Source organism: Lynx rufus, unplaced genomic scaffold (genome assembly GCF_022079265.1).
Source record: "Lynx rufus isolate CCGP_SWC_20201006 ecotype Redwood Valley unplaced genomic scaffold, mLynRuf1.p SCAF_4, whole genome shotgun sequence".
Lineage (NCBI taxonomy): Eukaryota > Metazoa > Chordata > Mammalia > Carnivora > Felidae > Lynx > Lynx rufus.
In genome coordinates this window covers 61,308,136-61,376,731 of record NW_025814856.1, presented here as the reverse complement: position 1 = coordinate 61,376,731, position 68,596 = coordinate 61,308,136, and the positions used below count along the sequence as shown (strand labels likewise).

General features: G+C 54.1%; 3 protein-coding genes across 5 annotated transcripts; 2 read left to right on the top strand and 1 right to left on the bottom strand.

Moving 5' to 3' along the window:
• The first annotated feature begins 19,247 nt into the window (after positions 1–19,247).
• Positions 19,248–25,543, top strand: POLD2 (DNA polymerase delta 2, accessory subunit). The gene is made up of 10 exons (XM_047097183.1): positions 19,248–19,684; positions 22,272–22,393; positions 22,570–22,693; positions 22,975–23,089; positions 23,247–23,445; positions 23,659–23,739; positions 23,902–24,059; positions 24,279–24,406; positions 24,833–24,934; positions 25,296–25,543. The coding sequence occupies exons 1-10, from the start codon at positions 19,465–19,467 to the stop codon at positions 25,454–25,456; spliced, it is 1,410 nt and encodes a 469-aa protein (XP_046953139.1). The 5' UTR covers positions 19,248–19,464; the 3' UTR covers positions 25,457–25,543.
• Positions 25,544–25,836: 293 nt separating this feature from the next.
• AEBP1 (AE binding protein 1) lies at positions 25,837–35,305 on the bottom strand. Its single transcript, XM_047097334.1, has 21 exons — positions 35,017–35,305; positions 33,068–33,412; positions 32,495–32,554; positions 32,297–32,368; positions 31,999–32,133; positions 31,833–31,910; positions 31,153–31,230; positions 30,706–30,789; positions 30,543–30,596; positions 29,783–29,892; positions 29,564–29,703; positions 29,260–29,344; positions 29,018–29,162; positions 28,829–28,914; positions 28,424–28,547; positions 27,985–28,181; positions 27,678–27,857; positions 27,157–27,508; positions 26,934–27,073; positions 26,700–26,799; positions 25,837–26,477 (listed from the first exon to the last, which is right to left on the bottom strand). Exons 1-21 carry the CDS (start codon positions 35,267–35,269, stop codon positions 25,837–25,839), a joined length of 3,459 nt encoding a protein of 1,152 aa, XP_046953290.1. The 5' UTR covers positions 35,270–35,305.
• Positions 35,306–53,138: 17,833 nt separating this feature from the next.
• On the top strand, positions 53,139–62,760 carry POLM (DNA polymerase mu). Of its 3 annotated transcripts, none has more exons than XM_047096774.1 (11): positions 53,139–53,589; positions 54,931–55,117; positions 55,676–55,774; positions 55,924–56,094; positions 57,139–57,210; positions 58,865–58,985; positions 61,557–61,689; positions 61,837–61,939; positions 62,042–62,269; positions 62,341–62,424; positions 62,520–62,760. In XM_047096774.1, the coding sequence occupies exons 1-11, from the start codon at positions 53,213–53,215 to the stop codon at positions 62,604–62,606; spliced, it is 1,662 nt and encodes a 553-aa protein (XP_046952730.1). In that variant the 5' UTR covers positions 53,139–53,212; the 3' UTR covers positions 62,607–62,760. The 3 variants fall into 3 exon arrangements, with proteins under 3 accessions (XP_046952730.1, XP_046952729.1, XP_046952731.1); XM_047096773.1 differs by having other exon boundaries at positions 61,822–61,939; XM_047096775.1 differs by lacking the exon at positions 55,676–55,774 and having other exon boundaries at positions 61,822–61,939.
• The last annotated feature ends 5,836 nt before the right edge of the window (positions 62,761–68,596 follow it).

Genomic DNA, 68,596 nt, shown 5'->3' with positions numbered 1-68,596 from the left:
ACATGCACACCCCAGGGACTCAGGGTCGGCAGCCACCTGCCCCAGTTCTTTCCTAACCCGCCCTCCCGGGGCAGGGCCCCATCTGCAGATGTCCTGGACTCCCTGGTCCTGGCGGTCCCCTCCCCACACCTCACCCACAGCAGCTGGAGCCCATGAAGGAGGCTTCCAGCCTCTTGTCCTCACGGGGACCGTGTCCACTCTGGGGGAACTTCCTTCAGCTCCGGCCCCTTCCTTCTCCTTCTCCAGGGGTTCACAGAGAAATACTGCCCCGTCTCCCCCAACACCCTGCAGACCCTAGATGCGAAGCCTGGCATCCCCGCAGCAGCCCAGGCCTCACAGGAGGGGGGTGGTGGTTGGAAACGCAGAATCTCAAGAGACCCCGGCAAACACTTGTTCAGGAGGGCCCTGGAGCCAGTGTGGCCTGCTGGGCCGGAGTAGTGGCAGGCAGGGACCCTGTGAAGGCAAGAAAACTTGAACCTTCTTCCTCGACCTCTTTTTGCGTCCATCTATTTGAAAGCTAAGAAGCCTCTTGCCAGTTTCACAACACGGGAAGCCCCCTCTCCAGTTTCCCGGGAGGGCAGGAGCATCAGTGCCAGGGACTGCAGCAAGCCCACTTCGGAAGGAAGACGGGAATGTGGTTGAAGGTGATCGGCAAAGCCAGGTCCCTGAGCTCAGCCGCTTCCGTGGAGAACGGAGAAGACCTGCCTGCGGGATCTCTTAGGGGACTGCTGTGATGAGCTCTGGGTGAGTGCCGAGTCAGTAAGAGACCCGGTCCTTCTTTCGGGACTCCTGTGGCTGGTTCCCTGCCTTCCCAGGGGACCTGCATCTCCATCCGTGTCCACCCGGCGCAGCTCTGTCTGTGTGGGCCTGGCCTGTTTGCTTCCCGTTTTATCCTGGGGTCCCTCCAGCGCCCCCCCCCCCCAGCCTGGGCCCCGTCCCCTGCCCCGCGTCCTCCCACCCGGGGCCGCTCTGGCTGGCTGGCGGTGGCTCACAAGTTCTTTCCACCACCATAGACGGGGTGTGCAGCTGCTTCGGGGGCGTGGGCGGTGCTTAGGTTTCTGGGCGGTCGCCCCAGCCCCCCTCACCCCTCCTCAAGCCTGGACCCTCTCCATTCTCCAGTTTGGGTGGGAGGGTCTGGGGGGTGTTGCAGAGCTGGTGCTTTGCTCTGAAAGCAGGCGTGTCTAGTCAGGTGGGGAGACGAGTAAATAATAGGTCTAAGTACACTGGCCTCTTCTCTGCCGTGAGCCTTCTAGACTCTCGAGGCCTGAAAGGCTGGGGTGTGGAGGCACAGGGGCCCTGCACTGGAGAAGGCCCCCCGGGAGTCAGCCTGCAGCCTCCCTCCCTGTGCATGTGAGCAACCTCGAACCAGCCCCACTCCTCCTCAGCGGTGCGCTTTCCTCATCTGTGCGGGAGAGGCTGCCGGTGTGTGCCACGTGCCTCGGTGAGCTTCTGGCCCCAGAGCAAAGAGCACACTTCTCAGGCTCACCACTTGCTGGGAGATGTGACCCAGCAGGTGTCAGACCTGTATCGTGGAGCAGTTTTGTCCTCAAGAGACAGATGTGTGCCCTCCTCCACATCCGTCCCTGGAACACAGCTGGACATGGCCCCCGGGACTGTAGGGCTCCTGCACTGGACTCAGCCGGGTCCCCAATGCCTGGCGGCACCACACAACCCAGATCCCCCCTTCATATCCAACACAAAGAGGAGTGAGCTCTGGTGTGACTACAGCCCTGATATTTGGACTTTCTTACCCTTACAGCAGAACCTGGTCCTGACCAGTACCGTCTGACCGCTATCCCCACTCCCAGATAAACTGAGGCAGCACATGGCTGAGCCACCAATCCAAGACCACACAGAGCCAGGAGGCGGCTGAGCCAGGTATGACCTGCTTTGATCTTTGTGCAGACGGAGCCCAGAGCAGAGCAGTGGCCATCGAGGAAATGGGTCTGGGGCTCCCTCGCCAGGAGCGAAACAGGTCACGGGAGGCCCCGCACAGCCTGCCCACATGCTGGGTCTGTGAGCCCCAATGTCTCCAGGCTCCACACACACCCGGGGGTTGAAAATGAGGACGTCTGACAGCGCCCACCATGCCCTCCCAGCCTCCTGAGGACTGATCTAAGTCCCAGACTAAGTCCCTGCGACACTAGTTTCAGTTGGGGACCACTGGACATATACACAGGGCCAGGCGCCACCTAGCACTTGATTTCATTTTCCTGACTAAATGTGCAGACTGGGACGTGCGGATGGGCTGGGGTATGGGCTTGTTGGTGCCCAGTCAGCCTCTCTTGCTGTCTATTTGGGCGACCCGACAATTTGCTAGCACAAAAGAAGGCAGTGGCAAGACCACGGAACTTGGTGGCCTCAAGGCGGCAGGGAGGCTGCATGGTGTGCCCAGTTGTCTTTGGGGCTGCTCCTATCGGAAGGCCCGGCCTGTTTCTCCAAGGGGAGTCCAGGCTGGCAGCTTGTTTGCTTCTAGCAGCCTAGTGGCTTCAGGGAAGCCAGAGGCCACCAGGCCAAGACAAAGCCCGAGATAAAATCTCAGGGAAGGAGAAGCGTGGACCCTCCCACCTCAGGCTGAACTCTTGGGCCCCAGCCCCAGTCCAGTGGCCATGTCCAAGCTCAGGCGGGAAGAGATGGCGAGCTGCCTGGCACCATGAGAAATGAGAAATTGTGGCTTTAAGTCAGCAAGACTCGGACGGCTTGTGATATGGCAGCAGAGTGACACAAGGTCTTATGCTCCGTCCTGATGAGGACAAACAGCGGCCCTTCGGTAACCGTCTCCCCCACCCCAGGGGTCCAGAACCCCCCTGATCTCCTGCCTGCAGCCGGCCCTCTCACCATCTGGGGACCATCCCCACAGGGACGTGCTGCTGACACGCAGACACATACAGCACCGAAATAGAACTCTGTCGCCCGGCCTGCCCTGCTTTGCGTCAGCATCACCTCCACTGCCCCTCTCGCAGGGCCCCTTCTGACTCCCTGCTTCCTCTTCCTCCTCCCCCACTCTGCACCCCTCTCCCCAGCTTCGGGCAGGCCCCTGTGGCCCCCTCCTATGGCCGACTGGGCTGGACCACCTCCAGTTCCCGCCAGGTTCCATCTTGGCCCTCCTTGCTATGGTCCTCTCGGGAGATGAGACCCTGCCTTGGGCCACTGGCGACTGAAATGGGGTGGCCACTGCTCCAGAGGGACACAGAGCAGAGGCAGCAGGTCTGTGGGGGACAGAGAGGTAGGGGTTGGGGGGGAGTGCAGGCCAGGTGACAGATGGAAGGGGGTGTCCTGCCTGCCCTTCATCCGCAGACCTGTGCCTATGTGATGACACCCACACTGTGCTTGGGTGCCTCCAGCTGGTTCCTGTGACTTGTGATTGGGACCCAGTTCCCTGCCTCAGGCCCTGCTCTGGGGAATGGATGTTCTTGGCTGCCTGGCCCGGGGCATACCTGCTGTGTGCCCTGGGTCTGGGCCTTCAAGCCTCACCTTCCTCTCCTCTGCGCCTCCTGCACAGAGGCCTCCACAGCCTGGGCTCCTGCTGCTGGCCTTGCCCGGCCCCTGGGACCCTCCCTACATGGTCCTCAGCAAGGAGAGGCCTTGCCATGGACAGGGCTCAGTATTTAGAATTTCAGTTATGGGGAAACTGCAATCTCTCTAAACTTGTTTTCCTCCAAGTTAAATTAGAAAGCCACAGCTTCTAAACGAAAAAAAAAAAAAAAGGCTGAATGAGATGCCTATTTTTCTTAATGTTTATTTTGTGGGGGGGGGTGCAGATAGAGAGGGAGACACAGAATCAGAAGCAGGCTCCAAGCTGTCAGCACAGAGCCCGATGTGGGCTCGAACCCACAAACTGTGAGATCATGATCTGAGCTTGACTGATGGAGCTGTCCAGGAGCCTGGTGGGATACCTATTTTAATTGATGACACCTTGAGGCTTCTAAATATTTTCAGGATTCTATGTTTGCCTCTTTGCAAAATACTATTTATAAAGTAACTGAGGCAAACAATGAATGGAAAGAAGTCAGAAAGGCTTCTGAGACCTTTTTTGCCCTCCTGTCTTCTCTGTCTGCAGGCTAGTGGTGGCCACCTTGTGCCAGAGCCCCGCCTCCGGGGCCACTGTGCTCTGTTCTTTCTGCCAAGACTCCCTTTTCCTCTGAATCTCTCCCTAGTCCCTCCCTGCCCCTCTAAAGTTAAGTCTTGTGGGGACCTGGGGGACTCAGTCGCGTCCGACTTTTGATTTGGGCTCAGGTCATGACCTCATGGTTCATGAGTTTGAGCCCCGTGTGGGGCTCTGTGCTGACAACTCAGAGCCTGGAGCCTGCTTGGGATTCTGTGTGTCCCTCTCTCTCTCTGCCTCTCCCCTGATCCTGCTCTCTCTCTCTCTCAAAAATAAATAAAAAATTTAAAAAAGTTAAAAAAGAAAAATTTTTGGCCTTAAAGGGACATAAAATTCCCAAGGAAACTGTAAGTTTGCTCAAACTCAGTTTTTATACTTGCAGCATCTGATCTTGAAATGAGGGCTACATCTGGATCCGGATGAAGCCCTTCACAACTGCTTGGTGCTGACAGGTTGCCTTCTGAATCCCCATGACAATGTATAGAAAACTCCTCCAACCAATGAAGATTTTTAATGATTTAAATATTAAATATGAAATATTATGAAAATAGCAAGGTGTCCTTACCTCCAACGGGATCAAATTATGAATGGCTCCAATATGCAAAGCTTAGTAGACTCCATGCGGTGCTGGCTCTGTCATTAAAGTTCCTGGGCATTCTGGCTCAACTCCCCGGAGGCTAAAGTGAACCACCCCACTGATATTTCTGCCAAAAACACTGCTCTCAGGCCAAGCCTCTGTCACAGTGCAGAGAGATGTTCTCTTACATGGTAACTTGGAAAAAGTGACAAGAGATGCCCAAAAACAGGCCCCAGAAAAGGAAGAACAATACTGGGAATCTAATAATTTTTGGATCCATAAAAAGAGAACTCTGGGAGTGCCTGGGTGGCTCAGTCAGTTGAGAGTCTGACTCTTGATTTCGGCTCAGGTCATGGTGTCAGGGTTGTGGGATTGAGCCCCGCGTTGGGCTCCATGCTGGGCGTGGAGCCTGTTTAAGACTCTCTCTCTCTCTCTCTCTCTCTCTCCTTCCCTCCCCCAATAGTGCACACACACTCTCTTTCTAAAATTAAAAAGAGAGAGAGAGGAAACTCTGGTTTAGACCAAATAACAATCCAGCCCTCCCAGAAATGCTAAAAATCCTACTTACCACTGTACATGCATTGAACTATTGTTCTAGTGACAAAATGAAAGCACTCATGAACCAATGCTGATGGCAAGTCTGAATAAGGCCATGACAAGTGTCTACCTCATTTGTCCCACCTCCCCAAAGTATAAATCCAGAGAAACCAGTTCTTACAAATGGATTTCATACAGCTTTCCCTTCTCATGGATATAAACATGTTTTAGTCATTTTTGCTTTGCCTTCTCACTGGACCAAAGTTTTCTCTTGTAGACAGGCCAACATCTGTTCTGTGGCCAAAGTTTTATTAGCAAAGATAACCCCCTACCTAGGGAACCCCCTTTACGGTTAGCAGGAACCCCCTTTACGGTTAGCAGGAAACCCATTTTACCAGTCAGACGCCTTGATGAGTTCATTGCAGTCTGACTGGTTTTACAATACTTCCGTTGTGCATACGTCCTCAATCCTCGGGGCTAATAAAATGCACTAACAGCACTGTTAAGACTCAATTGGCAAAATTTGTAAAGACCTTCCAAATACCGTGGCCTAAAGCATTGCTGTTGGTCCTCTACATCTGGGATCCACCCCTTCGGAGCTCACAGATTCTCACACTCTGAGGTTGTCACAGGACATCCGGTACACTTGGCCTCTGCCTCCTCTGACACACAGTTGACGTAAAAGGTGATATACTTTCATATCGCAAAGGCCTAGCTGCTTCAATTAAAATAGTCTTGCTTTTTATGGAGACCCCTCATGGTGCACTCCTGGGAGACGATGCTGGAAGCCTCACACCTTGCAGCCTGGAGATTTCATCTGTTGGAAGAGACACCTCCAGACAGACTCTTCAACCCTCTGGAAAGACCCTTATCGGGATCTGTTGAGCAACTTTGTGTAGACACACTCCTGGGAATAGACTCTTGGAATCTCGGGACTGGCCCTGCACTACGTGTGGTGGCCTGAAAGTGCAGATTGTCTGGAATCCACGTGGACGACATCTGACGAGACTCTGTCCCAAGATGCCTGGACTGGCCTGTGTACCTTTCCTCACTTCTGCGTCTTCTCTCTCTCTGATGGAAAGAAAATGCCCTTGTCTGCACTCCCAAACTATTACAAAAGGAGGATACCTCTTCCATGATTATGATCTTTTGGAAACAGCCTCATCATCACCCTGGAAAAATTAATCTCTCTCTTGCTTTTTCTGAAGGATTAGAAGGTTCAGAGTTCACAAAAGTCTTTCTTTCATCTGAACTGTTAACTGACTCTGGATTCTTATCCAAATTCATGTCTCTGAATTTACAACTTTATGGACTATTATTGATAAAATGTGTGTTTCTAAACAGTTCTTTTGCGATACCAATACTGTTTTATTTTTTTTTTAAAAATTTTTTTTTTCAACGTTTTTTTATTTTATTTTTGGGACAGAGAGAGACAGAGAGGGGCAGAGAGACAGGGAGACACAGAATCGGAAACAGGCTCCAGGCTCTGAGCCATCAGCCCAGAGCCCGACGCGGGGCTCGAACTCACGGACCGCGAGATCGTGACCTGGCTGAAGTCGGACGCTTAACCGACTGCGCCACCCAGGCGCCCCCCAATACTGTTTTAAAACATCTTTGAAGTTTTGCTGTTTTCCAAAAAGTTTATCAGCTGTTGCTTCACGTTTATTCCCACCCCGTATCTTCCCAAAGGCACCTGGGTTTTCTCTCATTGTGTTCTTATGGTATCCACTATTCTGCTTTCCTGGTCACTTAACAGGAGGCATGCGTGACCCCCCGGTTTCCCTTTGTGGAGACAACCCTCCACCCCTGAGTCAGAATAAATGCCAGTAAATATTTCAGTTGGCTACTTTCAGATATAGAGTCCTGGTTTACAACCATCAAACACTTTGGAGTTGTACCCTTACGTCTTCTGTTTTGTATAATTAAGTTTCATATTTTGTTTTTTAAAAAATGCTGTGTCCAATAGTGATGTTGGCTTTGTGCCTCAGGATGATCTCCGACACTCAAGACCTAGAGAAAATGTAGACTTGGGATGGGAAGCACCTGCGAGGTCTCCCTCCTGACCCTTTCTTGTTGCTCACGTGGGGCCTAAGTAGGTCAGCCTACTTTACTACCCCTGCAGGAGGAAGAAAGGGCTCCTCCTGCCCCAGCAACAGCTCAGCCAATAAGAGACAGCCACCGCTCAGCCAATGGGAAGCCACTACACTTCCAGCTCCCAGTTTACTCCAATGGACTTTCAGTTTACAACAGCCCCCCTTTTCTCTGTGGAAGAACCTCTGCTTTGTTCTCTGGAGTTGCCTATGGTTTTGCTGTAGCTTGCTTGTCCTGGATTCCAATAATGTTATTCCTCCCCCTCCAACCCCCCCTCCCGTTTTCTGGTAAAATAACTGACAGTTTCATTTTTTAATTTCCATTTAAAAAAATGTTAAGGTTTATTTTAGAGAGACAGAGAGGGGGACAGAAGATCCGAAGCGAGAGCCACGCTGACAGCAGAGTGCTGTCGCGGGGCTCGAACTAACGAACTGCAAGATCATGACCTGAGCCGAAGCTGGTTGCTCAACAGACCCAGCCACCCAGTTGCCCCCCCCCCCCCGCCCTTTTTTTAAAGCTTATTTATTTTGAGAGCGCGACAGAGCACAAGCAGGGTCTGGAGCATAGAGGAAAGAGAGAATCCCAAGCAGGCTCTGCACTGTCAGTGCAGAACCCAGTGTGGGGCTTGATCTCATGAACCATGAGATCTTGAATCATGAGATCACGACCTAGGCTGAAATCCAGTCGGAGGCTTAACCAACTGAGCCACCCAGGTGTCCCAAGATTTTATTTTTTAAGTAATCTTCACACCCAGTGTGAGGCTCTAACTCAAAACCCCAAGATCAAAAGTCACTCAGCCAGGTGCCCCAGTAATGTTTCTACATATTATTGGAATTAAGCTAGTATAACTCTGAATGTGATTCTGATAGTTAAGATGGATAGGGTAAACCCTAGAGCAACCACTAAAAAACACAATCAAAAACATAGTTTAGAAAAAATGAATGAAATTACAGTGCTATCTCAGAAAATCATTACTCTGTGCAAAAGAAAGCAGTAAAGGAGGAAGAGAGGAAAAAGACACAATGCAGACAATAGTAAAAAGTAAAATGGCAGAAGTAAATACAACTATATCAATAACATTGAATATGAATGGAATAAGTCACCCAATCTGCTTTTTAAAACAGATTATCGGACTGGATTTGAAAAAAAAAATGATTCAACTGTATGTTCTGTATAGGAGACACTTTAGGTTCAAAGACACAAATAGACTGAAAGTATTAGGATGAAAAAAATACCCTGCAGTGACTATACGCAGGGTAGACAAAACAGATCTTAAAGAGAAAATGTTACTAGAGGTAAAGGGTAATCAGGAAGATACAACAAATGCAAACATACATGCATCTAATAAAAGAGCACCAAAATGCATGAAGCAAAAACTGACAGAAAGAGAGAAATAGACAAATCAATGATAACAGTTGGAGACTTCAGCACCCACTTTCAAGAATGGATAGAAAAACTAAGCAGAAGATCAATAAGGGAATAGAATCAACCAACATTATAAACCAACCAGACCAAATAGACACCTACAGAACACGCCAACAAACAACAAAATATGCATTCTTGCAGGATACACAGGGAATGTTTTTCAGGATAGGGCATACTACATACTACATCACAAAAGAAATATCAATTGATTTAAAGGGATAAAATAATACAAAGTATGTACTTTAATCACAATGAAATGAAATTAGAAGTGAATAATGGGGAGATTTTAGAAGTTCATAAATACATAGAAATTAAACAACACTCTTCTGTGTAGCCAGTGGGTCAAAGAAGAAAGCAAGAAGTAAATCAGAAAATATTTTAAGCTAAAAGAAAAGGAATTCACAATATATCAAAACATACACAATGCAGCCAAAGCAATCCTTAGAGAGAAATTTACTGCTGTAAATGTCAACATTAAAAAGAAAATCTCAAATCAACAAGCTAACCTTCCAATTTAAGATCATGGAAAAAGAAGAGCAAAATAAACCTGAAGCAAGGAGAAGAATGACAATAATGAAGATCAGAACAGGAATTAATGAAATAGATAATAGAAAAAAATAGAGAAAAATCAATGAAACCAATGCTGTTTGTTTCAAAAGATCAACAAAAGTGATAAACTTTTAGCTAAATTAACTAAAACAAAAGGGAAGAGGCTTAAATTACTAGAATCAGAAATGAAAGTAAGGACGCTACTACCAACTGTACAAAAATAAAAAGGATTTTAAAGTAATAGTATGAAAAAGTGTACACCAAAATTTTAGTCATTTAGGTGAAATGGACAAATCCCTAGAAAGACATGAATTACCAAAACTGACTTAAGAAATGGATTGTCTGAACTGACGTATTAGCTAGTGTAGAGACTGAATCAGTAATCAAAAAACAATCCACAAAAAGCCAAATGCTTCACCACTGAATTTTACCAAACATCCAAAGAAATGTAATACCGATCCTTCAAAGACTTTTCCAAAAATAAAAGGGAAGAGAACACTTCACATCTCATTTGAGGCCAGTATTACCCTGATACCAAAACTATACGAAGACATCACAAGAAAATAAAACAACAAATATCTCTTATAAAGAGGAATGCAAAACTCTTCAAGGAAACACTAGCAAACAGAATCCAGCAACATGTAAAAAGAATTATACATCATGTCTGAGTGGGACCATTAAAATAAAAAAAGTTTGCTCTGTGACAGATACTGTCAAGAGAATGAAAAGACAAGCCACAATAATGGGAGAAAATACTTGCAAAAGGTATCTGATAAAAGGCTGTTATCCAAAATATACAAAGAATTTTTAAAACTAAAAATAAGAAAACAATCCAATTTAAAAATGGGCCAGAGGCGTAGCAATTTCTTACTTGACACATCCCCAAAGGCAAGGAAATTAAAAGCAAAAATGAACTACTGGGACCTTATGAAGATAAAAAGCTTCTGCACAGCAAAGGAAACAACCAACAAAACTAAAAGGCAACCAATGGAATGGGAAAAGATATTTGCAAATGACATATCGGACAAAGGGCTAGTATCCAAAATCTATAAAGAGCTCACCAAACTCCATACCCGAAAAACAAATAACCCAGTGAAGAAATGGGCAGAAAACATGAATAGACACTTCTCTAAAGAAGACATCCGGATGGCCAACAGGCACATGAAAAGATGCTCAACGTCGCTCCTCATCAGGGAAATACAAATCAAAACCACACTCAGATATCACCTCACGCCAGCCAGAGTGGCCAAAATGAACAAATCAGGAGACTATAGATGCTGGAGAGGATGTGGAGAAACAGGAACCCTCTTGCACTGTTGGTGGGAATGCAAATTGGTGCAGCCACTCTGGAAAACAGTGTGGAGATTCCTCAAAAAATTAAAAATAGACCTACCCTATGACCCAGCAATAGCACTGCTAGGAAGTTACCCAAGGGATATGGGAGTACTGATGCATAGGGACACTTGTACCCCAATGTTTATAGCAGCACTCTCAACAATAGCCACATTATGGAAAGAGCCTAAATGTCCATCAACTGATGAATGGATAAAGAAATTCTGGTTTATATACACAATGGAGTACTATGTGGCAATGAGAAAGAATGAAATATGGCCCTTTGTAGCAACATGGATGGAACTGGAGAGTGTTATGCTAAGTGAAATAAGCCATACAGAGAAAGACAGATACCATATGGTTTCACTCTTATGTGGATCCTGAGAAACTTAACAGAAACCCATGGGGGAGGGGAAGGAAAAAAAAAACCAAAACAACAAGAGGTTAGAGTGGAAGAGAGCCAAAGCATAAGAGACTCTTAAAAGCTGAGAACAAACTGAGGGTTGATGGGGGGTGGGAGGGTGGGGAGGGGTGGGTGATGGGTATTGAGGAGAGCACCTTTTGGGATGAGCACTGGGTGTTGTATGGAAACCAATTTGACAATAAACTTCATATATTGAAAAAAAAATAAATAAAAATAATGAAAAATAAAACTATTAAGAGTTACAAAAGGGGGCCACAAAGCATTAAACCCCTAGCATGGGCACTTAAAAAAAATGGGCCAGAGATTTTGACACCTCACCAGAAAAGATATACTGATGGCAAATAAGCATGTGATATGTTCCACAATGTTTCATCAGGGAAATGCAAATTATAACAATGATACCACTACACCCCTATTAAAATGGCTAAAATCTGGAACGCTGACAACACCCAGTGCTGGTGAGGATGTGGAGCAACATTGCTGGTGGGAATGCAAAATGAAGCTGCCATTGTGGAATGTAGTTTGGCAATTTACTACCATGTTAAATACTCTTATCATACATTCCAGCAATTATGCTCCTGGGTATTCACCAAAGAAGTTGAAAACTCACATACACACAGAAACCTGTACACAGATGTTTATAGCTGCTTTACTCATAATTCCCCAAGTGGAGAGGGCACCAAGATGTACTCCAGTAGGTAGATGAATAAATGAACTGTGGTCCATCCAGACAGTGGAATATCATTCAGTGCTAAAAAGAAATGAACTGTCAAACCATGAAGACCTGGAGGAAATTGAAATATGCATCACTAAGTGAAAAAAGCCAGTCTGAAGATGCTGCATACTTTGATTCCAACTCTGTGATGTTCTGGAAAGCATACAACTATGGAGACAGTAAAAACAAAAAACAAAAAACAAACCAGCAATTGGTTAGGGTGAAGGGAATGGATGACTGGCAGGACACAGAGGATTTTTAGGGAAGTGTCTGTACAAATCTATAGTGGTAGGTACATGTCATGATACATTTGTCCAAACCCATGGAATATACGACACTGAGAGTGAGCCTGGATGTCCACTCTGGACTCTGGGTGACGATGATGTGTCAGTGCAGGTTCATCAGTTGTAGCCAATGTTCCATCTGGTGGGGATGTTGACAATAGGAGAGGATAATCATGGGTGGGGGCAGGGGGCACTTGGGAAATCCCTGTACCTTTCACTTAACTTTGCTGGGAATCTAAAGCTGCCCTAAAAATAAAGTCTGTGTTTAAAATGTACAATAACTGAAGTGAAAAATTCACTAGAAGTGTTCAAAAGTAGGCTTGAGCAAACCTGAAGACAGGACAGTTGAAATCATCAAGACTGAGAAACAAAGAATGAACAATGAAGAAGTGTGAACAGAGCCTGATGGCCTGTGGGACATGGTCAAGTTGACCAACGCACACATTGTGAGAGATCCAGAAGAGAGACAGAGAGGGGCAGAGAGACTATTTGAAGAAATAATGCCCCCAAACTCCCCACATTTGACTAAAGACATGAATACAAACATCCAAGAAGCTCAACAAACTCCAAGTAGGAAACATTCAGAGAGCCACACAGAGACACATTACAGTCAAGGTGCTGAAAGTGAAAGACAAAGAGAAAATCTTAAAAGCAGCAAGAGAGACAGAAGTGATTCATCACATGCAAGGGTGTCCTCAAAAAGAATGTCAGCAGATTTCTCATCAGAAACCTTGGAGGCCAGAAGGCAGTAGGTTGATAGATTCATGCACTAAAAGAAAAAAAAAAAAAACCTGTCAGTTGAGAATCCTATATCTGGAAAACTGTCCTTCACAAATGAGGGGGAAATGAAGAAATTCCCAGATAAGCAAAAGCTGAGAGAGTTCATCACATGAGACCTGTCCTACAGGAGACACTCAAGGAAGTCCTGCAGGCAGAGATGAAAAGACTCTAGGCAGTAACTCAAAGCCAAATGAAGAAGTAAATTTCCAGTATAGATAAATACATGGACAATTATAAAAGCTAGTGTGAAATAACAAGATGTACATGTCGGGTTCTGCCTCTGTCTGCTGATAGAGCTCCTAAAACTCTTGTAATTTCCTAAGTAATGAGAGCACTGGGCACATCTTTTTTTTTTTAATATTCAGTCTCTGGTGCCAGTTCCTGACGCAGAGCTCTTAAATCTCATGGGATTTCCTGGGTGAAAGGAATGTTTTTTGCTCTAATGGGTGATTCTGAGTGGGCTCCTGGATGACTTTAGGAGGGCTGCTCACCAGAAACATGAAGCCACGACTAAGAGCTTGGAGTGCTCAGCCTTGCCCCACAAATCCTCTGGGAAGCAGAGAGGGGCTGGACAGTGAGCCAATGACTGATCTTGATGACATGATCACGTCCCTACAGTACAGGGTTCCCAGAGCTCCAGGGAACATCCATATTCCAGGAAGGTGACACAGTCCGGCTTCACAGAGGCAGGGGCTCTTATGCTCACGATCCCTTCTGACATCACTCTGTATATCCCTTCATTTGGCTCTTCATCAGTCTCCCTTCCCATATCCTTTTATATAATAAAATGGTAAATATAAGTGTTTCCCTGAGGTCTATGAGCCATTATAGCAAATTATTCAACCCAAAGTTCAGGGTTGTGAGAAGCCTGATTTATAACCCACTGGTCAGAAGTGTAAGTTACACCTTGAACTTGAGATTGGCATCTGAAGTGGGGACAGTCTTGTGGGTGTGAGCCCTTACTCGTGGGATCTGACAGTAACTCCAGGAAGACGATGTCAGAATTGAAGTGAACTAGAGGAGACTCAGCTGGCATCACAGAGAATTGCTTAACGTGTGGAAAACCCACACATCTTATGTCAGAAGTACTGTGAGTGTGTGCTGAAAGAGAAACCACAGAGGAGCGTGTCTTTCCAACTCAGCTAGTGTTGTGGTAATATTGCTTTGTAACTCCATCAACTGGTTCATAAATCCACCAAGTGGGATTTATTTCTGAAATGTAAGAATGGTTAGACATACCACAACGGATCACTGTAACAGACCGCATTAACAGAGATTTTCTTAACTGATGCAGAAAAAGTACTTGACAAAATTTAACATCCTTTCATGATAAGAAAAAAAAACCCACTCAACAAACTAAGAATAGAAGGAAAGTACCTTAGGTAATAAAATACAGATACGAAAAACCCACAGCTAAAATCAAACTCAATTATAAACGACTTAAAGCTTTTCCTCTAAAATCAAGAAGAAGAAGTGGTGCCTGAGTGGCTCAGTCGGTTAAGTGTCCGACTTTGGATCAGGTCATGATCTCGCAGTTCGTGGGTTTGAGCCCCACGTGGGGCTCCATGCTACCGGTGCAGAGCCTGCTTGGGATTCTCTCTCCCCCTCTCTCTCTGCCCCCCCCACTCAAACTTTCTCTCTCAAATAAACTTAAAAAATAATAAAAAAGATAAAAATAAAAACCATTTACATAGTATCAAAAGAACAAAACACTTAGGAATTAGCATAACCAAGAATGTGACACACTTGTACACTGGACACTAAAATACATTGCTGAAAACAGCCACGGACATACTCTCTTAGCCTTAGCACCATCTTCTTGGAAACCTCTGCATCATGAAAGCCAAGTGGAGGAAGAAGCGAATGTGCAGGCTTAAGTGTAAAAGATGAGGCAGGGGTACCTGGGTAGCCCCATCAGTTGGGTATCTGACTCTTGATTTCTTCAGCTCAGGTCATGACCTCACGGTTTGTGGGTTAGAGCCCCACATCGGGCTCTGCACTGACAGCATGGAGCCTGCTTGGGATTCTGTGTCTCCCTCTCTCTGCCCCTCCCCCACTTGCTCTCTATCTCAAAAATAAACATTAAGAAAGAAAGAAAGAAAGAAAGAAAGAAAGAAAGAAAGAAAGAAAGAAAGATGAGGCAGAGGTCCAAGTAAACCACTAGCTTGTGCACCCACAGAAGCCGCAGGAGCAGAAACAAGGAAAGCCAGAGGCCAGGGATGCTGGTACGAATTGTTGGACTGCATGCCTACTTTCTAGAACTTGATTCAATGGCTCTAGAACATCCATCATCATCTGATTGCAATGACACAGCACAAGCCTTGCTCATACCAAAACAGTCCCTTTTAGTCCTTTGCCCTGGACCTGTGACTTTCAGGACTAACTCTGTTTCCACTTGTGGCTGAATATAACATGTGTACAACAAATCATCTCTTCTGCTGTCTTAGCTGAAAAAAAAACAAGACAAACTAAAGACATAACTGGAAAGACATTCCATGTTCATGTATTAGAAGATTTCGTATTGTTAAAGTGTATTACTCAAAGTGATCTACAGATTAAATGCAATCTCTACCAAAACCCCAATGATATTTTTTTGCAGAAATGGAAAAACCCTTTCTGAGATCCATATGGAATCTCAAGGGACCCCAAATAGCCAAACAATCCTGAAAAATAACACAGTGGGAGGACTCACACTCTCTGATTTCAAAGCCTACAACAAAGCTACAATAATCAAAACAGTGTGGTACTGGCATAAAGACAGACAGATAGACCAGTGAAATAGCTCAGAAATAAACCTTTGCATGCGTGGTCAAATGATTTTTGACAAGGATGCCAAGACCATTCAATGAGAAAAGGACAGTGTTTTCAACACATGGCATTGGGAAAACTGGATATGTACATGCAAAAAGTGAAGTTGAACCCTTACCTAAAATCATATATAAAAATTAATCCTACACAGATCAAAGACGTAAGCCTAAGAGCTACAACTATAAAACTCTTAGAAGAAACCATAGGGAGAAAGCCTCATGACACTGGATTTGGCAATGACTTCTTGGCTATGACACCAAAGGCACAGGTTATAAAAAAAATAACAGAGTGCATACACTCAGTGTCACTAATCATTAGGGAAATGCAAATAAAAACCACACTGAGATTCAACCTCACACCCATTAGGATGGCTACCATCAAAAAACCAGAGGGGCACCTGTGTGGCTCAGCCGGTTAGGCGTCCAACTTCAGCTCAGGTCATGAATTCGCAGTTCATGGCTTCAAGCCCCACATCGGGCTCTGTGCTGACAGCTCAGAGCCTGGAGCCTGCTTCTGATTCTGTGTGTCCCTCTCTCTCTGCCTCTAAAAAAGGCTCATGCTCTGTCTCTCTCTGTCTCTAAAAAAAGATAAACATTTAAAAAATTTAAAAAAAAAAGGAGTTCGTGTTAAAAAACCAGAAAAGAACAAGTGTTGGCCAGGATGTGGAGAAACTGAAAAACCTTGTGTACTGTAGGTGGGAATGCACAGTGGTGCAACAGCTGTGGAAAACTGTGTGTGTGTGTGTAGGGGGAGGTCCTCAAAAAACTAAACATGGAAGGGGCGCCTGGGTGGTTCAGTTGGTTAAGCGACCGACTTCAGCTCAGGTCATGATCTCACAGCTTGTGAGTTTGGGCCCCGAGTCGGGCTCTGTGCTGCCTGCTTTAAGATTCTTTGTCTTCCTCTCTCTCTGCCCCTCCCTCACTGATGCTTTGTTTCTCTCTTAAAAAAAAAAAAAAAAAAAAAAAAAAAAAAATAAATAAATAAATAAATAAATAAATAAAAAATTAACCATAGAATTACCATTTGCTCCAGCAATTGCACTTGTAGGTAAGCAGCATTATTCATGGTAGTCACAAGATGAAAACGAGCCAAATGTCAATTGACGAACTGAATGGATGCACAAAAGGTGGTCTGTACCCACAAAGTATTATTGGCCCATAAAAAAGAAGGAAATTCTGACACGTTACAATATGGAGGTATCTTGAAGATGTACCCCTTAAATACATGATAAGCCAGATACAAAGAGACAAATATTTATGATTCCACTTGTATGAGGTACCCTAGAAGAGGCTCATTCATAGAGACAGACAGCAAATTGGAATTAATGGAGATGGGGGGAGGGAGTGGGGGATTACTGTGTTATGGGGACAGAGATTCAGTTTGGGATAATGAAACGGATCCAGAGATGGGTGGTGGTGATGGCTGCACAACACTGTGAATATATTTAATGCCCCTGAACTAGACACTTCACAGCGGGTGAAGCGGTATTTTTCCAGAATAAAAAACTGCACATAAAAACACGCGAGTGCACATCACAGAAGACCCCTACCCTGCACCGCAGGCGCAACCACCCAGCCCCGGCTTTCCGGGGACACTCTATCGGGCTCTGAGGGGCCCACTCCCAAAGGCGCAGCTTCTGTCGAGCCTTCAGCTCCCTGAGGCCTTTTATGTATCTACACATTTAGGAACATCTTTGGTTTCACGTCCAAAGAGCCCTAAGTGGAGAGAACAAATCGGGGTTCGTTTTCTGTCGCAAAGTAAGAACTTAGCAATTGCCAGCCGTGGACCAGCTGCCACGTGGCATCGGTGGGCCGCAGGTCTGCGCCCGAGCTCGGGGCAGCAAGGAGCACAATTCTCCAAACGTTTCACGGATGCTGCACAAACGCGTCCCCACCGTCGGGAGCCCGTCCCACCCCCCACGACCGACGGCACCGGCCCTGGGCCCCCGCCACCTTCCCCGGGCTGTGACAGCATGCGATGCAGCAGCAAGTGTGAGGGACCTCCTGCAGCCGGAGCTCTGGGGTGTCACCCGCCCTCACGACCCCCGTTGTCCTGGAGACCGGACCGGCACCGGAAGCGGCGCGCAGGGAATGACGCTCAGTGCGTGCGACCCGCCCCGCGGCTGCGCGTGCGAAGGAGGGAGCGAGCTCCGCGGCCAGGGCGCCCTGGCTCCGGGCATCGGTGCCGTGCGGGGGAGAGCACCCCGCAGCGGGCGCGGCGCCGGGACAGCCGAGGGCGGGTGCAGGATGAAGGAGAGTTCAGTGTACGCTGGGCCACGGCCTGTCCGCTTCCCTAACACTAACCCTAGCCCGAAGCGCTTCTCCTCTGTCCCGGACCGCAGTCCCCAGCTCTGCTCTCCGCCCGCGGACCTCAGGCACAGGCCTCGGGACACGCGAACGCTCGGGTCTCGCAGCACCCATCTGCCCGCGTAGTCCGGGAAACGCGGGGCGCGACCAGAGGCGGGGCGCTCGCGGATTGGCAGGCCCCACGGTGATGGACGGAACGGGCGGGTTGGTGATTGGTAGAGGCGTCAGGGGCGGGGCGCGCGAGCCCAGGGAGGTGGGCGGGCCCCGAGGTGATAGACGGAGCGGGCAGCTTGGTGATTGGCTGGAGGCAGCACGCGGAGAGGGGCGGGGTGGTGCGCGCGGATTGGCGGGAGGTGGCCGGCAGCGCGCGGCTGGGTGAGTGAGGTCCCGCGTCCCCTGGTCCGCGTGGCGGCGGCGGCGGCGGGGCCGGGGTTCCGAGTCCGCGCGTGGCGGAGGCTGGGCGGCTTCTCTCAGGGTCCCTGCTGCATTCGACAAGCTGAAGTTAGAGCGCGGGCCAGGACTTCTTCCAGGGCTGCGGCCCCGCTCAGCTTGTTTGGGCCGGAAGTCAGTCCGATTCCGCCCCGGCCCAGAGCCGTGCGGTACAAGCAGGGTACGGGCACCTAGCGGCTGCCCTGAAACCATGCACGAAAAAGGAGGGACCGAAGGCCGTCCCATGTGCACTGTCCGACGGTTTGCACCGGGCTCGTGGTTCAGAGAGCGGCTCGGTGCGGCCCGGGCTGCTGCCGGGAGGCGGGGTTGGGGCTCCGTGCGGTTTGGGCGTCCACGGGAGGCGGGGTCGGGGCTGTGTTCGGTTTGGGCGGCCGCCGGGAGGCGGGGTCGGGGCTCAGTAAACAGTAAAATGGGAGAAATAGAAGTGCCAAGGGACGGTTGCAGTTGGAGAGGGTGAAGCGTTAGCAAAGACAGGGAGAGCAGGGTATGGGGAGCCAGCGAGTCTGCACCTGTAGGCAGTGGAGGGAGAAGAGCTGGGGCAGATGTCAGTAGAGACTTGGGGTTTTAGTCACTGAAACGGAGGGCCTTTTGAGCAAAGGAGTGACTGATTAATATTTTGTTTTGTTTAAAATAGGCTTATTATTTTATGGTAGACTTATATGATAATGAGACTGCCCTCATGCCCTGAGATGGGGCAGGTGCGGGGGAGCAAGATGGGGGTGGATGGCAGGTAGAATTGGGACGCCCGCTAGTTGTCTAGGTGGAGGTGCGAGGCCAGCCGTGGATACCTGGGGCAGGTCTGGAGAGCTCTGGGTGGGAGAAGCATTTCCTAGCTCTCCTTTCTGGATGAGGATTCCGAGGCACACTTTGGTATCCAGCACAGCTGACTTCCAGGTGCCATCCTGAACCATGTGTGGGGAGAGCCTCAGCTCTCCCCTCCTCTCCCAGTGCCCATGGGTGCAGTGGAGACACACCAGGAAAGCCATGGAGTGGGCAGGGGTTGCAGGGACACGTCTGTGTGTTCACAGTGACTGCCTCCTCCTCGGCGTGAGCACCAGGTCTGGACGCATCCAGCGCAGCCATGTTCTCTGAGCAGGCTGCCCAGAGGGCCCATACTCTGCTCTCCCCGCCGTCAGCCAGCAATGCCACCTTCGCCCGCGTGCCTGTGTCCATGTACACCAACTCCTCGCAGCCCTTCCGGCTGGGGGAGCGCAGCTTCAGCCGGCAGTATGCCCACATTTATGCCACCCGCCTCATCCAAATGAGGCCCTTCCTGGTGAGCCGGGCCAAACAGCACTGGGGTAAGTGATGAATTCGGGGAAGTGCTTCCTCCCCACCAGCTCAGAGGGTCCCTGGAGTTTTCAGAAATGTCATATGAGGGACCTGGTAGAGCTGGAACCTTCTTCAATTTATCCCACTTCTCAGTTATCTTGGGAATGTAAACCTCTTTGTGCCTCAGTTTCTTCTTCAGGTAGTCATGAGGATTAGCTTAGGAATTGCTAGGTTTAGAGTGAGGTTTAGTTCCGAGGCTGGGTGAGATGGGGCTGAGCTCTAGCATTTCCGTGATGATTTCACTGGTATAAGCGTACGTTTTTCCTTTTCTTGAGTTCAGATTGTGTGTCCATGCTGTGGCTAGCAAGGGGCTCAGTGTGGCAGGCCAGCCACCAGGCACTGGGAGCCAGGGTGTCCGTGAAGACACCCACCGCCTCTCTAGGGGGCTTCCTGTGTGCTTGCTGATGTCTGTCTGTCTGTCTGCTTCTCCTCTGCACCTTCCGTGTTGGTTGGGCATGAGTCTTCTGTCCCTGGGGCTCTCCTGTCTTTCCTAATCAAGGGGCCTGGGCAAGGCACATCTTTTCTTTTTTCCCCACTTCTTCTGTGCTCTCTCCTGCAGGACTCCCACCTTTGACTTTTGCTGCCTCACTCAATTCTTCTGTTTATAAGAGTGGCTTTCCATGTAGTTTTCAACTCCTCTGTTACGTTGTTAAACTGGAATGTTCATAGGTGGGACCGTGTCTTACTCATTTTCCTTGCCCCCAGCACTGGACTCGGTGGTCCCAGCTCTGGCTGCACACTGGAAGCAGCAGGAAGGCTGTGGGACAGAGGCGCCTGTCCCGTCCCACCCCACTGAGCCGACGGCATCGCCTCTGGTTTCATTATAGGCATGAGAACTAGACCATCACACCTGCCAGGGATGTTTTCTGTTGTCTCTGTTGCAGGCACGAGTGCTGTCACCTTTCCTCTCTTCACATGATGAGGGGCTCCTTCCTCTGGCTCCCAGTGGCCTTTTCCTCGCTTCCCTTGCAGCTTCCTCCATTCTCCTCGGTTTGTGTGTCACTGCTATCATTCTGGTACCACACCTGTCTTGCAGTCACCATTCCTGCTAACAAAGCTGCCCAGTGACAGAAAACAGCTGTCTTACTCTGCCCACAGATGGGTCAGTAGTTCAGACAGCGGCCGTGGTGAATGGGGCCTTGGCTGGGGTTGAAGCTGGCTTCTCCCAGAATGCGTCCCTGCGCGTGGATTCCGCGTGTCGCCAGGCTTTCCGACCAGACTTCAGCCTGTCCCGGGACTTGTCTGTCTCTCTTGAGCTTCCCGACCATGCTGAACCCCTTCTCAGTGTTGGCATCACCTCCGCCTGGCACGCTCTTTCCCCGTCTTCCCTCGTGACCTCAGCTTACTGTCCTGTGCTTTGAGAGGCCACAGCAGCCCTCAGGGCTTTCTTGTTCCCTTTGCCTTGGCTCCCGCTGGTTTGGAAGCTTGCGGAGGGTGAGGACAGGCCTTGGTGTTCACTCTTGGTGCTGGTGTCTGGCCCGATGCCCACACGCTGTCCAGCTGGACAGTTGTCCTGCCCTCGACACAGGGCTGTGTGGCTCTACCAGGTGCTCAGCTGCGCACGTTGGGCCCCAGCTGTGTACCCTTGGACGCGTCACTCAATCTCCCTGTGCCTCCGTTTCCTCAGCTGTATGTCGGGGCAGTAACATCTACTCCGGCGTGTTGTCAGCGTGGAGAAGTTCCACTCGCTGCTCGGCACGGCCCCCCCAGGGCTGAGCGAGGGCCCTGCAGACAGGCTTTGGGGGTGTGTTTCCATGCCATTTCTGTCTGGTGCTGGCGCTCTTCTCTTGTTTTGAACTACCCACCTCCACTCCCTGGGATGTAGATCTGTGGAATGTTCTTGGTTACTCCAGGGCAGAAGGGGCTCAGGAAGAGGTTGGTCCAGCATACACAGGACCCCATCTGGTCCTGACAGCACTTCCCCAGGCTCAGGGTCTCTCCTGACAAACCCACAGGCCTCCTGGGACTTGCATTCCCTCTCTCCTGCCTGCGAGTCTGGCGACTGCGCCTCTCTGATGTTTTTAGGGCAGGGCTGCGCAGAGAGTTGGCATGCTTCCTCCTCAGAGCCAGTGTCACAGTTAGGTATAAATGACGTAAGACTGTTGGTTCCCTATTGCTTTTTGCTGCAGCAGATGACAAAGCCACAAACTGAGCAGCTTAGGACAACAGAAATGTGATCTCAGTTCTGGAGGCCAGGAGTGTGACATCAGGTGTTGGCAGGGTCGCGCCCTCCAGAGGCTCTTAGGGAGGACCCTTCCTTGCCTCTTCCAGTCCCTGGTGGCTGCCTGGGCCTCCCAGTCTCTGCCTCCGTCTTCATGGTGCCTCCTCTGCACGTCTGCCTTTCTTATAAGGACACGGGATCCAGGGATCTAACCATATCCCGGATTCTTCTGTCCCGGGGCCGAGTCTACTAGTTTTGGGGGTCCTTGCCCCTGAAGGTCTCTTTCTCCTCCAGAGCCCAGGCCCGTGGGCTGCACGGCTCTGTGAGGCCTGTTGCAGTGCACCAGGGTGGGCTGGGAGGGCTGCCTGGTCTGAGCTCATGCCCGTCACACTCAGGTGCTGGAGTCCAAATAAAGAAGCTGTGTGAGCTACAGCCCGGGGAGAAGTGCTGTGTGGTGGGGACCCTGTTCAAGGCCATGCCGCTCCAGCCATCCATCCTGCGGGAGATCAGCGAAGAGGTGAGCCAGCTGGCTGACGCATGCCTCCCCTGGGACACGTCCTGTGGGCGCCTGTGGGACCTCCTGCCATGGTCCCAGGGAATCGGGGGTCGGGGTCACCGTGCCATCTCACTTGTGGGGCGCAGGAGCCTTGTTGGCCTCCAGCCCCAAAACTACCTCCCGTCTCCGAATTCCAGCACAACCTACTCCCCCAGCCCCCACGGAGCAAATACATCCATCCGGACGACGAGCTGGTCTTGGAAGATGAACTGCAGCGCATCAAACTGGAAGGCACCATTGATGTGTGCAAGCTGGTCACAGGTAAGGGGCAGGAGGGGTGGCCTGTGCACACAGGTGCTGGCACATCCCTGCCTCCCTGGAGTGCTGGGTTCAGGGTCAGACAGTGGGTGAGGCCTGAGGGGGGCGCCAGTGTTCCTGCCTCCACCCAGAGGCCGTGACCCCGGGAAGCACACTCGGTCCCAAGTCCTAGGTGATCATTTGCCAGTGTGGCACAGGAGAACTGGACGGTTTTGCGTTGTGAGTGACTGGAAGGAAGCGGTTCTTGGGCTTCCCTCCTGGAGGCTAACAGCACTGCTCTGCAGGGACGGTCCTGGCCGTGCTCGGCTCCGTGAGAGACACTGGGAAGTTTCTGGTGGAGGACCACTGCTTTGCAGAGCTTGCTCCTCAGGAGCCCGCACCCTGCCTTGACACAGACAGGTGAGGAGCAGGTGCACAAGGGCCCGGCTGGTGGTCCCGGGAAATCACAGGTGCCGGGCTGCATGTCCCCTGCTCACCCGTGATGGCGGCCAGGGTGGGTGCAGAGCGGGGACACCTGCCGTCTGGGCACCCACGAGGACCCCGACTTCTCCCGCAGGTTTGTGCTGCTGGTGTCTGGCCTGGGCCTGGGTGGAGGTGGGGGCGAGAGCCTGCTGGGCACCCAGCTGCTGGTGGATGTGGTGACCGGGCAGCTGGGGGACGAGGGGGAGCAGTGCAGTGCCGCGCACGTATCCCGGGTCATCCTGGCCGGGAACCTCCTGAGCCACAACACCCAGAGCAGAGACTCCATCAACAAGGTACAGTGCCTGCCTGCCTGCATTCAAGCCCCTCCTTTCCTCCTTCCCCCGGGAGAGTCGGGGTCCAGGGCCTCACATGTCTGGTGGGACGTGCCCTGCGGTGATGCCAGGACCTCTGCTCGGGGCCCACTCTGAGGGCAGGGGAGCCCGTGGTGCAGACCCTAACCACACCCAGCAGCAGGGGCCTCACAGCCTGTTGACTCATATCCCCAGGCCAAGTACTTAACCAAGAAAACCCAGGCAGCCAGCGTGGAGGCCGTCAAGATGCTGGATGAGATCCTCCTGCAGCTGAGTGTGAGTGAGCTGGGGGCCAGCTGGATGATGACATTGGGGTCTCTGAGGCTGCAGCTGGGCACCGGAAGGCAGGCCGGGGGAGGGGTGGGTGAGATCTGGAGGGGGCACATATGGAGGGCGCCGGGCCTTACAAAGCTCCCCTGACTCTCCCTATGCCTTCAGGCCTCGGTACCCGTGGATGTGATGCCGGGAGAATTTGACCCAACCAACTACACACTCCCCCAGCAGCCCCTGCACCCCTGCATGTTCCCGCTGGCCACTGCCTACTCAACCCTCCAGCTGGTCACCAACCCCTACCAGGCCACCATTGATGGAGTCAGGTAGCCACTTGTGGCCACACCCCAGCTGAGCACTGGCCTCTTGCCTCGGTGGCACTGGGAGGGGAGGGTTGGGTCCAGGGCTGCAGTTGGCCGGGACCTAGTGTCTTTGTCAAAGATGGCCTGGGACAGCAGCCGTGAGAATGCAGGGGGAGCTCTGGGCCCTGTGGGGGTACAGCTGCTGGCCCCCAGGGTGGGGATCAGCTGAGCCTTGCCTTGCAGATTCCTAGGGACATCAGGACAGAATGTGAGCGACATTTTCCGGTACAGCAGCATGGAGGACCACCTGGAGATACTGGAGTGGACGCTGCGCATCCGTCACATCAGCCCCACAGCCCCCGACACGCTAGGTAATGGGGTCAAGGGCCAAGAGGGTCCCAATGAGGGGGCCTGTGTGCTTGGAGGGTGGGCGTCATTTGTACCCAGCAATCCTGCCTTGACCTATCTAAGGAAAAGTCCAGATGCTTGGCCCTCATTCCGGAAGGTACTCTGGAGCTTTCCCTCAGGGCTGAAGGCCACGGGGAGCATATCAGGAGTTTGGGCTGGTCAGAGCCTCTCACGCTGCCACAGGGCCGCCCAGGAGGGTGAAGGTGGCAGGCACGTTCACCTGTCCCCAGGCTCATGTGGCGATGTCTGGACCCTAGCAGGCAGGGCTGCTACCAGCATAGCCTGAGTGTGTGTGAGCGGGTGGGCTGTGGTGCTCGGTGAGGAGGACCCCACCCCGGCCGTGTGTGGTGCCAAGCCCAGAAGCCGCAACCACTGTGGGCCTTCCCCAGGTTGCTACCCCTTCTACAAGACAGACCCATTCATCTTTCCCGAGTGTCCTCATGTCTACTTTTGTGGGAACACCCCCAGCTTTGGCTCTAAAATCTTCCGAGGTAAGTCCTTTCTTCTGGGGGCCTCAGGCCTGGGCTGTCATGAGAGGGCAGGGCTCGCAGAAAAGGCCACACTGGAGTCCCCAGGCCCCGTGGGGTTAGGCAGCCTGCCTGGTGGCCCGCTGGCTGAGTGGGGGCTGAAACGGCCCACACGTGTGCAGTGGTGTTCACGCTCACCCCGGTCAGCATGGCTTTAGCCTCTGACCGTGCTGCTGTCTTGGGCCCTTGCATCTGGCCAGAAGGAGCTTCCGAGGCCAGCACTCCCATGGTGCTGATGGGGAACTCCTGTTTGCTTCTGGTGACTTCCCTCGGAGGCCAGGCCCACCCAGAACCTGAGGGGGCGCCTGTGTGGCTTCTCTGCTAGGCCCAGAGGACCAGAGGGTGCTGCTGGTGGCTGTCCCTGACTTCAGCAGCACGCAGACTGCCTGTCTCGTGAATCTGCGCAGCCTGGCCTGCCAGCCCATCAGCTTCTCAGGCTTCGGAGCTGAGGAAGAGGACCTGGGGGGCCTGGGTCTGGACCCCTGACTCACAGAGACCCCGGCCACCCTTTCCCCACAGTGTTGGCACCACAGCAGGGGGTGCTTTGTAATAAAAGCCTGACCTTGTGCTGGCGTTGAGCTCCTGCAGACCTGACCCCTGGCCAACATAACCCCCTCCTCCCCTCCCCACCAACACGTGTGCCGTGAGCTTGCTTTATTGGTGTGGTCGGGCAGGTGGCTGACAAGTGTGCCCCACTCCCCCGCCCCGCCGTGCCTGTTGTGTCTGAGGCTGGCAGGCTGGGCAGGAGCACCTTGCAGACCTGGGCTCGGAGATCTTGTGCCCGACTGGGCCCCCTCCTGGCCAGGCCCACGCCGATGGCTGGGGCTCCTGTGGCGGCGAAGGCTTGGATGTGGGCCGACCTGTGCTCAGAAGTCCCCAAAGTTCACTGTGTAGGTCTCGGCTGTGGTGAATGGGAAATCTGGACCCATGACTGTCTCCTCCTCCTCCTCCAACTCGTCCACTTCCATCTCCTCCTCCTCCTGGGGCCCCAGCTCTGTCCCAAACTCCGTCACCACCTCCGTGTAGGTCTCCGTCTCCGTTTCCGCCTCCTCCCAGCCCACTGTGGTGGTCTCGGGTGGAAAGTGCCAGGGCCCCGGGCTGGAGCTGGGGGCAGGCGAAGGGCTGAAGGTGGGGGAGGGGGTGGGGGGCAGCGTGGTGCCTGGTGTCGGCGCCGCGAGTGTGGTGGGGCCCGCCGTGGCGTTGAGGCGCCGGAGCCGCATCTGTTCGCGCATGCGCAGCCGGTACTGCAAGCGGCGGCGCTGCAGACGCCGCTGCTGGGGTGTCATGGGGCGCGACGGATCAATGTGTGGGATGGGCCGGTTCCCGTTCATGGCCATGATCTCCCGGATGCGCTTCCAGTTGGAGCGGGCCAGGATGAAGTTGCACTGGGTGGCCCCAATATCGTAGTCCACGTTGCAGGTCTTGGCGCTCGGGGTGTAGCCCTCCGCGTGAGCTGTCACGCGGTACTCACCCGGATTCAGGATGCGCCAGTAATCGCCACCGCCCGCTGCACAGAGAGGACAGGTTCTGCTGCCCTGGACTCTCCTGTACCCCCAGCCTCCAGCCCTCCTCTCTGAGATGCGCCCCCCCCCCCCCAACAAACTCCTGGCCCTCCCTGTGCCCAGGGTAGACCCTCCGGTGGGGACGCGGGGGATCAGGGCTCTGCCGGGCGTTGCCTCACCACTGCCACACGGATCTGCTTGCCCGTACCCGCATGCAGACAAGGTACCTGTCTTCACACCGTGGTTGATGCCACTCACGGAGATGGTGGCATTGGCGATGGGGATGCCCTGCTCGTCCGTCACAACGCCCTTGATGCCACGGTGAACCTGCAGGAGGAGGCAAGCGCGGACGTGCATGCCAAGGCCCCACGCATTCCAGCGGCTCCCCTGTCCGGTCCCTGCCCCTCTGGACAGGGCTCCCCCGCGACCCCCACCCAGCCCACATGCTGCCGCGCCCCCACCTGCTCCATGAAGGTGAGCAGGGCCTCTTTGTTGTTCTCCCACTCCCGGGGCAGCTCACTCTCATGAGGGAACTTGTCACAGCCCAGGTAGATGGAGAGCTCCAGGCAGTTGGTGTGCAGGTAGCTGAAGTCATTGATAGCTGCGCGGAGGGCAGACACGGAACCGCAGTCAGCCCTGTGCCCCGCCACGTCCCCCGCCTCGGCCCCTCCCAGGCTGACTTACTCCCAGACCGGGGGTTCCACTTGGCCCCGTTGACGATGCCCATGCCACTGGTGTAGTCCTGTGCCTGACAGCCTCCCCGGTAGGGCTCGGTCATGGTGAGGTGGGCAGAGGCGTAGGAGATGGCCAGCCAGCGGAAGATGGCGTGGTCTGGGGTCTCCTGGGCCTCAGATACCTCATCCTCATCTTCTCCCCGGGCGGCTGCCATGGCCGCGGCCAGCAGCTGCTCTTGAGTGGGTGTTCGGGCCATGTCATAGGGGTAGGACACAAGCCGCTCCCCGCCGTTCAGGTTCGCCCCCAGCACGAAGGGGTTTTTCTCCATCCACGCAATGATAGCCCGGACCTCTGTGGATACCTGGGGGTGGCCAGGGCGTGCATCTGAGCTGTAGCCTCTATTACCCTCCCTGCCAGTACTCATGCCCCCTCTGTACCCCCAGGCTTGTGCTGGCTCGGTCACCCACCAGCCCACCCCTCAAGTCCACAGCTCAGGACCCCAGGGTCCGGGCTGCTCCCCCAGGCCTTACCGTGGCGTCTGGGGAGAGGTAGCGTTCAGGAATGGGCAGGTTATTGTTGGGGACCCGGTAGGGGACCCATTTCCTCTCCTCTGCTCCCCAGAGCACAGAGTTGAGATCTGGGAAGTCTTCGTAGATGTCAAAGCCCTCCTCAGTCCACAGCCCCATCGCCCAGTTCCCAAACTCAGAGCCCTGGAGGAACCGGTGGGTGTGGTGTCATCCGGCTCCGCCCCAACTCTCCCACCCCGCCCCGCCTCGCTGCCCCACCCGCCCACACAGCTTCTGGCCCCCACCGCCCCGCCCCGCCCCACCCACCTACCATCTGTGCTGCCACCTCGTAGCCATCCGGGTTCAGTGAGGGTACCAGGTGGATGCGTGTGTCCTGCACCAGACTGCGCACACGGGGATTCCCGTCTCGGTACTCGCGGCAGAGGTACTGCATGAGGAGCAGCAGCAGCTCGCGGCCCAGCACCTCGTTGCCATGGATCCCGGCCGTGTATCTGAACTCGGGCTCCCCTGCAAGAGCAGGAGCCTCAGCAACCACCAGGCCTCCTGACGCCCCGGGGAATCTGAGGAAGGACCCAGACTGGCTCACTCCCAGTAGGATGGGGGCAGATGACGCTTGTTGGCCCCGGCAAGGCACACTGGGACCCCAGAGAGGCTCCAAAGACAGGCAGAGGCCCAGCTGCAGTGCCAGAGCCTCGCCTCGAATCCCTGCCAGGGAGGGCCAGGCCTCCAGGGGTCCACGGGGCCCTCACCCAGCTCGTGATCCCCAGGGTTGTCCGAGATCTCCATCGCATAGATCTTGAGCCCGCGTGAGCTCTTCCCCAAGCTGTATGTGCGGGTGATAGTGGGGCACTCCTCGTTCACCACCTTCATCAGCTGGGCTCGGGAGAGAACACGGAGTTACGAAGCCCCCCACCCACCTCCCGTGGAAGCGGTCCAGGCTGCAGGGAGGGCCAGGCCTCTCCACCGTCCTGGTCTGCACGGTGGGGAAAGCCTCTGTGGTAGGAGTGGCCCCTGAAGGCAACCCCAGACCCCTCTGGTCCTAGTGCCAGAGGGAGGGGCCCCCAGCTGAGCACTGGCTGGTGGCCCTCTCAGGGGGGCGTGTCTGGGATGGGAGCACTGGACACAAGCTCTGAGCCAGGGAACAAGCACCCCACCTGCCGCATGTCCTTGTAGCTGTGGTGCCGGAAGTCCAGGTTGTCAGTGGTCACGACCTCATTCTGTGTATAGTAGCTGTGGACAGCTGCGGGGGAGGTGGAGGGGACAGGCAGGGCCCTGAGCTGTGCCAGCCAGCCCCCAGGTGGCCCCAGCCACCCCTCTGAGCCCTGCCGGCCCCCTGCACTCACGGGACATAGGACACCCCAGCACCTCCAGGCGCATGCACAGGCTGCCGTTCCAGGTGAGTGGGTAGACGCGGATGAAGCGGGCCACCACCGGCTCTGGGAGCTCGCTCAGCACAGGTGTGTCCTTGTCCACGTTCCCATGGAAGGTCTGGGGAGAGGCTGACCTCAGAGTAGTCCCCCACCCCTGCCAAGAGCCCACCCTCAGCCCAGATGGTGGGCGCAGAGCTGACAGCTTGAGTGCGCACCATTTCTTCATAGCCGTTGGTGTACATCGTCCACGTCTGGCTGTCGTTGCTGAAGCCCACGAAGAAGGACGTCACAAAGTCATCACTGGGGAGCAGATGGCGGTCAGAGCAAGGCTGCCTTCCCTGCCCCAGGTCCCGGGCACTCAGGAGCCGAAGCCCCTTCTTCCGGACCTGAGAACTTAAGAGCTAGCAGGGCTGTATGGTGCTTGAGCTGGCCCTGGGAGTGGCTCCCCTGCCCACTACGTGCCACGGAGGGGTGATTGGGGACAGGGCCCCTAAATGGCCCCCTGCACCCCTCACGTACTGGATGCTGGAGTCACGGCCCTGGGTGATGACACCTGTGAACTTGGTGGTCCTTCTGGTGTCCACCTCGATCCACTGGGTCTGAGCATCATCCTCAGCACACCACGCCCCGTCATAGTAATCGTCCTCGGTGGCACCGGCCTGTTGGGGGCAGTGGGGAGAATGAGCGGTTGCAAGAGCCCCGCGCTCAGCCGCAAGATGGGCCCATCCCAACACCCACCTGAATGTTGAGCCGGCCGCGCTGGGCCCCCAGGCCGTGGCGCAGCATGGAGGAGGCCCGGATCTGGTTGTCCTCAATGCGGTGGGACTCCATCCCGATGGGGGGACACTCTGGGGACATAGCACCCGAAGAATGGTGGCCCACTGGCTTGGTCACTCCCTCCACCAAACCCAGAACAAGGAGCCCAGAGCCCACCCCCCTTACATCAGGAGACGCCAGTCAGGGCGGCTCCACCTCAACATGTGCTTCCCCTGCTGGGACTCGGCTTCCTCATCTGGAGCGTGGGCAGATGATGCCAGCTCCAAAGGGCCACGGGCTCACATGAAACCACAGGCAACAGCCACCCCAGAGCTCAGCCACTCACAGGCATCATCCATATCAGGACCTTGTGCTGTGAGTTGTCCCCTAGGCTTCATCCCAGGGCAGAGACACTCCAGCACCTCTCCCTCCCTTCTGGGCCCCAAGAATTTAAGAGCAAGGAAGAATTCTGGAGACCTGAAGCACCACCAGGAAATCCAGGTTTGCGACCCACATGTGACTTTGGGTCTTTTGCCCCCACCTCCTTTACCCTGCTGCTGCTGTGGGGACCCCAGCCCCCATACCCACCTCTCAGCACCCTCACACAGCCCCAGCCGCCCACATACCCTCCAGTCCACACACCCATCTGCAGCCCCCTCCACACCCCAGCCCCCAACCCCCAACCCCCACTCGTTCCCCAGCCCCCCCACACCCATCTGCAGCCTCCGGGCCCCTCACTCACTGACTCTTTCTGTTGGAGCCCACTCTTCCTCCAGCTCCTCACCCTTCCGGGGTCCTGGAGGCAACAAAGGGAGGAAGTGGGGCAGAGGGTCCTGGAGCCTCAGGAATCCACTTGCTCTCCCACAGGGATCCCAGCTGTATGGGTCCAGCCCCCGGGCACACACCTTTGTGGTCCTTGCCCTTCTCCATGGCCCATTTGTCATCTGTCTCCTCCTCCTTGGGGCCACCTCCCTCCTTTTTGGGTTTCTCTGAATGGTGGAAGGTGGAAGAAGCCTGTCATCTTAGCCCCGGGCTTCAGGGGGCATGGATGTGGGGCTGAGGGCAGGGGGCTGGGGTCAGACCTGCACTGGGGGCAGGGAGCTGGAGTGGGGGCCAGGCCTGCACCGGGGGCAGGGGGCTGGGGTGGGGGACAGGCCTGCACCGGGGGCAGGGGGCAGGCGTGGGGGGCAGGCCTGCACTGGGGGCAGGGGGCAGGGGTGGGGGACACTCCTACACCGGGGGCAGGGAGCTGGGGTGGGGGGCAGGCCTGCACCGGGGGCAGGGGGCTGGCGTGGGGGGCAGGCCTGCACTGGGCGTTGGGCTGGTGGTGGGAACAGCTTGTTTCCACTCACTCAGCTTCTCTTTCTCTTCATCTGTGTCCAGCTCAGTGTCGGGTTTCCTGGGTCTGGGAGGCCCGAAGTAATAGTCCACTGTGGGGAGGGAGAGCCTTGCTGAGGTGGCCCAGATGCTGCCCCAGGGCCCCCACTGTGAGCCAGAGACTGGACAGGACTGAGGGCGAGGTGAGGAAGTGGGATCGGGGTGGGCCTTTAGACAGAGATGAGGAGGGAGGGGCTCCTGAGGGGAGGCCAGCTAGTCACAAACAGAATGGGCAAGACCCTGGGATGTCACCAGCCTGGCCTGGGAGGGCCAGGCTGGGCAGCGGGTGGGACACACGCAGGACGGGCCTCAAGTAACACCTGACACCTGTGGCCAGGAAGGGGCGGACTTGAGTGAGAGCTGAGCTGGGGCCAAGAGATTGTTGGGGACCTGGGGGCAGGTCAAAGGCGGGGACCGACTCAGGCCCCCATAGAAGGGGATGCAGGAGGGAGAGAAAGGCGCTGGCCTCAGCCCACAGGATGGGAGCACAGGACAGAGAGGGAAACCCCAGGGGGCCAGGAGGCACCAGCCCAAGGGAGGAGAGCAGACTGGGCTGCGAGCCCAAGTGGGCATGGAGGGGAGGGGTGGCAGGGCATTGGGGATGCATCTCCCACTGAGCTACTGGAACCAGGGGTGTGGCAGGCAGGGCACTCACTGTCATCATAGTGGGGGATCACGTAACCGTCCCCATAGTCAGGAGGCAGCGGGGGTGGCAGAGGCTTCAGAGGAGGCTCTGTGGAGGTGGGAGGCAGGGGTGGGTCCGGAGCCCTCTCCCTCTGTGCCTGGCACCCTTCCCTCCCCCCCGGCTGCCCCCATCCTACCGATCCTCTCCGTGGGGGCCTCGAGCCCCGGCCCAGCTGGCTCAGCCTTCTCCTCAGGGCGCTCAGGCCAGAGCCGCTCGGGCCTCCTCCTGCTTGGGGGTGGCCGGGGCTGCTTCTGGCGCCGGATGTACTCAACTGAGGGGGAGGGTGGGCTCTGAGCCAGTCCAACTCACCCCCCCCCCCCACCGCCCCAGACAGCAGTGGGGCCGGGAGGGCAGGGCCCCAGGTGAACCGACCACCAGTGGGTCCCCAGGCCAGGGGTCACAGTCCAGATGGGGGCAGAGGGGGGCCTACTCACAATCCTCATAGTCCTCTCTCTCTATCTGGTCGTTGTAGTCCAATGTGGGTGGCTCGGTCTCCTCCTCCGGCTCTGTGGGAAATGCTCGTGGGTGCCTTGTTGAAGACACTCACAGATGCCCCTGCCTGGGCCCATCCTGGAAACCCAGCCGGCCAAGGCAATCGGTCCCTCAGAGCCAAGTGAGTATCTCCCACTCACCAGACTGGCGATCCAAATCCGTTTCTCCCGGACCCGGCCAAGGACTTGGGAGGGCCCCTTCTGCAACAGAAACCCCAGAGGCAGGTGGATGGGAAGCCTGCCCTGAGCCCTCACTGTGCATGGAGCCAGACCTGGGTCCTGCCGACAGTACTCGATGCCTGACATGGCTCCCAGGAGGCCTGGGCCGCTCTGGATTTGGCCACCCTGATGGCGCCCCCACAGCCAGAGAGCTGGAGGGCTTTCCAGGAAGCCCAGGCCCTGCCGTCTGGTCCAACAACATGCAGGAGGATGGCTCCGGTGGGGCTCAGGGGACAGATCCCAGGACAGTAGATGGCAAAGCCCGGCCATGAGGCTGCCAAGCACCCCCTACTGGGCCGGGGTGAGGGGTGACCGCTGCACCGAGGGGGCTCCCACCCAATTGCTACGTTCATGACAATGACGAGGCTCCAGAGCCCACCCTGTCCAAGCGGCCCTTGGGATCTGCAGGAAGCCGAGCCCAGGGACCCCCCCCCCCAACCTCCCAGTAGCCTGGGAGGTCAAAGCCCCACAACCCCAGGAGGGGCCTGCACACACCTCCCTCCTGGGGCAGCATCTCAGGGCTGGAGCTGGGAGGCAGGGGCAATGGCCACCATGGGGTTTCTTCTGAGGGGGTCGGGGTGGGGGGCCTCTTCCCGGCCAAGGGCTTCTTGGTGGCCTTGGGTGGCTTCTCCTTGGGCTTCTTGGTGGCCTTGGGTGGCTTCTCCTTGGGCTTCTTGGTGGCCTTGGGTGGCTTCTCCTTGGGTTTCTTGGTGGCCTTGGGTGGCTTCTCCTTGGGCTTCTTGGATGGCCTGAGGGGCCCCTCCAGGGGCTGCTTGGTCGACTTGGGGCCTTTGGCTTTTTTCCCTTTCTTCCCTTTGTCTTTGGCCTTTTCCAGAGGTGCTGTCGTAAATGCAGATTGAGGTCAAATCAATGGAGTCCTCACTCTATGCCCCACATGGCTGCCCCAAGGTGCCCACAACCTGCGCACATGGCCTCCTTTGGTCCTGGTTCTTGGACTGGGAAACTGAGAGGTTAAGTCACTTGGCCTCATGGAGGAGCTGGGATTGGAACCCATGCCTAACGTCCGCAAGTCTCTGCTGCCAACACCGTATCTTGGCCCAGGACACAGGCCCTCACACTCCCACCTGCCAAACTCAACAGAGGACCCTCATCATCCTCTTCTCCCCCACATGTCCAGTCAGCTGGTCAGGGAGCGTTACACTGTGCCGGGCACGGAAGGGGCAGAGACGTGACTCAGCCACCCAGGCCTCGGGGGTGGCCCGGCCTAAAGGGGGAGGAGGTCTCATCCCCGCCAGCTGTCACACGCACTGGAAGACATGGGTCTGGAGCCTCCCTGAAGCTCCCTGCAGGGTCAAGAAAAGCTTCAGAGAAAAGGGCCACTCATGTCCCTTCAAGAAGTAAGGGGTCTGGGGTAGGTAGGGGGTCCTGGGGCCACACAGAGGACGGAGGGACTGGCAGGCACTGTAGCTGCTCACCCATCTCAGAGTCTGTGGAGCAAGTGGGAGCAGGGCAGGGGGCTGTCTGTGGGAATCCCCCAGCCCCCCAGTAAATGCTGTGCGACTTAATGGGGGACAGTGGCCACAAGGCCTAAACACAGAAACATTTACAAAACGCACACAGTCAGGAGAAACGGGGCCGCCACAGTGGCATCCAAGAGGCCAGGACAGCGAGTCTGGAATGTGAAGTAGAGGTGGGGGGAGGCCATGTCCTAGGACCCGCCCCCCAAGGGGAGGGGAAGGAGCCAGGAAAGATCTAGAAGGAGACCCAGGGGAGGGGCAGCTGACCTCGGGAATGATGGACAGTACCCTCGAGTCTTCTGGGAGAGGGAGATCAACAGGACCCTTGCCCCCCCCAGAAAGCCACCATAAACAGCTGAGATTTATTGACAGTGGATTATGTAAGAGGGCCCTGGGCTGGCCGCCCCGGTAATACACCACCTCGTCTAAGTCACACGGCCACGGAAACCACTCTGCCTGCTGCTCCCGGCTGCCTTGTGGGGAGGGGTCTTCATAGCCCCTCACCTGCCTCTGTGTTCCCGGAAGGGGAGGCCTCCCAAGGAAAGTCTGAGGCTGGGACTCTGGTGGAGGCGCGGGCATGGCCAGGGTGTGCCACAAACAGGCCCGCCTAGGGCATTAGGGCAGTTCACAGGACAGGTCTGGGGAGGGGGGCAGCAATGTCCCCAGGGGGCTCAATCCTCGCCCCTCTGGGGACTGGCGGTGTGAGACCCCGACGACCCAAACCACTGGGTAGCAGAGCTGCGGGAGGTGCCTCCATGCGCAAAGGGCCACAAGCCAGCACTGACCTCTGCCTGGCACCGGGTCCCGCCAGACATCTGGGCTCTCTCCTGCCTTCCAGAGCCCTTGCTCACGCCAGGCAGGCTGGACAGCTGCCAAAGCCCTGCCATTCTCACCTGAGGTGCAGGGCGCCCCAAGGCCCCCCATCACTCTGTGGGCCTCCCCCAGGCGTGCCCCCGGGGGTCTTACCCTCTTTGGCCGCCCCCGGAGGCTCCCCCGGCTTGCCCCCCGACTGGGCTTTGCGGACGCGCGGGGTGGGCTCCGGGGGCGGTGGGGCCTCCATGTCGTCCTCCCGGGTCTCGGCCTCCAGCTCCGACAGGAAGCCCTCGAGGAACTCCTCGATCTCGTCGTCGGTCAGCACCGTCTGCGGGCGCCCCCCGGGGCACAGCGCCAGCAGCGCCAGGAGGCAGCCGAGAAGGGGCGCCCCGCGCACGGCCGCCATGGCCGGGGCTCGCGTGGGGGCCGGGGGCGCGGGGGACTCCGGGGTGGTCGGGGGCCTCCAAGGAACTGCCGGCGGCTGGGAGCTCCGGCCCCGCGTGGCGCGCTCCCGCGCGGACCGCCTCTCCAAAGCTCCAGTGGCGGCCGGGGCTGGGGCGCCGGGGCTTCCGGAGCCGGCTCCCCCCACCCCTGGGGAAGGAGGAGGAGGAGGAGGAGCCGGGCGTGGACTGAGGGGCTGCGGAGGAGGGCGGGGGGGGGGGGGGGGGAGGCGGCGAGCTGTCCCGGCGCCGCGCGCCTGGCACTTTCCGAAGCGGTAACTGGGACCGCCTCCGTCAGGGGCCTGAGGCCTGCGCCTAGGAAGGAGGGCCTGGGGTGGGGGTGGGGGGCGGTGGAGGGAGGTCCCGAGGGCGCAGGCCCGAGGGGTCCGATGCCCGCCCCTCACCCCCGCCCTCGCCAGAACCGTCTGGGACCTGGAGGCGAGGAACCGGCACCCGGCCCGCCCGGAGGGGTCCGGAGCCCTGACGGCAGAGCCCAGCCGCGGCGTCTGGCCTCCGAGATCCTCCACACACACACAACCCCCCCCCTCCCGCCCCCCGCCCCAATCTCAGGGCGAGCCCACCCTTCCCTCTCTCTGGAGGCTTGGCCTGCAGCTCTGCCAACTGTCACAGCTTTCTTTCAGACGGCTAACTTCCCGGGTGCATGGGCCCTGTGCTGGTTCGCGGGGAAGGATGGCGCTTCCGGGCCTCACTCTGGTGGGAGGCAGGTGCAGACATGCCCTGGGTGCCCTCCAACTGCTTTGCTGGGGTAGGGGGTCTCCAGGCAACGCCCCTCCCCCAGCTCCTGGCCCAGGAGGGCAAATTTGAGAGGGGGCAGAGTCCTTTCCATTTTATTAAAGTGTGTGTATAATTCCCAGGCATGGGGCTCAGCAGTCCCACAGTGATTTCCGTACAAGGTCAAGGGTTTCTTGCCCACGCCTACCTCCTGGTGGCCTGGGGATCACTTAGGTCCCAGCAGTCCACTTATCTGGCCTCTCCTGAAAATGGTGCAGCTGCAGGTTAAGCCAGATCAGATTGAGGGATGATTTTAGGGGCAGTGCCTGTGAACCCAGCTCCATGTGGAAGATGTGGGGGCCACGAAGGCAAAGTGAACCAGATTCCACCCCTGAGGAGCCAGCTGGGAGAGAGGACATGTGCCTTCAACCCAATCCAACCCAACCAAGCTGTGTGCTGGGATATGCCGTGGGAACAGTCCCTCGGCACTGATGGGGGGGCACTAATGGCCCTGGTTGGGTCCCCCCCCCAACCACTTTTACTGTTTCTTGCAGTGAGCACTGCCTCACCTCTGGACACACATTGCTTCCCCAGCAGCTCAGATCCCAGTGAGGACAAACAGCCGTTCCCCTCGCTCCTCCTACCAGAACTGCTTTTTAAACTCTATCCAGTGGCTCCAGCCACCGCATGGACCTGGGGGCACATATACTGGGCAGAGAATGTCAGGACCAGCCCAGGTCATCTGCATGGCTGCCAGCAAAGTTCAGAAGTCCCACAGTAGATCGTGTCTGTCATGGGTGCAGGCACAGGAAATCATCACATGGCGGGCCTGGTGTTTCCATAGGCTTCTAGAAGGGCAGATGTTGGCTGGCGCCAAACGGGCATCCACCTGCGGCCAGAGCTCCCAGGGCAGAAGACATGCGGAAGCCAGAAGATGCACGCCTGGACTCCATGGTCGAGTCTAGCAGCAGAGCCCTGAGCCACGGTGGTCTGTGAGGGTTTGACCTGGTGAGGTCGTTGGGAAAACCCAGCGCCCCCCCCCCCCCCCCCCCGCCGGGTGATCGATGGGCAGAGTGCAGAGCTTGGACCAAAGGGAAAGAGGACGAGCCGGTCAGGAAGCCTTGGGTCGGCAGGCAGCTGTGGCCAGCCTGAGGGACACTGCAGGGGCAGCTGGCTCAGCCCGGGGACTAGGCAGGACTCAGGGAGGGTCTGCGTGTCTCCTGCTCAAGGTCCTTCCTTCACTTCTCACCGGCTTATCCTCGTTCATGCTTAAAAGGGCAGTGGGACCATGTCAAGAGCTGGTCACTCAGGTGGGGTCCCAGCTCTGCCCTCCCGGCCATCTGATGGCACCAAGTGACCCCACGACTCCGCAGCCCCAAGGTGCAGAGCAGGACTGTGCCCGTGCCGCACCTGGCACCACATCAGCACCGACGACACGCCAGCTCCCAGCTCCTGCCATGTCCTTTCAGAGAGCAAGCCCCCCCACCTGAGCCCCCAGCCCGGCCCCCTGTGCCTCCTGTCCCTGCACAGACTTGCCCTGTCACGTGTCCCCAGGCTGGTCCTGGTGGCAGAAGGGATGAAGCAAGCAAGCTCTTACCCGCAAATGTCCTCTGTGAGCCTCTGAATCATCATTCTTGAAACTTGGTCTTGGAATTTGCTCTGTTGGCCCCCAGTTGAGTGTGTCCAGCAGGGAGGCTCAGGCCGGGATTGGGGGGGGGGGGGAGGCGGGTGGTCTGAGGAACGTCACTTCCCTGGGAATGTTCCTGAGTTCAGCTGGCTCACACATGGATCAGATTTGGGCCCAACATCCTCTGCCAGGGAAAATAGAAACCATGAAAAAAATGAGAAAGGAATAGAGAGAAGCTTTTCCTCAGCCACAGTGAGTCACCAACAGGAACATGAGCAAAAAGCCTCGTGGGGAGCTGGGCAGGGTGGGGCAGGGAGTTGGGGGCCCTCGGCCCCCAAGCGTCTGGCCAGGTGGAGAGGAGGGGGTGAGTGTCTTCCATGCCAGACCAGTACCCTCCAACCCTGCTCAGTGGGCAGGGCTGGGACCCCACTTAACTTTAAGACTCACACCCAGGAAGTCCCTAAACCCGGGCCCAGGTTCCACCTGGGGGGCAGGGAGGCAGCACAAGGCCTGCAGTGGCTGCCACTCACCCTTCCAGGGTCCAGCGCCCCTGCTCCTGGGCAGGGCATTCATAGCTGTGTCCAGGGGCTCTCGTGAGCTAGTCTGGGGGTCTGCCGGGCACCCTGGCTTCTGAACCTCCATGTCCAGCTTCCTACGAGAGGCCCCGGCCTTCCCCCTCACTCCCAGGGAGGGTCTGCCCAAGGGGCCACAGCAGGACTGGGCTCGACAGGGAAGAGGGTGACATCTCCTTGGGGGGGGGGGCCTACCCTCGCTGCCTCCGGAGAGAGAAAGGAGAGCTCTTAGGGATCCTGTGGGCTGGGGTGGGGGGGTCCATGGAGCTCCCCTGCAGCCACGTGAGGGTGAGGCCGGGCATGGCCAGGCTGGGGTCGGTCCTGTGTGGCCCTGGGAGCCGAAGTGCACTGCTGAGGGCTACTGAGAACCACGCCTCAAGGGCTGCCAGCCAGGGTAGGTTCTCTGGAGAGACAGCCCGAGGGGTGCCCCAGCCAGGGTCAGGAACAGGGGCCCTCAGGGCAGCAGTGAGGCCCACCTGAGAGGAGTGGGTGGGTGGGGCAGACACCCTGCAGGCTGCAGTGGAGGCGGGGGGGGGGGGGGAGACATGTGGGCAGAGCTGTCCCCTGTGGGGGATGCCACGGCCACTTTGCCCCATTCAGTAGTGCCCTGTCCCCCCAGCAGGGTGCGGTGTGAGCCACAAACTCCCACATTGGAGGAGGCGAGGAGGCGGAAAACAGGAAAGAAAGAATGGAACCCTCTTTCCCATCTTGTGAGGTCAGCCCCACAGGGGTGGGGAGGGAAATGGAAGCTTTGATCTGGGTCCGAAGGGATTGGCCTGGGACAGGAGGGAGAGGAGATTTCCCAGGAGTCAGTCTTAGGCCTGTGACCTTGAACACTTGGGTTGACTAGTCTGCAAGAGGAGGGTGGCTCCAGGACCACCAGGGACCCCTCCCCCAACAGGAAGGGAGTCCCATTGGGGACGGTCCCCAAGGAGCAGGGTTAGCATCTGTGTTTGCAGCTCGGACAGCTAGGGCCTTGAGGCAGGGCTGGCCTGGGCCTTGAGAAGCATGAGGGTCAGTCCCATCCTGGGGCGCCCTGGGTGACCTTGGCTCGGTTCCCCCCCCCACACCTCAGGGTTCCTTCTTTGCAAATGTGGGTCATCCACATAAGCACTAATTTTGCACATCTAGGTAATGGGGGGGCATGGTGTGGGGGTCAGGGGACCTGGGGGGACAGGAAGGAGGCCCTTTACTGGCCCTTCTGGGGAAGAGCCAACCTCTGGGCCAAAAGACAATCTCAGGCCAGGCAGCCACCCCAGCAGGGGACTGCCTCCCCCATTTTGCTGCGGCTGGAAAGTGCACCATCTCATTGCCCTCCGACCCCCAGTCTCCATACCACAGCTGCCACCCCCCTGGTGCCAGCACCCTCACTTTTGGGTCCCCAGGCCTCTGTGGCATGGGTCCCTGACTGTGGCTCACTGGTTCCCTAAGCAGGCCCTTATGGAGCACTCAGCCTCAGTGTGGCCCAGAGAGCCATGGGGTAGCCTTCCTCTGAGACAGTCTGGAGGGAAGGGCAAGTCAGTGACCGAACTCCCAGAGGACAGAGGGCAGAGGAGGGCAGTGACCTGCCGGGAAGTAGCGTCCTGCTCTGTGGAAGAAAAGGCGGGTCGGGGGGAAGACTCTACCCCCCACCCTGGGACGCCCCCATCAGTCACCCACGACTCAGGTGCTGGCGTGTGGACAGCAGATGGGGCAGCGGTTTATGCTCTCTCTATGTGGGCTCTGGAGCCTCTGGCACGAGGCTATGGGGCCATGGCGGCCCTGGCTCCTCTGCTGAGGCCCAAGTGTCACCAACAGACACCTAGTGACCCAGCCTGGGCAGAGGTGGGAAATTCACCACCAGCAGCACCAGCGTGCCCAGGGTGTAGATGGGGCAGCACAGAACACAGGGGCCAGGGCAAGCAGGAGGGCTGAGCCTGGGAGGCTCCTGGGTCCTCTGAGGAAGCAGCTCAGATATGGAAGGCTGGGCCTCGGGGGGAACAGAGCCAGAGTTCAGATATGGCTGAGTGGGGCCTTCTGAGGGGCCTTCCTCCATGGCCCCGTTGGCCAGCCTACCTCAGATGGCAGGAAGGCTGGGCTCTGGACGGCAGGCCGAGGCATCAGTCTCCAGACCCTCTCTGTCTCCTAGAGCCCTGGGTCTGTCTCCAGGGACTGAGGGAGGAGGACCCAGGTCCACCAGGTCCTTCCACTCCTCTCTCTCTGGAGAGGCCCCCAGAAGTGCCCCCTTGTCTGCAGTCTGGATGTCACCAGGAGGGCTAGGCTGGTTGGGCCCGCAAGAAGGGTGGTTTCCAGAGCCACGGGGCCTGGGGTCTCGCAGACGGAGCCTAGCCATCCACACAACTGGAAGAACAATCTCCTGGGTTTCTGACAACTTGAAAACCACATGTGATTTTCCACCGTCCGGTGTCCCTGCCCAGTTTGCTGGGCCAGCACTGCTGAGTGAGCAGAGTTCACCCGGATTCCTTCCACTCACCGCAGGGCCCAGCCCCTGGGGAAACGGGGGTCACCGCAGCCGTGGGGGCGCTGCTGGCCGGCTGGGGGCAGGCTTCCAGTGCCCTGAGTCTCTTCCACACTGGGAGGACAGTGTGTAGCCAAACAGGGTCACAACTGGCCAGTGTCGTTCCCAGGGGAACAGGGGTTGTTCAGTTCCAAACTCCTTTTTTAAAATATTTATTTATGTTTGAGACAGAGAGTGTGAGCGGGGGAGGGGTATAGAGAGGGTGGGGGACAGAGGATCTGAAGCAGGCTCCAGGCTTTGTGCTGAGAGTGGACAGCCCGATACAGGACTCGAACTCATGAACCACAAGATTATGACCTGAGCTGAAGTCTGACGCTTAACCGACTGAGCCACCCAGGAGCCTCCAAAAGAACTCCTAATGGCCTGAAGATATAGATGTCACAGTATTCAAGGAAAACACAGGAATCTGTGTTTATATCCCTCTTGGAAGAAACCTCTCAGGAGAAACAGTAGATGGAAATCTCAAGAATGTCGGCTGGATAGAAGTTTTAGCTTTCTGTTCAAAACATACTGAAAATTAAATCAAAAGACAAAACGCTGGGGAAGGACCTACATCCCCACACAGCATTTTAGGGGCCCATTGTGACCCCAGAGGTGCTCTCTGAGCCTCAGTTTCTCTGTTCTGGACAATGGGGTGATGACGGCATGGCTGCCTCATGACAAGGGCACACGGACTCCCGCAGGTGACTCTAGAAAGCTCTGCCCAAAAAACAGTGTCTTTGATAAAACAAAGCTGTTAAAGAAAATTATTTACGTTTTAAACCAGTTTGACTTTGTCTCCACTTTTTAAAGTCAGTGATGAGACACAATCAGGCACTTCACTAAAGTAGAAACGTAAGTGGCCAGTGAATAGACACAAAAATGTTGACCTCATGAAAAATCATGAAAATGCCGACTAAAATGTGCTCACTGCTGTCTTTCCCATTATAAAATTCTCATTGACTTAACACCTCCTAGGAAGACTCGGGGCGCTGTCACTCAGAATCCTGTGGCTGCAAAGAGCAGAAAGCCATGGTGACTGCTAACCATGTGTCACTGGTGGGGCCGGGGGTGCCCAGGGAGCTGGTCAGATGTCCTCTGGTCAGACGTGCCTGCATCTGGATCAGTGTGCTGAGAAAAGCAGACGGTGCTCCCCCAAGCAGGTGGACCCTGTCTCTGCTTGAGCCGAGATGGAATCTTCTCCTGCCTGTCCAGGTACATCATTTCCCCAGCTTCTCAGACCTTCGGGTGTGGACCGAACTGCAGTCCCCACTTCCTGGGCCTCCAGCTGTCAGACGGCAATATTCTCAGCCTCCATAACTCCATGTGCCAAACCTGCATGATAGATCCGTCTCTCTATGTATATTATATGTCTACACAGGTATATTTTACCTATCTATCTACCCATATATTTATACATACACACAAATGTATCCTATGGGTTCTGTTTCCCTGGAGAACCCTGGCTGATGCACCCTCTACAGCAGCTGAGCCCTGACAGGCCATCCCAGAGACACCTGTGTCATCAGCTTTCACTATCCCCCCAGGCCCCTCCACACCCCAGAACTTGAGCTCACTAGGTGTCCCAGAAAGGGCCGGGACCCCGTGACCGGACTCTAACCTACCCCTTGTTCCAATGAGACACAACCAGAAGGTCAGCCATGTGCACACCACACATGACTGCATCTGTCCACCTGTGCAAGGGCAGGGTTGGGCAGGCCCCCAGATTGTCTTCTCAGGAAATTGGATGCCGGCCTCACAAATGAGTGTGTGCCCCTGTATCCTGCCCAGAATGTTTCCTGCCCTGACATGCGCTGTGGCTGTGAAGGAGGTGTCCTGTGGTCCTGAAGTTGACAGGCCTGACAGGCCCAGCCTGTCCACAGGGACTTCAGGGAGCAAGGTATTGCATTAGCCCCTGAGACACCCTCCCCTGACCCCACAGTCTAATTCAACATGTCCCTGATTTTAGTAGGAGAAAATGCTACCAGCATGGGGCATGTTCTGTCCTGGGGATGTATTTGCTGTTCCTTCTATTTGCACACCTTTTCCTCAAACATCACTACTTTCACAAAGACCCCTACTCACTGCGGCTTCCCCCACTGCCCTGCGTAGAGCTTCAGCCCCCTACATCTGCCGAAACAACCCACCTGACGACTTCCCCCCCACTTCATGTCTGACGTATGGACCCATTGGGCTATCCTGACAGCATTGATGGCTCTGACTGAGTGGCCTTCCTGTGCTGATGCCCTTTGCCCTGTAACTTTGTAGGACACTCACAGGCTTGGCCACATGGCTATTCTGCCCAGTGGCACAGGGACAGACCCGGTTCAAGGAGAGGCTTGAAGAAGCACTTGCAATGTCCCCCGCCCCCTCCCCCCAACTTCCCAGAGCTGTGGGGGCCCACCTGGGCCAGCTGGCTAGAGGACAGGCCACTGGACCAAGCTGAGCCCCTATGAGGCCGGCACCCTGCCAGGGGTACCATGAGGGCAACCATGGGACCACCAAACCGGGCTCAGACAGGAGTGTGAGCTAATACATGTGATTGTTTCTATCTGCTGAGCTGGGTGGTTGGTCGCTGGGCAAGAGCTGACACTTACCTCGTGTGTTTATTTTCTGTCCCCGACTATCTGTCCCTGACCAGCAATGCTGTGACATTTATTTCTGCATCTTCCTGTTTAGAGGAATGCCTGGCACATGAGGCCGTGAGTGAATATCTGCTAAAGGTCTGAATACACCACAAACACCTTCACAGGATCCTGTAGGCCGGGCGGCAGAGTGCCCGTGAGAACGGCCGTGTGGCTGTGGCTGGTGTCCCCCACGAGCACCGGGGTCCAGAGAACCACCGTAGGTCCCGTCTGTGAGCGTCACGATGAAGAATAGCCAAGAGTCCCCTTCGTCTTCTGGAAGGGTAACAAACCCCGACTAATCATAACTGAGCACTCTAATTAAAGTGACACCCACGTGCTGGAGCACTCTGATGGCTTAGGCCAACGTCCCGGAGAAGACACTGCATCAGGCACTGACTGCATCATTTCTGGAAAAGATACAAAGTCTCCAAAATGTAAAATCTGCTTGAACAATAGGATTTAAGAGCTCCATAACATACCAAGTAAAACTTTAATAAAACAAAAAAAAACAAACAAAACCACTCAGTCTAATACTTAGGTTTGAATATTCTCAGGAAGCACAGAGGGCCCTTGTGTCCCAGTGGAGTGACACAGGGACGATTGATCGACCCTTTGTAACCTGCAACTTCCACTTATACAAAACGGGCTTTTCCATCAAGACAGGGTCATATACGAGTGATGGAAAACCCAATGATGGCTAACATAAGATAGAAAGTTATTTTCCCACATACACAAATCAGAGGTAAGCAGTCCAGAGCTGGCATAGCAGCCTGACAACAATCAGAAATTCCTGCTCCTCTCCTCTCATTATTCCCCCATTCTCAACTTATGGCTTCCATATCTTGGTGCAAAATAGCTGCTTGAGATCCAACCATCATTACATCATCCCAGGCAGTAGAAAGGAAGAAAGAAATAGTAGAGCGCAACTTTTTCCTTTAAGAACATTTTCTACAAGCTCACACAAATCTCCAAGTTGATTCCATTGACCTTGGCCTGAACTCAGTCACAGGCCGTAGCTACAAGGGAAGCTGAGAAGTGTAGTCTTTTTCCGATGGCCTCGTACTAGTGAAATTTCAGGAGTCCTATTACTGAACAAGAAGGCGATAATAGATGTTGAGGAATAAGTAACAGTCTTTGCTGCAGATGATATTCTGAGTCTGGAGAGATTACCAAACTCTTAGGAAGGTATGAAAACACTCAGTCTGGTGGAGGAAGATGTCAAAGCTGAAATCTGTGGGGCACCTGGGTGGCTCAGTCGGTTGAGTGTCCAACTTCGGCTCAGGTCATGCACAGTTCATGGGTTCAACCCCGCGTTGGGCTCTGTGCTGACAGCTCAGAGCCTGGAGCCTGCTTCGGATTCTGTGTCTCCCTCTCTCTCTGCCCCCCACCTGCTTGTGCTCTGTCTCTCTCTCTCAAAAATAAGTAAATGCTTAAAAAAAAAAAAAGTTGAAATCCCAGGACAAAATAAGAAACACACTATGGCATTAGCAATTTTGTAATCAGCTTGTGGCTAAGGTATTCATATTCTTGCCTGTGTGTCTACAGATCTGTGCCAAAGCCCAGCCAATGAAAACCAGAAGTGCAAACCAGCTCCGACGGAGGAGGGGGGCCCTCAGCAGGCGTTCACCCCAGTTCCACAGCTCCAGCTGTCCGAGGGGTTCCGGAATGCTCCCAGGGCCTCTGTGGCACCCTGAATCCTGAGAGCTAACACCAGCACCTGCTCTGTCTCTAGCCCCTCCTGACAGCCAAGCTTCTCAGCCTCTTTTTCCTCCTTCCTCGGTCCCAGGCTGCTGCACCTAGGCCTGGCACTCTTACCAAACCCCAGGGACTGCCCAGGGCCATCACACTCCTTTTGGGAACTCCTTCTCCTGGACAGGATTGCCCTGTCCAGTCTGTTAGGGTCGCCCAGACTTCCGGGCTGGCTCCTTCTGCCCCTCCCCCACTTCTGCACTGGGGCCTTTACAAAAATGTCCCCCACCCAGTCCACACCACGTAGGCCCAGGACTTCCTCCTCTCAAATCACCTACCCCCAGTCCTGTGCTGGAGTTCAGCTCCAGCAGGTCCAGGGGTTCCAGAAGGATGAACAGCATTGGGGAAAATAACAATGGACACAGACAACAACAGTGTGTTAGACTGGCCGCTTTATTGTGGCAAATGTGGCATTATATTTGTTAGCAGTTTCCTTGTAGCATGCGTCATCTACATCTATGTTTCTCGGCATTACCTAATTCTAAAAACGTTCCTTTGTGTAATCACCCATTAAGGAACAATATAGTTATTTTCTTGTAACGTTCCCTCCTGCCCTTTTGCTTATTGATTAATTTCTTCATATTTATTTTCATTATGTATCTACGTTTGTAACTGGTGGGTGGAGGTCTGAGAGAGGCCCACAGGACGAGTCTGTAGAGGGGAGTGGAGGGGTAGGCCAGGGTTGGGGCCACGCCCTGTGGACAGCTGGTCACACAGGCCTGAGCACAGGGGCATGAATGAGGCTCTGTGGATTTGGGGGTGACTAATGGGGGAGGGGAAGGTCAGACGCACCCAGTGAGGGTGGAGAGAAGTAACCCTACCCCATCCAGGTTGATGTGGGGGTCAGATGTGATGCGGAGGTGGTCACTTGACCCTGTTCCCCCTTGAGATGTCACTTCCTGGAATGAGTGCTCTTGAGGGGGCAGGACCCCCAGTGCTAGTGCTGAGCTGGACATCAGGAGGTCCCGTCAACCTTGCTGCTGGGTCTGCAATTCTGCCAGCTTGGAGTCATCAGAAACGGGGGTGGGGATGGTGATGTCTCAGAATGTCTGGTGCCCCTGCCCACCCGACCCCTGCCCCACCCCTGCACCCCAGCAGGCTCGGCATCCCCACTTGGCAAAGTTGCAACTCCTCGCGGCCGCTGGCTGCGGATGTACTGAACACCCTTCTTATTTCCAAGTTCCTTATCATGCAAGTGGTGGGTGCTCATTGTAGAAAAATCAGAAAATACAAATAGGCAGATAGAGCAAAGTGAGTACGGTAGGTCTTACTGAATGTAACCCACTTCCCAGAGAGAACCAGTAACAGTTTGTTACATAACCATCCGGGATTCTAGGAAGCACACAGCCTGGGGGTGTCCGTGATGGAGACAGGCTTCTTGGGTCACATCTGTGAAATAATGGAAAATACGCATATGGGTGTCTGCCCCCACTTCCTGATACAGAGCTCCCAAAGCCGTTGTAATTTCCTAAGTGACGAGAGCACTGGGCACATGTTTTGTCCCAATATTCGGTCTCTGATCCCATCCCAGACACAGTTCCTAAATCTCTTGGAATTTCCTGGGTGAAGGGAATGTCTTTTGTTCTAAGAGGAGAGTGTGGTTGGCTTCAGGGGGGTGGTCACCAGAAGGATTCAGCCATGATTAGGAGCCTGGAGCATTCTGCCTCACTCCCATCCTCCAGGGAAGGGAGAGGGGCTGGTGGTTTGGTCAATGATGGACCCTGCCCCCGAGAGGAGGCCCCCATAAAATCCCTGAAGTACAGGGTTCAGAGACCTTGCCATGGCGCACTCCATCTCCGTGGGGCAGGAATCACCTGTGCCCCGCACCCTTCTGGATCTTGTCCTGTGTGACTCTTCATCTACCCGCTCATTCCTATCCCTTAATATCCTCTGTAAAAAGCACTCTAGGAGGCAGACTGTTTTCCTGAGTCCTGTGAGCTGCTCTAACACATGATTGAATCAAGGAGGGCTTCCAGGAAACCCCGATTTGCAGCCAGTCAGTCAAAGGCACAGAAGCACCGGGACTGCAGGTTGGCAGAAGTGGAGCAGTGGCCGAGCCCTTGACCCATAGGATCTGCGCCAACTGCAGTCGGTGTCAGAACCGAACTGGACCTCAGGACAGCAGCTGGTGTCGGAGAACTGCTCAGTGTGGGTTCAGAAGTTGTGCGACAGTAAAGGAGACACAGGAGTATTTTTCCAACACAACATCCCAACACTGCCATTCACTAGCTGTGCAAATGCAGGCAAGTTACTTGGCCTCTCTGTGTCTCTGTTTCCTCCATAGCAAGTGGGAACATGAAGGTCATCCACTGACAGGAATGTCCTGGGCGTCGACGAGCTGACATGTGTAAAGAGCTTAGGATGTGGGCGCCTCCGTGTCTCAGTCGTTTGGACGTCTGATTCTTCATCTCAGCTCACGTCATGATCTCATGATTTGTGAGATCGAGCCCCATGTTGGGCTCTGTGCAGACCGTGTGGATTGGGATTCTCTCTCTCTCTCTCTCTCTCTCTCTCCCCCTGTCTCTCTGCCCTTCCCCTGCTCATGTGCTCTCTCTCAAAATAAACTTAAAAAAAAAAAAAGAGCTTAAGACAGTGCCTGGAAGAGACTGTATGTACATATGCTTAAAAAAACATTTTATTATTAAAATTTCAAACATATGCACCAGTGGAGAGTCGATGAGCTGAACTTCCTTCCATCACCGGCATCTAAGTTATCAGTTCATGGTGCCGTCTTGTTTCACAGTGTCCCATTCTTTCCTCTACCCCAGCATCATTTGAAGCAAATCCCAGACATCATGTGATTTCAGCAGGAAACATTTTATTGTGCATTTCTAAATGAAAGGGCTCCCTCTGCCTCTCTCTGTTCAACATCACCGGGGTCACCATTGACCACAATTCCGTTAAGCACTCAGAGCTAGGATCAGTCAGCGCGCACTTCCCCAGCTGCTTCCTGAATTCTGCTGTCTATGCTGGTTTATTTGAACTGGGATCCCGATAAAGCCCACATGCTGTGATTGATTGAACACGTCAGCTCTCACTGAGTCTGCACATCACCTGATGCAGGAGGGCGCTTCATCGCTGACGTGTACAAACCAGGAAACAGGCTGGTAAAAGCCGCCCAAATACCTGGCAACAAAGCCAAGCACGAGCTTGAAGTGGGTGGAAGACAGAGGACATCTGGGGGAGGTGAGGGCAGGCCTAGCCCCACTCCCCACGGGAGCTGCTGGGTCAGGCCCGCAGCAAACCGTGACACCCCCGATTCTCGCCTCAGGTGAACTTGCTCAGCACCTGGCCTTCTCCCCGTGCCCTGGGGACAGGCTTCCCCCTCCACTGTGAAGGCCCCTCCCCACCGCTGCCCCCCCCAGCCGCTAGACAATCCGGCCAGACTGGCCGGCCCGGGGCTCTCCTTGAAGCCAGTACTCTGGAAACCCCCATTTTTATATCTTTGTTTTACTGCAATGATAACAGTAGTAAATGGGAAAATATCTAAATAAAGGACATTGGTTCTGTTAACCTCAATGATACACACTGACAGTTATTGGGGAGCCTGGGTGGCTCAGTCGGTTGGGAATCCTACTTCGGCTCAGGTCATGATCTCGCGGTGGGTGGGTTTGAGCTCCATGTCGGGCTCTGTGCTGACAGCTCAGAGCCTGGAGCCTGCTCCGGATTCTGTGTCTGCCTTTCTCTCTGCCCCTCCCCAGCTCACGGTCTGTTATCTCTGTCTCTCAAAAATAAATAAATGTTAAAAAAACAACAACAACAAAAACCCCACTGATAGTTATTTCTTTTACCAGGAACAGAGGGGTTTACTCAGGAGTAAAGGAGGATTACAACCCGGGACAAACAGGTTGTGGCTAAACCGGGGCAAGTGGGGGGAACAGGGGAGAAAAGGAGAAAGTTGGGAGGGGCCGTTCCAAGGAACAGTGTGTGGAGGAGACTTCCAGTGGCCAGTGTGGTGGCTTCTTGCTGACGGAGCTGCTGGCAGGAGGTGGGGGCAGTGCCCACTGCAGGGGTAGTGGGAGCATGACCACGTGCAAGGTCACATCCAGGTAAGGTCAAGGTCAGCTCTTCCTGGCGGTCTGCAGTCGACCTCGGGCCGCGAGCTCCCCCTGCCTGAACCTCCCCCCCCACCCCAGTGAGGTTTCCCGTTACTGACTTTCAGTCACATCCATTCAAGAATGTAGTAACGTCATATTCTGTCCTAATATAAATGGAATAGTCTGTAGTGGGAAGAGATGATTTTGTTAACTTATGATGGAGTTTGGGTCAGCAAACACCCCTCTTCTCATAAGCCTTGGGACCCCCTAGCTCCCCACTGTTGGCAACCAAGTGGAGCCAGGACTGGTTGGCCAGCTGAACCCAAAGAACTTCACTGAAGGACATGCCTCTTCTCTGTCATTCTCAGGCCACGTTCCCGTGGTGAGGGGAGTCAGGGGCTATCCTCTTCCCTCTGGCCGTGTCTTTCTGCTCCAGATCCTGACCTTCCAGTCTCTCCACCTCTTTCTTATACCAAGCCTGTCTAGGTCCCCCCCCCACCCCCAAATTCACATGTTGGAACCCTGGTTTTAGGAGGTGGGCCTTGAGAGGTAATTAGGTCATGAGGGTACAGCCTCCTGGATGGGATCAGGGCCCTTGTGAAAGAGCTGCCGTGTGTGACCCCTTCCACCCTGTGAGACCACAGCAAGAAGTCCGCAACCCTCCGCAGCCTCCCGAACCGTGAGAAGTAAATATCTGTTGTTTATAAGCCTCCAGTGCGTGGATTCACTATAGTTGTCCAAACGGGCTAAGATGCCATCCAATCAGCAACCCACCTCCTCCTGCAAAGGCAGTATGGTTCCTCAAAAATAAAGCATCTTTATTATACAAACTTCCAGGCCCTTGGCAAGCCACAGCACCTAACACTAGCACATCTATTCCTATCAGAAACCAAATCCCGTAGCTCTGATAGATCTCTGCAGCTCAGCAAGGTTGATCACGGAGCCCCAGCAGCAGAGTCCAGAGCTGACCTAGGTCAGAGCTGTGGACTCAGGCAGCAGGGTAAATGGTGGCCATCCGCCCCCCCCCCCCCCGCCCCATTCACATCCACCTGGAACCTCAGAATGTGACCTTATTTGGAATAAGCATCTTTGCAGATGTAATTAAGATAAGACATTTCGAGATAAGGTCATCCTGAGTTAGGGTGGGCTTTAAGTTCAATGACTGGGGCCTTTTTAAGAAAAGAGGAGAGGACTGTTGGGGTGGTGGGGAGCGGGGGGAAGGGCAGGCAGCCACTGGAGGGACCAGCCACGGGCCCAGACCTGCCCGGACCCTCTCTGTGAGGCAGGAAGCACCCTCCCCTAGAGCCTGCAGGGGAAGCACGGCTGTCGACCTTAGAACTCTGGCCTCCGAAGCTGGGAGAGAAGAAATTTCTGGTGTTTGAAGCCACTCAGTTTGTTGTGGTTTATTACGGCAGTGCCAGGATGGAAAAACACAGGGTGCTATGAACTGAATTGTCTCCCTCGCCTCCCTCAAATTTCTATGTGGCAATCCAAACCGTCAATGTAGTATCTCCAATATTTGGAGATAACAGGGCTTTTAGGAGGTAATAATGTCAAATGGGGTCATGAGGGTAGGGTCCTATTTTGATGGGATTAGTGGCAAGGGGCGAGGCAGAGATCTCTCTCTTACCGTCTCTCCATAGCACACGAAGAGGCCACATGAGCCAAGAGAGGATGCCTCAGGACGGAGTCTACCTGCCTGCACTTTGACTTGGACTTCGGGTCTCCAGACTGTGAGGAGTAAGTTGCTGTTATTCAAGCCTCCAGTGTGGTGTTCCGTTGTGTCAGCCTGAGCTGACCCCCACACCAGGTACCCCAAGCCCATGGTGATGTGGAGGGAGCAAAGGAAGGCCCCTGGCTAGCACTAGTGGCTGGAGTGTCAGCAGCCTGACCACATGCTCTCTGGAATGCTGCTGGCAGGCAGCCCCCAAAACACAGGAACCCGAAGGAGTGGTGGCCCCCTGAGCCAGGGCAGAGTCCTGGCCCCAGAGGCCAAGGACAGGTGCAAATAGCACCAAAGTGAACTTTTGAAAAGGTCCACAGGGAGGTTTGGAAGATCCTCCCAGGGACCTCTCTGAGCTGGAGGTGGAAACCGGAAATAGCTAGATGAGATTCATCTTAGAAAAATGCAAGCTCACATATCTGGGCAAAACTAATCCACATCACAGCATGAGACAGCCACGGTATAGGGCGGGTGGGAGCATCGATCCCCAGGGCAGCTGCAAGGGCCCAAGTAAGAGGTCATCTGTGCAGCCTGACTTTTTGAGGGGTGGTCTTGGCATGGGGAAAGTCCCTGAGGCTAGGGACTTAGGGGTCTGGCAACCCCAAGGCACGTTTATTGGAAGTAGAGGGCTGAAGCTTCCATTTCCCAGAGGGCCAGATGGCGACCTGATGGTCCACGGTGTTGCGGAGAGGAGCACCCCACCCAGCAGTGTTGTGGCCTCGCCCACTGGTGCCCAACCTCCACTCAGTGGGCACAGAGGGTTCCCCTCCCTGATCCTCCCTGGGTGTGGGAAGGCCCATGTTCCTCCGTTTTGCAAGTTGCCCTGTGTTTTAAGCATTCAGGTGTGATGGGTCATTAGAAGTTAGAGACACAGGACACAAGAGGAAAGGAAATTGTTCTAGGGGAGAGATGGCTGCTCCCTGAGGAGAGGCAAGACCCACATGTGGGGAACGAGGCTCTGACCCCTTACACAGGCCCTGGGAGCTCCTCCTTCCCTGCTGGCCAGAGAAACGGGCACAGGGAAATGAGAGAGGGGCCAAAGCCCAGGCCTCCTGGCTGAGGAGTGAGCGTCCCGTGGCCCAGGAGGGCAGGTGGAGGCAGAAAAGGCCTCTCTCAGCCCTGTGCCTAGTGCCCTTGACAGGAGGCCCCAGGGAGAGGAGATCAAGGAGAGGGGCAGGAACAGGTTACACTTGGTCTGTCCCACCTGTTAGTCTGAGCATAGGCTAAACCTGCTTCAACAAAAAGATTCCAACATGTGGCACCTGAAAATAAGAGAGGAGCAGCTCCCTACTGTCAGGATGTCAGCTGTCCCAGCCTGATCTAGACAATCAAAAGAACCCCTATGTTGGAAAAGGCATTGCTGGGTGTGATTTTTGTTTTCATTTTGTTGGATATGGTTGCCAAATTGGCTTCCAAGAAGTCCTTTCTACAAAGTGCCAGTCCCCTCACATCTGACAAGTGCCCAGGTCAGGCAATCCGGTGGGAGTTTACTGAGTAGTGTTTCTTCTGTGGCATTCCTCCCGGTGTCCCTGCCGATTTTTCCATTAGATCACTGTCTTTTTCTTATTTATCTGTGGATAGTTTCACAATTACAGGAATTAGACAATTTCAAAATACATCGAAAATATTTTCCCCGGGGTTTGCCTTTTGATTATAATTTTTAACACATTTAAAATGTGAATGTGGTCAAGCTTATCACTCTTTTTCTTCCGTGTCTCCAGGTTTATCGTGACAGACTATGAAAACATTCGTGGACTTTTCAAGACGTTTTTCTGGTTTCTTTTTAGGTTTGGATGTTTGATCCATCTGGATTGCATTTCGGTGTTAAGGACGGAGGGAGCCAACTTCTATTTTTCCGAATGGCCGGTCAGTGGTACCAACGCCGCTGAACTGGAAAACCTTCCCGGGTTTGAAGCCCTGGAAAACCTTCCCGGGTTTGAAGCCCTCCACCCTCACCTTCCACCGGGCTCCGCGTCGCCAGGTGCAGGAGGACCCCCGCCTGGCCCTGCCCACTCTGCGGTCGCCGGCTCCGCCCACCCCCGTCGACCCCGCGGGTCCCGCCCCAAGCTACGCTTCCACATTCCATGGCTCCGCCCCAAGCCAGTTTCTGCCCCTTATAGCCCCGCCCCCACATCACTGGACCCGCCCCCACGCCCCGCCTCCGAGCTCTCCAGCCCCGCCCCACCCAGCCCTGGCCTTCCCTCTCCCCGGCCCCGCCCCTAGCCCGCCCCCTCCGCGCTTCTCGGCCCCGCCCCAACGCCGGCGCTCTTCCGGGTCGTCCCCGGGCGGCTCTAGGCGCTCCTCGAGTCATTTAAGTAAAAGGCGTGTCCTCTGGTGCTAATGGCATGGAGGAGGGGCGTCGCGCGCGCGGAACTCATTGGGAGCCTGGGGGCCTACACAGCGCTTCTAGGGGCCTAAGTTGCCTGCGGCTGGACCGGCTCGCACGAGACCGCCAGGTGCCGCTTCCCCTTCCAGCCAGCCTCCGCCGCCTTCCTTCCGACTTTCGCGTGCCTTCTTTCCGGCGCCCGCCCGCGGCCAGAGCCAGGATGCTTCCGAAGCGGCGGCGAGCGTGGGTCGGGTCCCCTGGCGGTCCTGCCCCCTCCACGGCGCGCTTCCCCGGCATTGCCATCTACCTGGCCGAGCCGCGCATGGGTCGCAGCCGCCGGGCCTTCCTCACGCGCCTGGCCCTCTCCAAGGGCTTCCGGGTCCTGGATGCCTACAGGTGCGCGGTCGTGGACGAGCTTGTGGCCCAGAGCAGCACCTGCCGAGGGCTCCTGCCCGGGACGCCTTCGGGGGCGCTGGCCCGGGTATTCCTCGGGGGCCCAGCTTCTGGAGGCTCCTGCTTTGGGATGCCTGGGGGATGGCACCTGCCCGGGGCGCCTTAGTGGGGGGCGTCGCAGGAGGAGCGCGGGGAGGGTGTGGCGCTTACAGCGGACAGAGTGTCGCCTGTGTGGGTATTGCCATACTGTCGCGCCCAGAGGACACTGCTGCGTGGTGTGAGGGCCTAAGCACAAATTGCTAGTGCTCAGAACTTTGCACGTGACCAGTCACTTTCACAAAAGGTGTTTCTTTACAGCTGAGGATATTGAGATCTAAAACGACTCACCTGGCAGCTGACCCCCCAGGGCGGAGGGGCACCTGAGGTTTTTGGATTCCAAGTTAACCCTGGAACTTCATGCTCATGTGGCTTTTCTCTCAATATCCTCTTCTATGAAAGGGTGCTGTAGTTGGGGCCAGGAGTGTTCTGTAGGACAAGAAGAGAACGTCTGCCAGAGAGAGGCCTTGTAAAGAGCCATAGGGGTGCGTGGGGTTAAGGGTATCAGTGGCTAACAGCCTTCTGCCCTAGGTGAGTTCATCTTGCCCCCTTAGCCAAAGTGACGTCGCTCCTCGGGGCTGAGAAAGTGACTTGAGGGAGGTCCAAGAGCAGCGATAATGACAGGCTGAGATTAAAGAACTGCGGTTCCCATAGGTTTGAAGTGGAAAGATCCAGTCCTCCTGCAGCTTTTTTTTTTTTAAGTGAATTAACCATTTTCAGTGGTTAGACCCACTCCGGAGGCGTGTTTAATGTACTGGATGCTAAGACCTTTTGCTTATTAGCTTGTCTAATCTTTGTAACAACCCTACCCAGTGGATATGTTGTTATCTTCTTTAAAGAGGAGGAAATCAGGGCACGGAAAAGAGATGTGCTCAGGGGCATGCAGCATGTATGTGGCAGAGCTGGGGTTCAAACCCCAGCAGTCTGGGTCCCAAGCACTTAGATGGAGACCCACTGGTCCTGCCCACTAGAGAAGAACTTTCTCAGGGGTCAGAGGAGACAGACAGACAGACAAGTGGACACGACCCTGGACTGGGCTTACAGTCACAGGTGGAGCAGACAGGCACGGCTCTGTGGGGTCCTGGAGCGCCAGAGGGGTTCAAGTGCCAGAAGAGGTTCTCTGAGGACGTGACATTTGAGGAATGAGTGGGTGCGCACCAGGCAGAGGGGAGAGGGGCAAAGGCCAGGAGGTGTGGAGCGAAGCAGGGAGGACCTCTGGGCATCACCCCCTCCCCTCTCTCTGCCCAGCTCTGAGGTGACACATGTGGTGATGGAACAGACCTCAGCGGAGGAGGCCAGCACCTGGAAGGAGCACAGGGCGGTGGCAGGCTCTCTGCAGGGCCACACCAGCCCAGTGCTGCTGGACATAAGCTGGTTCACGGAAAGCATGGCAGCTGGGGAGCCCGTGCCTGTGGAGCCCCGGCACTGCCTGGAGGTGAGCTGGGGGGAGGGCCGCAGGGGCAGGCCTCGCCCGGCGGGTCAGGTGAAGTGTCATCACCGGCTGCCGTTAGACAAAATGGGCAGGAGGGTTCAGCGCAGGCCACCGGGGACCCTGGGAGGCCAGGCCATCCTGGCTTCTGCTGTCACCTGGCATAAGCTCTTGGGATCCACCTGTTTTTAGCACATTCAGGCCTTTCTTGCTCAAGTAGTGAGATGGTACCTCCTCGCGAGACAGCGGGACGCTGTCCTCAGGTGCTGTGGGTCTGTGGCCTCTGTCTGCCTTGGTGCTTCCTGGTGAGCAGAGCTGGGGTGAGGGGATGGACTCAGAGCCAGGCTCTCCATGTTCGAGCCCCACGTCCCTGTCTATGAGGTGGAGTGACCAGCACTCTGAGCCACGTGACAGAGAGGGCTGGGGAAGTGGAGCTGCTACTCTGGCCTGAGGAGCCCTCCTCAGCCTGCTCTGCAGGGCAGGGCTGCTCTATGCCTTCTGTCCTGGGAGCCGGCCCCGCAAGCCCTGCAGCCTCCAAGTGGCCTCTGTATTGCCCATCTGTAGGTGGCCGTGCCCGGGAAAGTGCTGCCAGGCTCAGTATGGATGCCACAGTATGCCTGCCAGCGCCCCACACCCCTCACACATCACAACAGCAGCCTCACGGTGAGCCCCGGGCTCCCAGCCTCCCTGGGATGGGCCCAGGCCTGTTCCTGTGAGCACTGCCACTCTGCCCTGCCCCAGTCTGGGGACGGGTGGTGGAAGGGAGGGTGGGGTGGGGTACCCTTCCCCTCACCCAGGCCCCCTCCTCGCAGGAGCCTCTGGAGATGCTGGCGGAGGCGGCTGGCTTTGAGGGCAGTGAAGGCCGCTTCCTCTCCTTCTACAGAGCGGCCTCGGTGCTCAAGGCCCTTCCGAGCCGGGTCACAGCCATGAGCCAGCTGCAGGGGCTGCCCCACTTTGGAGAACATTCCTGCAGGGTCATCCAGGTAGGTGTTCACCACCCTTAGCAGGGTGGTTGAGGAGAGGAGGGAGTGGAGGTGGTTAGTGGTTGAGTCCAGCCGAGGAGATTTCCAGGCTGAGGCAGGTCACCCTCTGCTCAGATGCCTCATCTGTAAATTGGGGCCACACGATGTGGCTGAGAGGGACCAGACAGGACTGGTAGCTGGCACTGTTGGCATTGGCCCAGCTGTCCAGGACGGTAGAAGAGAACCCATGACTATAAGCACCACTTCTTAAAACACAAAGTATTTGGGGCACCTGGGGGGCTCAGTTGGTTAAGTGTCCGACTTTGGCTCAGGTCATGATCTCACGGTTCGTGGACTCAACGAACTCTGTGCTGACAGCCCAGAGCCTGGAGCCTGCTTCAGATTCTGTGTCTCCCTCTCTCTCTGCCCCTCCCCTGCTAACACGTTTTCTCCCTCTCTCTCTCAAAAATAAACATTAAAAAAAATTTAAAACAACAACAACAAAGTAAGGACCCAAAATGTTAAAATGTCTTTTTGTACACTTATCACTGAGAGAATATATTGTGACAAAAAGACTTTTGATTTCAGTTAAACTTTTAAAGGAAGTCTCATTGAATGCACCGCCTGTGTTTTGAAAAGCAGTGTTTGGGGCGCCTGGGTGGCTAAGTCGGTTGAGCGTCTGACTCTTGGTTTCAGCTCAGGTCATAACCTCATGGTTTGTGGGTTTGAGCCCTATGGACAGTGCAGAGCCTGTTTGGGACCCTCTCTCTCTGACCCTCCTCTGCTCACACTGTCTCTCAAAATAAGTAAATAAACTTTAAAAAAGAGAGAAAAGCGATGGTTTCCCTGTCCTGGGACTTGTAACTCATTTGAGAGCTGGCCTGTCCCTGGGCTGAGGGGCTTTGAGGCCAGGAGATTTGGTGGCTCCCTGGGCACAGTCTCTCCTCCAAGTTCCCCTGCTTCCTGACTGGATGAAACTGCCCTGTGGAGTGTTGGGGTTCCGCCTGCTGCCTGGGCCCCAGCTCTTATCTCCAGTCAGGCTGACTGTTCTGCTTTGTTCCCCAGGAAGTGCTGACACAGGGAGTATGTGAGGAGGTGGAGAGAATCCGATGCTCAGAGAGGTACAAGACCATGAAGGTACGTGTGGGGCAGACCCTGGTGGGCACATGGAGCCGTGGCCCTCCCTCAGGTGACAGCACAGCTCCAGCCATGGACGGGAGGTCAGCAGGGGCACCCAGGGGTCAGAGAAGGTCTCACTGAGGAAGTGGCAGCTAAGTTGACACCTGATATGTATGAGGCAGCCAAACAAAGTGGGGCCTGGAGAAGCTTGTTTTTAGCACAGGGAATTTTCTAGATCACTCAGCACCATCTGCTCTGATTGGACCATCTGTGGGGTGTTCTCAAGCATGTTTTATGCTCTGGCATCTTAAACAGAGCAAACTGGACAAAATGTAACCACCTCCTGGGTGTCGCAGGGCCACTCACCCTTGCACGGTCTCCTCGTGTCCACAGTGCATCTTCCACTGTTCCCATCTGACCTGCTGACACCTGTCGCATCAGCAACCTGTTGGGGGAGTGGGTCACGATGCTCCGGGAGGTGGCCCAGAATGTTGTGAGGGGCAGTGGGGGCTTCAGAGAGGGACCAGAGCCACATGTGACACACGGAAGGCCCCAGGTAGGCAGAGGACAGGAGTGTATGGGCCACATGGGAGTTAGTGGACGAGCACTGATGGAAGGCAGGACCCTCACCTCTCCCTGGACACCCAGAGGTCACCCAGGTCAGCAGAGAGGTGTGTTAACGATTAGAAGTTTGTAGTCATAAAGCAATAGGTTAGGTTGTTCTGAGCATTTTTTCTGGCAGGACCCAGCTGGTGCTCTTGGTTCAGGGGATCAAGGGAAGAGTGGGCAGCATAGCCCAAGAAGGGCAGGGCTGCAGCCGTCCTGCAGGAAGCAGGGTCCAAGGATCCACTTGCTGCTGGGTACTTCCCCTATTCTGCACGCTGGCTGCTCTGCTGGTTGAGACCTGGCCGCAGAAGGTTCCCTTTCCATGGGTTACAGCCTCCACCACTGCCCAGGCCGGACCTTCTGTTTCAGTTCCAGAAATCCCCAGGGAGGGGATTGGCTGGCACAGGGCAGGTGCCCACCTCTGACCGACAAGCTGTGGTTGGGGAGGAAAGAGGTGATGGGCTGGGGCTGGGGTCTGGGCCGCCCTGTGTGGGAGCCCCGTGTGGCAGGCAGTCCCCGGCAGGAGGTGGGCTCCTGTGTCTATCTTCCAACCCCAGGCTTGCATTTCCTTCAGCTCCTGCTACAGCGACCCTCTGGTTGTTAACTGCCTGTTGTTTTGGTGTTTGCTGAGGAGCAGAACGAGGGGCAGGAGGCTCCGATTGCTCTTAGGTGGGAGTGGCCAGTGGATGAGAGCTGTGAGCTGTCTGTGTGGGATGCTGGAATCACAGGCTGGAGCTGCGGGTTCTAGGGAGACCGAGGCCCTCTGGGGGAAGGTACACACGGGGTCTCTTTGTGCTGTGCACCGTGAGGCTGGGCTGCATAGCCGGGCTCGGGGATTGGATCCTGTCTGTACTGTCACTGTGTGGCCTCAGGCAGCTTGCTCACACTTGAGAACTGTGAGTAGGGATGGCACCTGCCAGGCCACGGGGTGGGGCTCAGTGAGGCCCTAGTGAGATGCTGTGGTGGTGCTGGCCTGGGACAGCACCCCCTTCACAGACCGCTGCTGCTGTCTGCATCTTCTGAAAGGGCTCTGCTCCTGACCATGCTGCGCTCATGCCCCAAACAGCTTTTCACCAGGATCTTCGGGGTTGGGGTAAAGACTGCTGACCGGTGGTACCGAGAAGGGCTGCGGACCCTCGACAGCCTCCAAGAGCAGCCCCAGAGGCTGACCCAGCAGCAGAAAGCAGGTGAGCCCTGTGAGAAAGGACAGGACCCTGGGCTCCCACACCATGGCACCCTCAGCATGGACACGGGGCATGTGCGGATGGCTGCCTGGATGGCAGGTAATGGGATCAGTGCAAAGGGCCCTGGTGGCAGGCAGGCCTCTCTGGTGGCCTCCCTGGTCTCCACCCAGTGGAGTCTGGATCCACTGCAGCCCTTTTGCAGTGAACAGTGATGGTCACAGTAGCTGCTGTGACATTGAGGCCTCCTAGTGGAACTCAGATCTGGACCAGGCCCCTTACCACTTCTTACTGCTTCTCCTTTTTTTTTAAATTTAAATCCAAGTTAGTTAATATATAGTGTAATAATGATTTCAGGAATAGAATGTAGTGATTAATCACTTACTTATAACACCCAGTGCTCTTCCCTATAGGCGCCCTCTCCTTAATGACCATCCCCTTCTAGCCCATCTACCACCTCCCCTCCAGCAACTCTCAGTTTGTTCTCTGTTTAAAAGTCTCTTACTATTTGTCTCCTTCTCTGTTTTTATCTTACTTTCCCTTCCCTTCTCCTATGTTCATCTGTTGTGTTTCTCAAATTCAACCTATGAGTGAAATTGTGATATTTGTCTTTTTCTGACTTATTTCACTTAGCAAAATACACTCTAGTTCCATCCATGTTGTTGTAAATGGTAAGATCTCATTCTTTTTGATAGCTGAGTAATACTCCATCATATATATAAATCACATCTTCTTTATCCATTCATCCATCATTGGACATTTGGGCTCTTTCCATACTTTGGCTATTGTTAAAAGTGCTGCTATAAACATTGGGGTGCGTGTGTCCCTTCGAAACAGCATTTTTGTATCTTTTGAATAAATTCCTAGTAGTGCACTTGCTGGGTTGTAGAGTAGTTCTATTTTTAATTATTTGGGGAACCTCCAAACTGTTTTCCAGAGTGGCTGCACCAGTTTGCATTCCCACCAACAATGCAAAAGAAATCCTCTTTCTCTGCATCTTTTGTTGCCTGAGTTGTTAATGTTAGCCATTCTGACAGGTGTGAGGTGGTATCTCATTGTGGTTTTGATTTGTATTTCCTTGATGATGAGTGATGTTGAGCATCTTTTCATGTGTCTGTTGGCCATCTGGATGTCTTCTTTGGAAAAGTGTCTATTCATGTCTTTTGCCCATTTCTTCACTGGATTATTTGTTTTTTGGGTGTTGAATTTGATAAGTTCTTTATAGATTTTTGGATCCTAACCCTTTATCTTGTATGTCACTTGCAAATATCTTCTCATATTCAATTGATTGCCTTTTAGTTTTGCTGACTGTTTCCTTCGCTGTGCAGAAGGTTTTTATCTTGATGAGGTCCCAATAGTTCATTTTTGCTTTTGTTTCCCTTGCCTCCGGAGACGTGTTGAATAAGAAGTTGCTGCAGCCAAGGTTAAAGAGGTTGCTGCCTGTTTTCTCCTGTAGGAATTTAATGGTTTCCTTTCTCACATTTATTCACCCATTTTGAGTTTATTTTTGTGTATGGTGTAAGAAAGTGGTCCAGCTTCATTCTTCTGCATGTTGCTGTCCAGTCTTCCCAACACCTTTTGCTGAAGAGACTGTTTTTCCATTGGGTATTCTTTCCTGCTTCATTGAAGATGAGTTGACCATAGAGTGTGTCCATTTCTGGGTTCTCTATTCTGTTGCATTGATCTGAGTGTCTGTTTTTGTGGCAGTACCATACTGTCTTAATGACTACAGCTTTGTAATACAGCTCCGAGTCCGAGATTGTGATGCCTCCAGCTTTGGTTTTCTTTTTCAAAATTACTTTGGCTATTCAGGGTCTATCTGGTTACATACAAATTTTAGGAATGTTTGTTCTAGCTGTGTGAAGAATGCTGGTGTTATTTTGATGGGGGTTGCAGACCCCTTACTTCTGATTCCAGGAAAGGGAGGCTGTGTCTGTGCCCTGTGCACACCTTGCTAGCATGGGGCTGGTGCCCTGGCCCACTAGGTGATGGTATGGGGACTTGTGTGGCAGGAGAGGCTCAGTACAGGGCTTGCATGGGAGGTGGCACCATGCAATGATATCATCATTGACTGCATGATATCATCATTGACTGCACCCAGTCCCCTCTCCCCATGGTGCCGGAGAGATGGAGCCGCCAGCAGCACTTAGCCTGTGCGGCCACATGCTGTTACTCCCCACTTAGACTTCTCATTGTGTGGAAAGGCCAGTGACACTCCCATGGTGGGGGCGGGGAGATAGGGCTACAGTGAGGGGTTCCTGAGTGGCAGAGCCACCTTCTTCACGTGTTTATCGCTTTCTGGGCCATTTTATGGATGGGAAAACCAAGGCATTCAAAGAGGTAGACTGCGTCGTTAGTGCACTTACATCAGCCTCCTGATGGGATGGAGAAAGTTCTGCAAGACGCTCCCATTGGGGAGAACTGGGCAGGGGGCTCAGGGGCTTCTGCCATTTCTTCCAACTACATGTGAATCTGCAGTTTCCTCTGAATAAAAGTTTACTATTTAAAAGGGAGGAGGGGACAGTGGAGAGCAAGACAGTGGGGCTGAAAAGGTCAGGAGAGCCGCACTGCCCACAGGACTCCGGCACTACCAGGACCTGAGTGTGCCGCTCCAGCGACCCCAAGTGGAGGCCCTGCAGCGGGTGGTGGAGGCAGCCGTGGGGCACATCCTTCCCGGGGCCACCGTCACGCTGGCCGGGGGCTTTCGGAGGTAAGGGGGTCTGGCCTGCCCCTCCCACCCCAGTGAAGGCGCCTGAGGGGGGGCCACAGAGGTGGGCCTTCCTGCACTAGTGGGACCGGGGACAACGGGAGGCCCACATATCCTGTGTTGGCCCGAACTCAGAGCGGGCCCCCTCAGGGGCAAGTTGCAGGGCCACGACGTGGATTTCCTCCTCACCCACCCCCAGGAGGGCCGGGAGGCAGGGCTGCTGTCCAGAGTGATGCACAGCCTGCAGAGTCAGGTGAGGAGCTGCCTGCTGCCTACCCTGGGGGCTTTGCCGGGACCCGGCCCCCCCCCCCCCCGCCCGGCACCGCGGACCCCGCCACACCTGCTTCTCCCCCAGGGCCTTGTCCTGTACCACCAGCATCACCACGGCCACTGTGCAGATGCCGCCTGCCCGCCCCGGCAGAACCATGCCATGGACGGCTTTGAGAGAACCTTCTGTATCTTCTGCCTGCCTTCACCCCCAGGGGCTGCTGTGGGGGGCGCCCGGAGGGCTGTGCGGGTAGACCTGGTGGTGGTCCCTGTCAGCCAGTTCCCCTACGCCCTGCTGGGCTGGACCGGCTCGAAGGTAGGGGGCTTGCTACTGGGGCTGGGCGGGGCCTCCCGTCAGGGGCCCCCATACAGCCTCGCTTTCTGCAGCATTTCCAGCGGGAGCTGCGCCGCTTCAGCCGGAAGGAGAGAGGGCTGTGGCTGAACAGCCATGGGCTGTTTGACCCCCAGCAGGTGTGTTGCTGGGAGGGAACGGCCTGGCCCCGCGCCCCTCCCCCCTCCCCCCCCCCCCCCCCCCACTGGCACTAAGGCTCCGGCTCCTGTTGCAGAAGAAACATTTCCATGCGGCTTCGGAGGAAGACATCTTCAGACACCTGGGCCTGGAGTACCTTCCCCCAGAGCAGAGAAATGCCTGACCCAGTCGCTGGCCCAGTCTGCTCTCTGGAGAGGCAGGCCCTGTGGATGCCCTCCGCCGCTGGAAGTCTCCAGGGCAAAGATGCACTGTGGCCCCAGGTCCTCACCCCACACCCAAGCCCGGATATAATGAAATGAGCACATGTAACAAACCAAGCTCTGTTTTTTTGTGCTGCTGGTTGCCCAGGGGGCGTGGTGCTGATTCTGTGCAGAGGCCCATCCTGCTGGGTGTTGGTCGGGGGCAGGGCTGTGTGACCCTGGGTCAGTGAGGACCTGAAGGCACCTTCTCTGTGGGCTGGTTGTGGAACTTGAGGTGGCGGATGGCAAGTGCTTTGTGCGGTGGGGCTGGGGGGGTTGTCCACCTGCTGTGTGGCCAGCCACTGGGGAGGACAGGGCCCAGAGGTAGGAGCTGGGGGCAGGGGGAGAATTTCCAGGGCCCGTCCACCACCTTCCAGCCAGGCTTCCTGTCTCTGCCTCTGCTCTTCTAAGGTCTGTTCTCAGAAGGCCTTTGTCAGCAGGTCCTGTCGCACCCCTCGTTGCTCCAGGCACACACTCGTGCTCAGCAATTCCAAAGCCTCACAGTGGCCCCCAGAGCCCTGGCCACCCCTGACCACTGGCCTCGTCTGTTCTCCGACTGCTTTGAGCCAGGTGCCTTCCTGCCCCGGTGCCCATGTGAACTGCCCCAGACACCCACGAGGCCGGGGCAGGTCTCAGCCTTTCCTGGAGGGGCCTTGGCCATGCAGTGTTCTCTGCTCCTCAAATCCCCAGGCCTGCTCCGGCCTCAGTGCCTTTGCCACAGGACCGTCCACTAGAAGGCCTCTCCTGACTCAGGTCTCTGTCTGTTGAGGACTTTCCTGACCACTCGCTGCGTTAAGAAATATTTTTTTAAATAACATGCAAATTGATTCTTTTTGGTGTCCCTGTGTACACCCATTCCCCTCCACCATGCGAGCCCTGGAAATAAAACAGCCAGTTATTGTGCCAGCAAAACAGGTTTGTTTACTTGGGAATGACTGAGGGACAGTAATCTAGGACAAGTAACCTAATAAAACCAAAAGATGGGAACAGGAGGAGGAACAGGAGGAACAGCCTTCCCTTTGGGAAGGGCTGTCATGTATGAAAGTCCAATGGAGATTCGGAGTTCGGGGTGGTGGTTTCTCACGGGCTGGGCTGGTGCCAGGACAAGGACCCTTCTCCTGTGGGCAGCAGGACAGGCTTCCCTGCCTTCCCTTCCTCTGTGCTGTCAGCACAGAGCCTGACCCAGGGCTCAAACTCACAACCCAGGGATCATCACCTGAGCCAAAATCAAGAGTCAGACAGGGGCACCTGGGTGGCTCAGTTGTTAAGCATCCAACTCAGTTTTGGCTCAGGTCATGATCTCGTGGTTTGTGAGTTTGAGCCCTGCATCGGGCTCTGTGCTGAAGGTGCCGAGCCTGCTTGGGATTCTCTCCCTCCCTCTCTCTGCTCCTCTCCCACTCTGTCTGTCTCAAAAATTCTCCCTCTCTCTGCTCCTCTCCCACTCTGTCTCTCTCTCAAAAAAAAAAAAGGTCGGACACTTAACTGAACCACCTAGGCACCCCTAATTTTCATTTTAAGTAAGCTCCGTGCCCAGTGTGGGGCTTGAACTCACAACCCTGAGATCAAGAGTTGCACACTTGGGGTGCCTGGGTGGCTGTCGGTTAAGTGTCCAACTTTGGTTCAGGTCATGATCTTGTGGTTTGTGGTTTTGAGCCCCGCGTTGGGCTCTGTGCTAACAGTTCAGAGCCTGGAGCCTGCTTTGGGTTCTGTGTCTCCCCTCTCGGCCCCTCCCATGCTCATGCTCTGTCTCTTAAATAATAAATAAAACGTTAAAAAAAAAAAAAAAAAAAAAGAGTTGCATGCTCTACTGACTGAGCCAGCAGGGAACCCTTATCTTTTGTCTTTTCGATAATAGCCATTTTAACAAGTGTGAGATGATACCTCGTTGTTTTGATTTGAATTTCCCTGATGATTGGTGAGTTAGAGCATCTTTCCATGTGTCTGTTGGCCATTTGTGTGTCTTCTCTGGGAAAATGTCTATTTGGTTCTTCTGTCCATTTTTTATTAAAAATTTTTAAGGTTTATTCATTTTTTGAGAGAGACAGAGTGTGTGTGGGGGAGGGGCAGAGAGAGAGAGGGAGACACAGAATCCGAAGCAGGCTTCAGGCTCTGAGCTGTCAGCACAGAGCCCAATGCGGGGCTCGAACTCCTGGACCGTGAGATCATGACCTGAGCCAAAGTCGGACACTTAACCGACTGAGCCACCCAGGTGCCTCTGTCCATTTTTTAATCAAATTGTTTGGCTTTTGCCATTGAATATATGAGTTCTTTATATAACTTCTATATTAACCCCTTGTCAGATACAGGATTTGCAAATATTTCCTCCCATTTCATAGGTTGGTTGCCTTTCCATTTTGTTGGCTGCTTCCTTTGCTGTGCAGAAGAATTTCAGTGTGATGTCCCACTTACTTATTTTTGCTTTTGTTACATTTTGATTTGACATCCAAAAAATCATTGCTAAGATATCCTTCCCTGAAGTCAGAACCAAGGTTTGCTTCCAGATACATGTGATGGTAGCACCTTACAACTTCTAGGCCCTTGACTATGATATATCCTTGGCATTTCCCAGGCCCACGCTGATCAGACCCCAAGTTCAGGTCTAAAATAGTGATATAGAAGGCTCCTGAACTCACTTTCTTCTCTGGATACACCAAATCTGCAACACAGAAGCAATTTCCTCTAAAAAGAAATCCAGAAACTAGCTGAACAATTCCTACCTACTGGACAAACTGAGAATATCCACATCAAGATGGGTCACCAGTGTCTCCCTGGAAGGAGCTCATACACATATCTGGTGCATCCAGAGGACATACCCCTTGATCAGCTGGTTCTGGTGGCCGGTGGGGTTTGCATTTGCAGGGCCCCACAGACCTGTTCAAAGAAACCATTCTTAACCAGCTATCCTTCCAGGGTTCAACACAGAGTATGCAGACCGAAATCCTATCTCCCAGGCCTTCCACAAAAGAGGCCTGTTTGTCTATGAAAGCTGCAGCCTGGGGGTCAGGCTTCTAATTTAGCACACATCTATGGCTGAGCCTCCCCTCTGGGACACTGACAGGCCTTGGCACACTTTCAACCACTGGAACAACTATGAACAAAGAAGGTGCTCAGGCAATCACAAAAGTTTGAGAGAATCGAGAGCTTGGGCTGGGCTGAAGGATAAGGTCCATCCCCTTCATAGACCCCCCATCAAACCTTGGAGAGGTGGCTGTTTTGTCTAATACACAGAAATCAACACAGAGTCAAGGAAAAGGAACAGAGGAATATGTTTCGAACCAAAGAACAAGATAAAACTCCAGAAATAGACCTTCATGATATGGAGATTAGTGACTTAGCTGATAAAAAGTTCAAAATAATGGTCATAAAGATGCCCACTGAGCTCAGGAGAATAATGCATGAACAAATGAGAATTTCAACAAAGACATGAAAATTATAAGAAAATACCCAACAAACCACAGAGCTGAAGAATACAGTAACGGAACTGAGATTCAACAGAGGGGTTCGGCAACAGACTATATAAAGCTGACTCAGATGAATCACTGGATTCTACTCCGGAAACCAATATTGCATTGTATGTTAACTATCTAGAATTTAAATTAAAAAAAAAATTAAAGCTGACTTGGGCGTGCCTGGGTGGTTCAGTCAGTTGAGCATCTGACTCTTGATTTCAGCTCAGGGTTGTGTGACTGAATCCCATGTCGGGTTCTGCACTGAGTGTGGAGACTGCTTAGGATTCTCTCTCTCCCTCTGTCCCCTCCCCAGCTTGTGTGCTCTCTCACTCAAGAAAAAAACAAAAACTTACTTGAAGACAGTACAACGGGATTCATCCAATTAGAGGAGCTAAAAGAAAGAAACGAAAAAGAAGATAGCTTAAGGGGCTTATGGGACACTACTCAAGTAGGCCAAAACGTACATTATGGGGTCCCAGAAGGAGGAGAGAGAAAGAAGCTTATTGGAGAAATGGCTGAAAACTTCACTAACCTGGGAAAGAACTAACTATCCCGATCCAGGAAGCCCATAGAGTTCCCAATAAGATGAATTCAAGGAAACCCACACCAAGACACATTTTAATTAAGCTGTCACAATTTAAAGACAATGAGAGAATATTAAAAGCAGTAAGAGAAAAATAACTGGTTACATAGAAGGGAACCCCCACCTCCCATAAGACCATCAGATTTCTCAGCAGAAACTTTTCAGGCCATAAGGGAATGTCATGGTATTTTCAAAGTGCTGAAAGAAACAAAACAAAACAAAACAAAAAACCCAAAAAAAAGCCCTTCTGGTCAAGAATACCATACCTGGCAAAGTCATCCTTCAGAATTGAAGGAGAGATCAAGAATTTTCCAGAAAAGCTTGAAGGAGTTCATCACCATTAGATCAACCTTACAAGAAATATTAAAGGGACTTCAAGCTGAAACAGAAGATGTTAATTAGTAACAGGAAAACATATGCAAGTATAATTATCACTGGTAAAGGTTAACACCTAGTTAAGTTAAGAATACTCTGATATTGTAATGGTGATGAGTAAATCACTTACCAATCTATAATTCACTTATAATAAAGGTTAAAAGACAAAGGTGTTTATAGTAATTTGTTAATGGATATAACATGTAAGGAGACGTAAATTGTGATATCAAAACCAAAATGGGGGGGGGAGTAAAAATATATAGAACTTTAGTATGTGTTCAAAGCTAAGGTATTATCAACCTAAAATACACTGTTAAAACTATGTAACCCTCATGGTAACCACAAAGTCAAACTCTGTAGTAGATACACAAAAGATTAAGCATATCACTGCAGCAAATTATCAAATCACAGAGCGAAAGAGGAAGAAAGGAATGAAGGAATTACAAACCAACAAGAAACAATGAACAAAATAGCAATAGTAAGACTGTATCTATAAGTAATTATTTAACAAAAATTTTTAATGTTTATTTTTGAGAGAGACCGAGTGTGAACGGAGGAGGGGCAGAGAGAGAGGGAGACAGAATCTGAAGCAGGCTCCAGGCTCCCAGCTGTCAGCACAGAGCCCGATGCAGGGTTTGAACTCACAGACTGTGAGATCATGACCTGTGCCGAAGCTGGACGCCCAACTGACTGAGCCACCCAGGCACCCCAATATAAGTAATTAAATGTAAATGGACTAAATTCTCCAATGAAAAGATATAGAGCAGCTGAATGGATTATAAAAAAGACCAACTATAAGCTGCCTTTAAGTTTTAAGGAAGCAGACTGAAAGTGAAGAGATGGAAAAATATTTCATGCAAACGAAAACAGGGGTATATTAGACAAAATAGACTTTAGACCAAAGACAGTAAGAAGAGACAAAGAAGGTCATAATATAATGATAAAGGGGTCAATCCAACAAGAGGATAAAATAAAAATTTAAAATTACTGTTGTACGCAACATAGGAGCACCTAAATATATAAAGCAAACAGTAACAGACCTGATGAGAGAAATAGACAGGAATACAGTAACAGCAAACTTCAAGACCCCGTTTTCAGTAATGGACAGAAAATAAGACTTAACTATGCATTAGACCAGATGGACCTGACAGACATCTACACAATAGTTCATCCAGCAGCAGAATACACATGGGGCATTCTCCAGGATAGAGAATATCCACAAAACAGGCCTTAATAAATTCAAGAAGATTGAAGTCCTATCAAACATCTTTTCTGATCATAATGATATGAAACTAGACATCAATTACAAGAAGAAACTTGGAAAGTTCACAACATGTAGAGATTAAACAACACACTTCTAAACAACCAGTGGTCAAAAAAGAAAAAGAAAAAATATATCTTGAAACAAATAAAATGGAAATACAACATACCAAAACCTATCAGATGCAGTAAAAGCAGTTAAAAAATTTTTTTTAAACATTTATTTATTTTTGAGACAGGGAGAGAC

Bases quoted from the DNA above. Each gene is read 5' to 3' on its own strand.
- POLD2 (XM_047097183.1), top strand. From the start codon at position 19,465: ATGTTCTCTGAGCAGGCTGCCCAGAGGGCCCATACTCTGCTCTCCCCG. The intron at 23,446-23,658 runs GTACAGTGCCTG...TCATATCCCCAG, and splicing joins GCAGAGACTCCATCAACAAG to GCCAAGTACTTAACCAAGAA. The intron at 24,060-24,278 runs GTAGCCACTTGT...CTTGCCTTGCAG, and splicing joins GCCACCATTGATGGAGTCAG to ATTCCTAGGGACATCAGGAC.
- AEBP1 (XM_047097334.1), bottom strand. From the start codon at position 35,269: ATGGCGGCCGTGCGCGGGGCGCCCCTTCTCGGCTGCCTCCTGGCGCTG. The intron at 29,893-30,542 runs GTGAGTGAGGGG...CTATGTCCCCAG, and splicing joins GGCTCCAACAGAAAGAGTCA to AGTGTCCCCCCATCGGGATG. The intron at 29,163-29,259 runs GTGCGCACTCAA...GCCTCTCCCCAG, and splicing joins CCAACGGCTATGAAGAAATG to ACCTTCCATGGGAACGTGGA.
- POLM (XM_047096773.1), top strand. From the start codon at position 53,213: ATGGAGGAGGGGCGTCGCGCGCGCGGAACTCATTGGGAGCCTGGGGGC. The intron at 55,118-55,675 runs GTGAGCTGGGGG...GCCCATCTGTAG, and splicing joins AGCCCCGGCACTGCCTGGAG to GTGGCCGTGCCCGGGAAAGT. The intron at 61,940-62,041 runs GTGAGGAGCTGC...CTTCTCCCCCAG, and splicing joins TGCACAGCCTGCAGAGTCAG to GGCCTTGTCCTGTACCACCA.